Raw genomic sequence first — 72,089 nt, 5'->3', positions numbered from 1 at the left:
TTTCGATGGTGGTTGGCGAAATTTCGGTTTTAGTTTTATGTGGGCGAAATCTAATTTAAGTGGTTGGGCCCTTTTCTTTTTGTTTTGAAATTTTTGGACCGAACCACTTAACTGTTTTTGGGCCCGTATCTAATATTGCTTGGGACCAGTCCATAGGACTTAAAATAGATCCAATTGGGTCAGGTAGAATAAATAAGTGGACTTTTAGACTTTCGGGTTCTAAGGTTTGGGCTTGGCCAGTTGGGTCCGAACCATTACCCTTGGTCATGATCCCATGAGCCATGCACATTGACCTTAGCCATGAACCATGGCTATGACCTGAACTGTCGAACACCGAAACGCGGCGGTTGGACTTTTGACAACCGGTTTGACTTCGACCATGGCGTGTTGATTTTGGCGTTGACCATGATGTGTTGACTTTGACCATGATGGGTTGACTTTGATGTTGACCATGATGTGTTGACTTTGACCATGATGGGTTGACTTTGATTTTGACCATGATGGGTTGACTTTGACCGATTAACATTGGACTTTGACTTTGACCATGATGGGTTGACTTTGGCTTTGACCATGATGTGTTGACTTTGACCATGATGGGTTGACTTTGATTTTGACCATGATGTGTTGACTTTGACCATGATGTCTTTGACTTTGACCATGATGTGTTGACTTTGGCTTTGACCGTTTAACCGATTGACTTTGACATTTGACCGTTTGACTTTGACCGTTGACCGTGAAAGTTGACTTTCCAGCTTTTTTTCATATGTTTGTTTATATGGATATATATAGTAATAAAATATTGTCGATATTGTATAACTTGGATGGTCATTATCTAATTAAGATTTGACGTGAGTAGTGTGTAAAACATATATATATTGGGCTTTGAGTGTGGACTGTGGACTGTTTATTTGTACTACGTTTTGTGTGTATATTATATGGACACCTATAGTAATAAAATGCTGTGGAAGCTTGTATAAATGTGGTTGTCAATATCTAAGAAAGAATTGACCTTGATGTTATGTATTTTTGACACGTGACGATATTGAGATGTTAGGAGACTTTATATTCCTAATACGTTATAATATAAATGTATGCGATACGTTGAAGCATTGTGATATGATATAATATCTTTGGGATAGTTATATTAATGCAATATCTTGGAGAAATGTATATACACTCCATTATTTTATATGTGAGATGCTAATATAGTATTGGTGAATATTTGCCTACGGGGAGTGTGGTGTAGTCAATAATATATTGCACGTGAAAGAAACGAAAGTGACTATGAGATATAATTGAGATGTTTCTAGATATTATGGCTTAGTGCAATAAGGTAATTGACACCGTGATATATAGTAGAAATGTTTATGAGTCATTAATGTATGACACTGAATAAATTACATAACGAAATCCTAGAAGACTACTACCACAACTCGTGTGATTGGCCTTACGGCGTTTTAGTTAATCCGAATGGGCCCGGTGCGCCCTTCCGGCATTTTGTTAAAATTTGAATGGCCTTCGGGCCCCTCGTAAGCCGAATAATTGGCTTGATTATTCCGTTCGCAAAATAGAGCGATGATCGCTAATATTTTATGCCGAATAGTGGCGGTGCTTACATAGATTTGGCTTCCGTGTGAGGATTTACGGTGTCGCGGCATCCATTTCGTGGTGGTTACGCACGGAGTGGCTCATTATGTAAGGGAGGCATGTGGATGTACATGTTCGGCGTTGGGTTTGCGATTGTGGTAGCCAGGGAAACTAGGTAAAACATAGATCTGACGTGATTTTAGGGACACACAAAGAAAGCCCGAAATAATCTAATTATGGTAATATGTTTGGTTGGTTATTTGTTTAGTTAGAACCTAAGGCGCCTCGATGGAGGAACTACATGCCTTATTTATGATGTGTATAGTTTGTTGTGTGGTTAGTGAGAAGTTAAGGCGCCTCAGTGGAGGAACTACCTGCCTTAATTATTGTACTTGAGTATGTTATATTAGTCGTTGAAAGTTAAGGCGCCTCGGTGGAGGAACTAACTGCCTTGTGGATTGTGTATATATATGTATAAGTATATTTGTATTTTAGGGCTACTCACACCAGCATTGTTTATAATGCTGACCCGATTTGCATGTTTGCTTATCGGGTGTGTTCATTCAATGAACATAGTTGATAAGTTTTGACAGGTTTAGTGTTGAAGAAGGTTGGCTGCTGCTTGTGGTTTGCATTAGCGTTACATCTCCGGATACGTTTTGTTTTTCCCTTGAGGTGATATAGCTTTTCAGTCTAGACAATGTTTTTGTATTCTCATTTGTATATTTTAATTAAAGAGTTATTGAAAAGAGATTTGTAACCTAATCTTAATTGGGAATTTTTGTAATGAAGAGGACTTATGTATAATTGAAATTTTTATTGGTTTTTAATTATCCGCATATTTTAAACTGTTTATGGGTTTTTGGAAGTGGAGAGTGCGTCACACCTCGGAGATCGAAGAGTCGGGGACAAATAATGTTTTTCCGAATTCTGTCGAAATTCGGGGTGTGACAGATACCTTGGTATAAAGTGCTTTGGAATGGATATATAAATTGTTAGGAATATACAACTTAAATGTACTTACTCTTTAGTCTTTACCAATCACCAAACATTACAAACTTTTTGTCTTGTAAGTGTCTTGTACTTCTTTGTAGAAACACTATGTCCTTAAGACAGATTTTCCCCCTCACGGTGTTTGAAGGTTGATGAGAAACTGTCTCCTAAGATAGAACAGATTTCCTTCTATAGAAAACTAGCACTTCAATTCTACAGAATCAGCGAACACAACATATAATATTTGATTAAGAATAGAGGGAGAAGAGAAAGATCATAAATGTGTGATCTGGTGTGTCTTTCTCTCCAAATTTGTCCACTATTTATAGGTGAGTAGTGCCTTTTTGAAACAGTACAGTGACTCTTTGAAAAAGTTAGGCACCTCTTTGAAAAGTCATATGTTTCGAAATGACGCACCATTTCGGCATAAAGCACTGTTCCAAACCAGTGCCTATTTCGAAAGGTCGCACCTTTTCGGCATAATGCAACATTTCGAACCATTGCACTATTTCAGAAAGGTCTTTCTCTCTTTACGTACTGTTTCAAGTAAAACCCATTTCATCTTAAATATGGTAACTTGGGAGATAAATTAGTCATTCATTTCTCAATGGATTTGTGCAAATCTAAGTTCCATGTTTTGAACTTTCAATTACACATCCATTTTTCTAACAATCCCCTACATGAATGAAGATTTGGCTTCTTCTATCATAAACATCGGATTTCTGTTCTTTTACAAATGAAAAGATACCGCATTAGGTCAAGTAGCATGGGAGGCCTTGAACTTGCCTTAGTAAAAGACGATCGGATTTAATTGAACAATCAGTAGACTTCAATTAATATCCTTGAACTGTCAGCCATTTGTATAAACTTAGACAATCATCTTCATACAGTACCTTCTCAAATACTGTTGGTTCTCACGTTTGTCTTTATTTTGGCCCTGAACACTTCTTAGTTTCAGATAGTGTTTCTGAGATATTTGCCTTTAAAATTCTCATAGAAGCGGCCCCACTTCGCACTAACATAGATGATTTCTATAAAGAATATCCTGCAATACTCCACTTGGATAACATAACTTTCAAAGATATAATAAATCATTAAAAGCTTGACTTATCATAGGTCTCGCATCGCGGTAGATATGCACTGTCTTAGGAATGGGTTAGAGTATAGTATTATTCTTCAGTGCTCACTGAGTCACAGACATAATTCAGTTGACCCATTGAACCTAGATCTTAAAATGTCTAGTCAACTAGGTTGGTTTTTCCATTATGAGGACTCTTAGTTGATTATCTCAAAGGCTTTATAATCCCATTCCCCTTGATAATCTTTTCACTTGCTCTTTTGTTAAACCTTTTGTAAGCAGAATCCGCAATGTTATCTTTTGACCTTACATAGTAGATTGAGATAACTCAATTTGAGAGCAATTGTTTAATTAACGGTGTTATGTCTACGACGGATCGGATATGTCGAGACTTCCCGTTATACATGCTACTCGGTGCTCTACCAATAGCAAATTGGCTATCATAGTGAACACACTGCTGGCACAGGTTTAGCCCAGTTTGGAATATCCTCTAAGAAGTTTTGAAGCCACTCTGCTTATTCTCCATCCTTGTCTAACGCTATGAATTCTGATTCCATAGTGGACTTTGCTATGCACGTTTGCTATGAGGATTTCCTTGAAATTTATGCATCTCTCCTAGAGTAAAACACCACATTTGATGTCTTTTAAGTAACTGTTTGTCTAGGGTGCCACTCTTATAGTGACACCCTTATCTCACTCTTCATTTGAGCCGTCCGATCTCGCCCTCTAGATCTGAAGATCTAATTCACCCAATTTACCGATATTTACCGATATTTCAAAATTTTGGTTTATTTCAAAAAAAAAAAACGAAAATACCAAAAACACGAAATTGGCTCTCTCTCTACGGCTCTAGGCTTCTTCTTCTCATCATTTGGCAATTCGGTTTCTTCATTTGGCTTCTTCTTCTCTGACAGGTATCATTTGGCAATTCAACTATAGTGCACTTTTGGTTATGGTGCTTGCCTATTGGAACGTTTTAATTGACACTTGGATTGTCATTATACCATAAAAACTTGAATTTTGATTTAATTTAGGTTGCTATGATTATAGTTATGATTGATACCCTTGTTTAAAGACGGCGACAATTTCGGTGAACTCTGTCAGAGTTCTGTGAACTCTTTCAGAGTTCGGTGAACTCTGTCGTATTCTTTATTCCGTATTCTATCAGAGTTTTGAACTCTGTCAGAGTTCGGTGAACTCTATCAGAGTTTTGAACTCTTTCAGAGTTCGGTGAACTCTGTCGTATTCTTCATGCCGTATTCTGTCAGAGTTTTGAACTCTTTCAGAGTTCGGTGAACTCGTCGTGATTCTCGCATGCCGTGATTCGTCGCCGAGTTTTGAACTCTATCAGAGTTCGTTGAAGTAGCATATTCGGTAAACTCTGTCAGAGTTTTGAACTCTGTCGTATTTTGTCAGAGTTTTGAACTCTTTTAGAGTTTGGTGAACTCTGTCGAATTCTTCATGCCGTATTCTGTCAGAGTTTTGAACTCTGTCAGAGTTCGGTGAAGTAGTATATTCGGTGAACTCTGTCAGAGTTTTGAACTCTGTCGTATTCTTCATGCCGTATTCTGTCAGAGTTTTGAACTCTGTCAGAGTTTGGTGAACTCTATCAGAGTTTTGAACTCTTTCAGAGTTCGGTGAACTCTGTCGTATTCTTCATGTCGTATTCTGTCAGAGTTTTGAACTCTTTCAGAGTTCGGTGAACTCTGTCGTATTCTTCATGCCGTGATTCGCCGAGTTTTGAACTCGCCGAGTTTTTGAACTCGTCGAGTTTTGAACTCTTTTAGAGTTCGGTGAACTCTGTCGTATTCTTCATACCGTATTCTGTCAGAGTTTTGAACTCTGTCAGAGTTCGTTAAAGTAGCATATTCGGTGAACTCTGTCAGAGTTTTGAACTCTGTCGTATTCTGTCAGAGTTTTGAACTCTTTCAGAGTTCGGTGAACTCTGTCGTATTCTTCATGCATGTGATTCTCGTCAGAGTTTTGAACTCTGTCGAGTTCGTGAACTCTATCGAGTTTTGAATTCTCGAGTTCGGTGAAGTAGCATATTCGGTGAAGTAGTTCACCATATTCGGTGAACTCGCCGAGTTTTGAACTCTGTCGTATTCTTCATGCCGTATTCTGTCAGAGTTTTGAACTCTGTCAGAGTTCGGTGAACTCTATCAGAGTTTTGAACTCTTTCAGAGTTCGGTGAACTCTGTCGTATTCTTCATGTCGTATTCTGTCAGACTTTTGAACTCTTTCAAAGTTCGGTGAACTCTGTCGTATTCTTCATGCCATATTCTGTTAGAGTTTTGAACTCTGTCAGAGTTCGGTGAAGTAGCATATTTGGTTAACTCTGTCAGAGTTTTGATGTTTAAATTATTTACACTGTTTATGTACATTGGGATTTTTGACTGTTTAAGTTATTTATATTTTTAATTTTTTCGATTTATAGAAATGGAGACAGAGACATCAATCAATATCGAAGAAGACGTAGTTGGGTCTTCGTCTACTAAAGCCCCTGTTCAAGGCACGCAAACATTAGCTGCTCCTTATATAGGAATGACTTTTACAAGTGTTGACGAGGCAAAGACTTATTACAAAGAGTATGGTCAACAAGAGGGATTTGAGACTCGTGTTCGGACGACTTCCAAGCAACAAAATCAGGTGGATTTGGTTAGTGGTTGTTTACTGGTTTGCTCACGTGAAGGGGTTAACAAGAGAGATGAAGTCCGATCAAGAAATACATCAACTATCCGGTATGGTTGCCAAGCTAGAATTCGTATTAAGAAAAGAATGAATGAAGAGATATATGAGGTCAGCGTTGCTCATAATGACCATAGTCACGGTCTGGTGACCCCATCGAAGAGAATTTGCATGAAAACTAACAAACATATGCCTGATGCAGCGAAGTGCTTGACCGAGATATTTAGTGATAATGGTTTATCCGTTGGGAAAGTGGCATCTGTTTTCCATGGAGAGGAAGTTGGGTTTTACGAAAGATTGTTGGAACCATTATTATGGTTTGACCGAAAGATGCCTAAAGAAGGTGATGCAAGCTGCCGCCGCAATATTTTATGCGTAAGAGTGCCGAGGATCCCGGTTCTCTATTAAGCTATTGATTTAGATGAAAATGGGACTGCGGTGAACTTTTTCTGGGTTCATGGGAGGTCTCGATGCCAGTATGAATATTTTGGGGATGTTGTGTCTTTTGATACCACATATCATACCAATGCATATTCCATGCCTTTTGCCCCTTTTATTGGAGTTAACCATCATTATCAGTCGATTCAGTTTGGTTGCGCATTGTTGCTTGATGAGACAGAAGATACATTCATATGGCTATTTAAGGCCTGGCTTGCAGCCATGGGTGGTCGTGCGCCAACTGCAATCATCACTGACCAGGATAGAGCGATGACAACAGCCATTGCCAAAGTGTTTCCTAATACTCGTCATCGTTACTGTCTTTGGCATATTATGCAGAAATTCCAAGAGAAGATGTCATTTACCAAATTTGAGACATTGGTAACTGAGTTGAAGAACATTATTTCTTTTTTAAGTATAGAATTGTTGATTTTGAGAGAAGATGGTGTACAATCATTGAGAAGTATGAGTTGTCCGAAAATCCTTGGTTGATGAGATATATTCAATCGCGGGAGAAATGGGTTCCTTGTTATCTCGGTGGCACCTTTTTTGGTATGCACACGACCGGGTCGAAGTGAATCGATGAATGCTCATTATGACCGGTTTGTCAATTCGACGACTACGCTTTATGCGGTTTGTACATGGTAATGAGAAGTCTTTGGCTTTGCTTGCTAGGAAAGAAAGAGATTCGATTACGCGACCGAAAGCATAGTTCACGGATTGTGCCCTAACGATGCTTTCATCTTTATGCATGCCGCGAAGGTCTATAATGATCTCAATATTCAATAAATTTAAAGAGCAACTAGAAAAGGCAAAGATGGAATACAAAATTGATGGGGAACAAATTGGCGGGTATGGAACCGAAGCTACATGGTGAAATGGAGAGACCATTGAAGAATTCTGTTTGGAGAGTGAGTTTCGATAGAGGAACCTTAGAGGAGATCGCGAATGCAAGTACTTTCAGTTTATGGGTTTGCTTTGTGGTCATATCTTAAAGGTTTTTATGCGCTACGAGATTGAAGAGATTCCAAACCATTTTAGATTGACGCGGTGGATGCAAAAGTCTAACACTTATAGAGCGGAGTTTGATACTGGATTTGTGGTCGGGAATGTCTCAAATGAACCTTTGAGAGTGGCTCATTCTATCAAGGTTGCTTCTCAAGTGGCTTACTACGATCGTCGATACTTTTGAGGGTTATTCATATTTTATTGAAAAGATTGGTGAAATGGCTATTGAAATTTCAAAGTTTAATGAGACTTCCTACAAAGGAGACGCAGAAGTTGCAGAGCCTCAAGTTGCAGAGCCTTCGATACCTTCGGTTAATACATCACAGGTTTTTTTTATTTGAATGTTTAATTTGATATAAATTTAGTGTTTAATTCGGTGTTTAATTTGATATAAATATTTATTTTAATTCGGTCTTTATTTCAGCTATTGATTTTGAATCCCAACATTTCTCAAACAAAAGGGAGGGGGAAGAAGAAAGCGGATAGATGGAAATCCCCCAAAGAGATAGCCCTAAACAATTCAGGAAAAAAGTGTCACAGATGTGGACAGATTGCTAACCATGACTCGAGAAATTGTCCGGAGAAAAATAATACGTAATTTGTCGATTGTAAGTATAGCTTGATTCAAAACTCTTTGATTCTAAATGTTCACTAGTTCTAATGATATTTTATCTGCGCGTCATGGACTTCATTGATGTCTGGACTTGTTAAGAGTGGTTTAGATATGGCAGCCTTGTTAGAGTTTTATCAAGTGTTGTTAAGTTGAACTGTGTCGAGGGTTGTGTTCCATTGCATCATTATGTCCATTGGATAGTATCTAATGTTGTCTGCTAGCTAGGCTCTAGATAGGAAGCATCATAATGATAGACCGGTGCTTTTTGATAACTTCTTTCTCCCTTTTTATTTTCAAAGTTCAATATTCTTTGGTTTAGGTTACATTTGGGGAGTTTAATTAGACCGAGTTCTAATCTCATTGATGTTGTAGAAAAGAGAAGTATGGCTCAAGGAGAAATGGAGAAATGGAGAATCACGGAGGCAAAGCTTTGCTTTAGGTAAAAATATCTGCCTACTCATCCGTTTCGTTTCCGCCCCTCGACTTTGCATCGGTCGATCTTGATCTTTTCATCATTCTGCGGTTATGTTTCTGACTGCTACAGTTCCACAAGATGCCACAGTATCACTGCCACCTTGACTATGCACCATTCGAAGAAAGTGCGTCAAAATTGAGTTATTAGCTACAACGGGAGAAATTGTCGTGAAAAGAGCGAGAGAAGAAGCAGAAGTGTTGAAAGAAGGTGGAGAAGTTGAAGAGAGCTGAAACTTGGAGTGAAAGGCTTGAACAAGCCAAAGCTAGGTGCTTGGCGGGGCTATACTTGTTGCTAATTCATTCTGATGTGCTTAAATGTTGTAATACAGAACAATAATATTTGGGATTGCATAAAGCATTTTGATGTGCTTATTATAAATGTTACTGTTGTTACACAAGCGTGCCCACTTGCAATTTTGTTCCGTAAGTTGATATGATGTATTGATGCAGATACTATACCACCAGTATAATGCCAACGTTTGTCAACAACAAATTTACCTCAGCTCATATGATCATCAATCAACATCAACACAAACAAACCAAACTGATAAATTGCCAAAACATCAACATCAACGATATGGACTTAGTAACGGCCATATCGTTTGGATTTGAATTTGGATAAAAAATGGCGGTCTGTTTGGACTAAGTCCAACGGTGTGGCCATGCCGTTTTGGGACAAAGTCCAAACAGACACGCCATTTTTTTTTGCAAGTTCAAAGTTCCAAACGGCATGGCCACACCGTTTGGCCTTAGTCTCAAACGGCGGTGTGGCCATGCCGTTTGGCCTTAGTACCAAACGGTATGGCCATGCCGTTTGGGACTAAGTCCAAACGGTGTGTGGCATGCCGTTTGGGACAAAGTCCAAACAGAACCGCGCCATTTTTTGCAAGTTCAAAGTCCAAGCGGCATGGCCACACCGTTTGGCCTTTAGTCTCAAACGGTGTGGCCATGCCGTTTGGAACTAAGGCCAAACGGTGTGGCCATGCCGTTTGACTTTGAACTTGCAAAAAAATGGCGCGGTCGTTTGGACTTTGTCCCAACAATGCATGGCCACACCGTTTGGACTTAGTCTCAAACGGCATGGCCACACCATTTGGCCTTAGTACCAAACGGTGTGGCCATGCCGTTTGGGACTAAGTCCAAACGGTGTGGCCATGCCGTTTGGGACAAAGTCCAAACAAACACACCATTTTTTTTGCAAGTTCAAACTCCAAACGGCATGGCCACACCGTTTGGCCTTAGTCTCAAACGGTGTGGCCATGCCGTTTGGAACTAAGGCCAAACGGTGTGGCCATGCCGTTTGGGACTAAGTCCAAATAGACACGCCATGCCGTTTGGGACAAAGTCCAAACAGACACGCCATTTTTTTTGCAAGTTCAAATCCAAACGATATGGCCACACCGTTTGGACTTAGTCCCAAACGGTGTGACCACACCGTTCAAGAGGCAAAAAAACAGATCTTTTGTGTTTTGGCAAAAACATTGCGTACTGCATTAGATTTTTGTGTTTTGGTAAATAACATTGGGATTTTTGTTGATAACATTGGGATTTTTGTGTTCTGCATTACAGATACTAATAGAGATAACATTGGGACATTAGAGATAACATTGGGACATTAGAGATAACATTGGGACAATGTTCTGCATTAGATTATTAATAGAGATACTTCGATGTGACAAATTAAAATGTGCAAATTGTCGGAGAGCACAAGAAGATCCATTGAATGGATATAAACTGAGATCTAAGCAAAGCACATAGCGCCACAGTAAGTAAGTAGTATAACTGTTTACTCCACTGACAGCAGACGTCCTATTAAAATCAATGCCTGCTAATAGCAGAAACATAACCAAAGGCAATGTGACATGAAATACATGAAACCCTAGGATCTTAAGTGAACATGAAAAGAATGACAAGTCCAAAGCAAGATCACTATCATTTCATATTTCAACAATGTGACACCATGTGAAATACATTGTCTGAATTACTGAACATAAAGCTAAGTTGCTACATATCAACAACTTGCACTTACAAAAGAGTCCTAACATAACATTTTTTTACTACAAAGAGATTTCCAATCTAACTTTCTGACTTTATCTCCTTCCTGCAAAACAAAAAAAATTGAATAAACAGATCAGTCAAGCAAAGTTAAATCAAACTGCTTTATTAAGGTCTGACAGAAAAACTAACCTCTCCACTTGCTTCCTCATGTTCACCATCTTCCGCCACCACCATTTGCCTAATTACCCCCCAATAAAAACACATGAATCAGTATAAATAGTACCACATATGTCAAATCCAACACCAAATCTAGAAACCTCATTGACTAGAAAACTCTTGAACTTAAGTCATGATCAACTCTCAAAAGAACAAAGAAAGACAAATGCCAATAAACACTCCCCGCATCATCTCCACTAACACAAACTGAAAAGTAAAGCAAAACCCGCATCATCTCAAATGCCAATAAATACTCCCCGCATCATCTCAACTAACACAAACTGAAAAGTAAAGCAAAACCAGCATCATCTCAAATGCCAATAAACACTCCCCGCATCATCTCAACTAACACAAACAAACCATTTCCATTTCCAACACTCATCCCAACACAAGATAAAAGGAGGTAAACTAACCAAACTAACCACTAAACCCTAAACTAACCAAACTCAACATACCTAAATCCTATGCTCCTTCCGCGATATCGTCCGGCCAATGAACTTGCACGGATCAAATTGTATGCCTCCATGAACTCGTTTACATTGCATCCTCTGGAATCGCTGATCCCACCCAATTGCAGGCCTTGATTGAGCAAGCGAGAAATTTCATCGACGACGGGTCTTTGTCAAAATTAAAACACAAAACTACATTAGTATATACATTTACATTTATAAAATACCAAAACAAAACAAAACAAAATTAACGTTGTAAGATATTAACTCACGGATTATGATATGGAAGACTCTCGTAGGGAGTAGTGACTAAGATGATCGGGGTTTATCATTCGAATATGACTATTGTTTTCGTACCAACTCATGTATCTACTAACACACTATCATGGATAAGGCGGAATGGGTCCTCGTTGTTCAAGTTGAATCAAGTGATTTACGCCAATTACTCGAAGGGAAGACGCAATATTAAATTTCACATCATACCAGCGTCGAGGAAGTAGTTCGTCGAGGTCTTTGGTTTTAGGGGATCCGAGGGTACAAACTGCATATGACCCAAGCGACGACAACCCTCATGAACATTGTCTTTGCTTTCGACATTATCAAGAAAGCATATAAATCCCTCGAAAAATGCTATTTCATCCACCGGCCGTGTAGCTCGGACTTCAACATAGGGATACCATTCAACCTGTCAAATAGCATATGATCGAGGAAATTAATCATTAATCACATACTAATAATATTAATTAATAAATAAAACTATTTACATACAAAAATGCTTACATCGGTACAAGTCATATTATCAATGGTGGCTCGGGTATACTTCAATGCAGCTGTTGTGCTAGCATAAAAGACGAGTGGCGAGTACCTATTAGCACGGGACATGCTCAAATGATAGTCCTCATTTGGGTATGGCTGAACAAGGAAGTACTCATAAATCCATGCCTACATTAATATAGACACCGAAGTTAATATTGTAATAGATAGATAAAATTGACATTGAAAAGAAAAACAAAAAAACTAATACCTGTAGGAGAGTGAAATAGCCTGAAACACCCTTCACCTTGGCACTTGTGGCAGTCCCAAGACCCCTATACAAGTAAGCCAGTAAGGCTGCACCCCACGCGTAGTCTCTGATCTCGGCAAATTTCGAAAGCAGTCTCAGATAACAAACGGGAACTGCAGTTCCAGACATGTCGGTGAAGGCGGTACATCTAAAGAAAAATAACAGATAAGCTCTCACAGCAAACTGCACCTCTTTTTGGGTTGACGCCTTTTTCACAACAACCCCATTTTCATCACGTAAATCTTCATCTCTTACCTTCCCAGCAAACTGCTTCATCAAGAAATCCATCCTAACTTTGGAAGTGAACTTATTGGATTTCATCTCCGTATCTATCTTATCCATGGGTATGCCAAGATTTTTGTGGAGGAGTCTTTTTGTCTGTTCCAAGGTCAAATCTGTGTCCCCAGTCACTGCTTTGCCTCTGATCGGAACTCCTAAGAGTTGGGAAACAACATCTAACGTGATTGTCATCTCACCCCACGACATATGAAACGTGTTGGTCTCTGGATGCCACCTCTCCACAAACGCAAAGACCAACACAGGATCCTGATGCTTGTATACACCTAAGACCAGAGCACATAAGCCAGTCCTTTGAAGCTCCACGTGAAAAGTAGAACAGTCTGAACACTCTCCTCCTCGATATCCCATTGTACCAACTTGTTTAGGTGCCCATGGCACTTCAACACCCTCGCTCCGCCTAAAACAACAAAAACTTAGTATTAATGTATGCACAAGTTTAGTAATACAAAATTTAAATACTAATAGACACTATATGATAATATTACCGCCCTCCCAAACATCGCGAGCCACGTGCCTCGCATAGTCATACAACGGATGCTTGACACAAGGGCCACCTCCATAAACACATCTCTTGAACTCCAAGTCATTATTAAACTTTCTCACAATATTCACTGGAGGTGGTGTACATGGACTTCCTCATCATCCTCCGTCCTCGCGTCCTCTTTCCTCCTCGTCGGTCTCCTCTTACGCATCATCATCAACACCCTCTTCTTCACTATCAAGATGACTTAGAACTACACTCTTCCCACGATCCATATTTACGTCATCGTCATCTACATCTACATTTACATCTACATCTACATCTACATCTACATCTACATCTACATCACTTTAACTATCCCCTTTCTTCTCTTTTGATTTCCTAACTCTACACCACTTACAACATTACTTGGGATCATCCGCTTTCCGATCCCTCTACTTAACCGATGCGAAGTGGTTGTTCTCCTTCCTCTCTTTTTCTCAGGCTCCTCATCGCGACCCGAACTACTACTCCCCCCACCTAACAACTTCTTAGCACCCGTGAAAACACTTTTTGATGCATTCTTCACATTCAAATTCTTTGTTCGAGGCATTGCTACAAAATAAATAGGAGTTAAAAATAAGACATTCAACTAATTCAAACTGTTGCAATACCAACGTGAAAAAACAAAGAACGAAATAAGGCGGTGTGCATGCCAATCTATATCTAAGGTGTGCATGCTATCTAGGCAAACTATACTCTATTAAATCCCCCCTCCACACACTAACAAAAAAAACCCAATCTAATTCAAGCATGCGAACCCAATCTCATTATTCAATTTCTCTTTGGATTATTCTACTATGAAGATTTTTATTTCATGGAACCCCTGAAGCTAGCCGCCCTGTTGTCGGGGGGCGCATCATCTTTATGAGCTTATCAAGGCGCACGAAGTGGGCATTTCTAATTTCATTCTTCTTTTATTTCATGATAAGTATTTTCATAGCAATCATGTCCGCACCTAGCGACAAAACTACTGTATTGGGAATCCCGAGCGGAATATTTGTTTTCGTTTTTATCCATTTATGGCTTTTTTTGGGCTTGTACTTTTTCAAAGATAGCCTACCCAGAGGAAAGCAACCCTTAGTACCACTATTTTTCAGTGGTCTTTTCTTATTTCTAGGCCATTTACCCGAGCTTGCTTGGCTTTCAAAGTGGATTGAAGGGATAGACCTTCTTCTGTTAATCTTAGGTGTTTTTTGTTTAGTTGAGGAGGACTATAATGCAAAAATGATCGAAAGGACTGGCTGGAAGGGAGGAGAAAACAATTCAAATGGATAGCATGCCGAAAATGATCTACTATTATTATAAGAGGGGGTCGCCCTCTTTCTTAAGTTATAGCATCGTTTCGAATGGACAGAACGATAAGAGCTTGATTCCGACTCACTTACGTTTCGGATATGTCGGCAAGTCCAATACAAACAAAAAAGAAAGAAGTTGGACCCAAAGACCAACGGTGTTTGCATTTCATCTCGGTAAAGATGAAATAAGCATTTACCTTTTTAGCTTTGGCAAAGACTACATTTCCATGGTAGACTTTTCTAGCTTTATTGCCGGGCTCTAAGCCTACCACTTTGAAAACCTAACCTTCGTTCGATAGAGCTAACCCCTTTGATATGAAAGTTTTCCAACCCACCGAGAGAGGAGAGCTAGGAACCTAAGGAAATAAATTGAATTGGCTCTACATCATCCGGAACTAAATAAGCTTCGGGTCTTAATTTCAATTCTAATCCCATATAGAATTAGAACCGGGCTATCCCATGATCGTGATTTGATCATCATTATAGGCGTGAGAAACCACGCTTTATGACGAAAAGGGGAGCATTATGTCCGATCAATACACCCGGTCTGGCTCTCTAATTCTAATAAAGGGTGCTATGGAAGAAATTAGGCAATCGAATCGAGGTTTAGCGGTGCTTATCACTTTCGGGGCGGCCGGACTCGGTCGTCGGTTTCTTGGAAGATTTTCTGAAAAGCTTAGTGCAAGTGTCGACTACACGAGCATTCCCTTACTCAGCAGAGCTTTCTCAAGAAAAAAGGAAATAACTTCGACGGATAATCTTCGTTCGGACTACACGATCTTTTTCACTAAGAGCTTGTTCGAAATGGGGCATGGGGAAGTACTTTGGAATGATTTGATTGGGACGCTAGTGAGTTAATGAGCAATTGTTTGCATGGTTCCATCAACGCTTTTCTTGCGTGTTCGAATCGAATTCATAATCTATAAAGCTATAAATAAGAGATGCCCGTAGAAGACTCCAGGCCACGAAGCTAACAAAAGGCTAAGGATACCCATTTAGTTGTTTGTTCTTATGCCGACTAAAGCTAAGCTAGCGCACGCCTTGAATCTCCCTAGAAATCCCCACTCGTAGCCCTTGACTTGGGTGTGTTAAGCATACATCTTGGTTTCTTACCAAAGCCTTGGTTGGCTCAACCTTTTCTCTATCTCTAATGACTAGACCAAAATCCCCACTTAAGCCCCGCCTAGAATCTTGCTTTCGGGCTGCCCTCTAGAGAAGTCGCTTTAAACCCCATCCCCCCTATAAGAGGTCGAATTGCTTGTATAGCTAACCCGCTACCTCTCTAAGAAATCTGAGTACTTAACATTTTCGATCCCATATCGAGGAAGTGAGCCAAAATGAGCCATCCATACAGTATAGAATATATAGGACTCCCTTCTTTTTTCAGCTTAACCACGTCGACCGGATCAATCCACTTTAGCTCAAAACTCTGATAGAGTTCACCGAACTCTGACAGAGTTCAAAACTCTGATAGAGTTCACCGAATATGCTAATTCACCGAACTTTGACAGAGTTCACCGAATATGCTACTTCACCGAACTCTGACAGAGTTCAAAACTTTGACAGAATTCACCGAACTCTGACAGAATTTAGAACTCTGACAGAATTTAAAACTCTGACAGAGTTCAAAACTCTGACAGAATTCACCGAACTCTGACAGAATTTAGAACTCTGACAGAGTTCAAAACTCTGACAGAATTCAAAACTCTGACAAAATTTAAAACTCTGACAGAGTTCACCGAACTCTGACAGAGTTCAAAACTCTCACATAATTTAAAACTCTGACAGAGTTCACAAAACTTTGATAAAGTTCACCGAATATGCTAGTTCACCGAACTCTGACAGAATTTAAAACTCTGACAGAGTTCACCGAACTCTGACAGAGTTCAAAACTCTGCCAGAATACGGCATGAACAATACGACAGAGTTCAAGCTAATTAAATAACATTCAAACTTCAACGAAAATACCATTAAAGCATGAAGAATACGGCAACGAAAATACCATTAAAGCTAATTAAATTAAATACCATTCAAAGCTAATTAAATTTGCAAAATTATTACATGTACCCAATTTGAATAAAGGTTACCCAATTCGAATAAATTCACTACACAGAAGGTTACCCAATTTGAATAAAGTTCATACACGCGGTTGTCTAATGTTTTCTTCAAATACAGAAACTTGTTTACTTCCAAGTTTCTTGTTCCAAACAACAATATAAACAATTTCATACCCAATAAACGGTTGAACCAAGCGTTTTAAACTTGTTTACTTGTTACAGTATTCACCCAATTTCGCGTTTTAAACAATTGCCAAGAATAAAGTTTACTAGGTTCAACCGTTTAAACAACATCCAACAATATACCCAATTTGTTGTTTACTAATTAAACAACAAATCAAACGAATTAAATGTTCGAAAATACCTTAATCCAGAAGCTTGGTTCAAATTGGAGAAGAGAGAGAGAGAGAGAGAGAGAGAGAGAGAGAGAGAATTTCGTGTTTTTGGTATTTTCGTTTTTTTTTATTTTGAAATAAACTAAAATTTTGAAATATCGGTAAATATCGGTAAATTGGGTGAATTAGATCTTCAGATCTAGAGGGCGAGATCGGACGGCTCAAATGAAGAGTGAGATAAGGGTGTCACTAGAAGAGTGGCACCCTAGACAAACCGTTTAAGTAATGCTTCAACAAATTTCCAATTTTGAATTGATTAATTCAAGGAGATACATAATCCCCCATATTTTTCCAATTTCTCATGACAAAATCAATAAATTGGAAAATCATTTAGATATATGTTTTTCAAGTGAAGCATCTTGTTAAAGAATGTCACATATCATTCATATAGTATCTAAACACTTCTAAGACCTCAATTTGCTTACAAGTATGTTGACATTCACAAGATTGAATAGTCAACCATTTAGTACTTTTGTTAGTTATTGGTTATGTTCACAAAGAGTCATAAAAACTTCAAGTCTTGAACCTTATCTTAGCAACAGACCGGTGTCTTGTTCGAAATATCTTGGTTCTGCTTCCAAGTGTTTGCCTTTTCAAACAGTCGCACCTTTTCATCAAGTTCACTTTAATTCCACCCATGTTCAATGAACCATCTTTGTTTAAACCCAAACCATATGGCGCCAAGACCATTACAAAGACCATGGCGATTATTTAAGTTATTGGACGTCCATTAAATTGGACACAAACTAGTGTGCTTCAAGCACTTCATAGACGCAAATTGACTTTTCATTCAATCAGTACGTGAACCATTCCTTTCTTTCACATCTCTTCAAATGGATTGAAGGAATTTCGAAGGTCACCTTAGCGTTCACTACTAAAGAACTGCCAAAATATAATTTCTGAGTGTGTAATTAACTAGAAATACATATCTGTACGTCCTATCGCATAGAAAGATCATAGTGATGAACTATGGGAAGAAAACGTTTCTGCCACATATCAATCTTTTGACCACCGTTTTCAATGAAACGTGAACAAACACTTCAAGATTGTTAGTGCATTAACAATAAGTATAAACAAAATTAATTCAACAAAATTACTTCAAGGCAAGAAATCTGTCTTAAGTTGTTAGGAATATACAACTTAAATGTACTTACTCTTTACCAAGCACCAAACAGTACAAACCTTTTGTCTTATACTTCTTTGTTAAATCCGAGCCTAGTGTAGAAACACTATGTCCTTAAGACATATTTTCCCCCTCACGGTACGGTGCTTGAAGGTTGATGAGAAACTATCTCCCAAGATAGAATGGATTTTCTTCTATAGAAAGCTAGCACTTCAATTCTACAGAATTAGCGAACACAACATAGTATTTGACAAAGAACAGAGGGAGAAGAGAAAGATAAAAAATGTGTGATTTGGTGTGGTTTTCTCTCTAAATTCGTCCATTATTTATAAATGAGTAGTGCATTTTCGAAACAGCACAGTGACTCTTTGAAAAAGTTAGGCATCTCTTTGAAAAGTCACATGTTTCGAAATGACGCACTATTTCAGCATAAAGCACTATTTCGGCACAGTGCCTATTTCGTAAGGTTTCACCTTTTCAACATAATGCAACGTTTCAAACCATTGCACTATTTCGGAAAGGTCTTTCTCTCTTTACGTACTGTTTAAAGTAAAACCCATTTCATCTCAAGTCAGGGCCGGCCCTGAGCAGGTGCCATGTGGACGACCGCACAGGGCCCCCAATATATAAGACCCCAAAAAACTAGTTTTAGTGGAAAAGACTTATTTCGCAAATCAAAAGCCCAAACCGATGAAAAACCCAAAAAACCGAAAATTTCACATTAGTAAACAGTCGACTCTCTCATATTCTCTTTCCTCATTAATTATGTTCATAAAAAAAGAAAATAACAACAGATATAATAGATGAGGAGATCTTCTCATTGACTAGATCTCTCTCTTCCTAATTAATACTTTTTTTTTTTTTTTTTTGGAAAATCACTCAATTAATTGCTTCGGTTGCCCTCAATTACTCAAATACAAAAAGAAATAGTAAAAAAAAAAACCCCTCATTCACCTTATGACCATCTAGTATCCTCTCATTCTCAATAATTTCTTTCTTTACAATTGTGGATTTGTATTAATTTTCATTTCGATCAATCTCAATTACTTATTCACCTAAATTTTGATTATTTTTCAAGTAAATTAGAGATTAAAATCAATTTTTCCTTTTCTTAAATATTTTTTCAATAACTCAATTTAATTCCAAAGTAATCTAGTCTAATATTATTCACCTAACTTGATTTCTTGAAACGACATGATTGTTTCCTAATGCATTCATAGCTTATAGAATTTTGTTGATTGTTCCCATTACTGTCGCGTATGCAAAAAAAAGTTTTTTAAAATTAAAATTATTGAAATCATACCTTAGATCGACTATGTTACAAGAAAGTCTAAATGGGCTAGCGTTAATATCTATTGAAAATGAATTTTTAAATAAAATTAACTTTGAAAGCTTCATTGATGATTTTGCAGCCAAAAATGCGAAAAGGGAAATATTTCGATGATCCAATTTGTGTTGATGGAAGACTGGAAGAGAGCCACATTTTGCCGTTTGCACAGGGCCATTGAAAACTCAGGAACGCCCTGTCTCAAGTGTGGTAACTTGGGAGATAAATTACTCATTCATTTCTTAATAGATTTGTGCAAATCCAAATTCCATGTTTTGAACTTTCAATTACACATCCATTTTTCTAACATAAATCCCCGTCCTGCTGCTTTGGTATGGAAAATCTTACAACAAGGTGTTGCTACAGATGAAAGAGTACAAAGAGTAGGAGTTCACTTGGCTTCCTGCTGCCGGCTGTGCAAGAAGGAAATTGAAACAAATGAACACCTAGATCTTCTGGCATTGTAGTTTCTCTCAAATGCTTTGGCAATGGATTTCTGATGTTTTCAAGGTGACTCCAGTTATGAATCTTGGAGATGCAATGAAAACAAACAGTCAATGGAGTCTTAGATTAAAACAGATGTGGAATGCATGTATAGATTGGCTGGATTATGGAAGCAAAGAAATAAGGTTCTATTTGATGACAAGAAGCCTAATATAGTGGAGTGCAAGTGCTATGTTCGAACTCTAGTGAAGACTACAGCTACGCAAACTATCAAGGACAAGGACGACCCACAGTTACAGTTCTGGTTTTGAAAACTCAGTTCTGCAGTTCTGAGACGTTCATTCTAAAGCCAAAAGTGCACTAAATATAAAATCATGCACCTGGGTTCCTCCTGATCGAGCCTGATGTAACCAAGCTGAATACGGATGGTGCTGTTTTTGGCTCTTCAGGTGCTGCTGGAATTGGGGTATCATATTGAGGGAGTTCGGGAAAATTTAAGATGGCTATGTGGAAGAGTATTGGTACCACTGCACAACTAGTTCTGGGCTGAGTGTATGGCAATCCTGGAAGGGGTTGAACTTGCTATATCCAAAGGATGGTTGAATAGAAACAGACTCGGAAGCTGCTTCAAAGGCTTTTACAGGCGATAGCTTGCCCTGACAATTACAAGCAAGATGGATGAATTGCATGGACTCAATTCATCAACTAAAGATAACAACTATTTTCATAGAGGGCAACATCACTGCTGATAGCTTTGCAAAGACTGGTACAACTCTAGTATTAATGAAAGGATCATCGTTGACGGCAGACCAGAGTGGATTCACAGATGGGATGGGCCTTTCCAAACGATTTACAGATTTCAGTGAGATGTACATTACACCATGAATATAAATGGTCATAATAGAGTTTTGATTTAGCATGACATTAGAGAGTGCAGTATGCTGCCTCTCTAAACATCCTTGTTCTTTTCCCATTTTAATACATTTTAACTTGCATACAAAAAAAAAAAAAAAAAATAAAAAATCCTTTAATTGCTAGACACCAACAAATTCAATGTTGCTCTTTGTCATTAGCTCCTCATATGGTCTAAGACTTCTCATCTTCATCTCAGATAGTCGTTATGATTCTGGGAAGAAGAAGATGTTCGTTTGTTCCTTATATGCTATCACGGGTTATTTGGAAACAAACTAGAGAAAATCATAGAAATTTTAATTTGCAAACAAGTCCTTAAATGTTCTTTCTCATTGGGTGTGGATAGCTGGACAACGTAAGTTTGGGACAGCACCGGGTTCCATATATTTAGAGAGATCTTTGAAACCTTATTGACTGTGGCTATTATCTATTAGAAGTTGATTCGCAAGTCAGAGTGCAGAGCGCGCCGGCGCTCTCTTCAAGCACTCTCTCGAGCGTGCCCGCGCCTCGAGTCCTATTTGCTATACTCGCACCGCTTGTGTTTGTACAGATCTTAGATCTTTGTTATTTTAGTTTCTATTTTAGGAACTTGTAATCTCTATATAAACCATTGTAATCTCTATAGAAATTAATCAAGTAAATATTTTCTCAAATCGATCTCTCTCTCTCTAATTTATCATGGTATCAGACTAATTTCGATCAAAACCCTAACCCTAACTGCTCTAAGCTTCCGCCTCCTCTCAATTCTCAATGGCCGACGCCTCAAACACCAATAATGACTCTCCTCCAGGTTCTGATGATCCTTTCTTTGTACACTACTCAGATAGCCACATGGCTATTCTCGTATCTCCTCTGTTATCCGGTAACAATTATCCGACTTGGTTCTAGTCTATCTCTAGAGCCCTTCGAGCAAAGAATAAGTTTGGTTTTGTCGATGGCTCTGTCGCACCTCCCAGTACTCCCAAAGAAAAATCCAAGTGGTCGCGATGTGATGACCTCGTTACTTCATGGATTCTCAATTCTGTTATTCCAGATATCCATGGAAACATCCTCTATGCCGACTCTGCATCCAAAATCTGGAAAGATTTAGGTGATCGTTTTTTACAAACTAATGCACCCAAGGTCTTTCAACTGAAGGATTTCGTCACTCTTCTCAAACAAGACAATCGTCCGGTATCTGTTTACTTCACTTTGCTTAAATCTTTATGGGATGAATTAAGTTTTTTGTCTACTATGCCTGCTTGTACTTGTGGTCATGCATCTATTTTTGCCAAAGAGGTTGAAGACGGTCGTTCTATGAAATTCATGCAAGGCCTAGATGCTCGTTTTCAATCAATTCGCAGTCAAATTCTCTTAATGGATCCTTTTCCTCGTATGTCCAAGATTTATTCTTTAATCCGACAGGAAGAGAAGCAACAAGAGATTCATGCACTCTCTCTTCTTTCTGCTCCAGACGTTGCTTCCCTGAGTACCTACTTTCAAAAGACTAACTGGGCTTCTTCTTCAAAATCAGGCCCATCTAAACATTCGCAGCACAACACTAGTTCGCCCGTGACCTCGGAGCGGCTACTTTAGATCTGAGGGCAACGAGCGCGCGCCCGCCCGTCCATTCTGCTGCAATCATGTGAACGCGTTGGACATCATATTGGTACATGTTACAAACTGCACGGTTATCCCCCCCAAGCCTGCTCACGCCAATTCGGTTGCTACGGACTCCACTTCTCCTGTTTTCTCCACAGAACAATACAGCCAACTTCTCAGTTTGCTTGATTCAGGTAGCACCACTTCACAAGCAAACCTGACAGATATTTCTCTCTCGTGTTTTTCTAAATCCATATGGATCATTGACTCTGGTGCTGCCAATCATATCTGTTCATCATTACATATTTTTCTCGTTATCATCCTTGTTTAACACATTCTACTCTTAAACTTTCGGATGGAACATGCCATTTAATTACTCATGTTGGTAGTGTTATTCTCTCTCTTCTATTACGTCTTGACAATGTTCTGTTTGTTCCCACTTTTCATTTTAACTTGCTTTCCATTAGTGAACTAGTCAAGTCTCACCCTATCTCTGTCACGTTCACTAATGATTCTTGTCTTTTTCAGGACCAGTTATCGAAGAAGACGATTGGATTGGGACGGCTTAATGGGGGACTCTACCATCTCCAACTAGCTTCCGTTTGCTCATCCCACAACTCCACCACCAATAATTTATGGCATTATCGCTTCGGACATCTCTCTTCCACGCCTTTGCAAGTTTTAGCTAAGCAGTTTCCTTTCATTTCTAGTTCCAATAATGCTACTTGCACTGTATGTCCACAAGCTAAGCAAACACTTTTATCTTTTTTTCATAGTTCAATAAAAAAACTATTAGACCTTTTCAAATGATTCATTGTGACATTTGGGGTCCTTTTCATTTCCCATCCTATTCCAATGCTCGTTTTTTCTTAACTATTGTCGATGATTTTAGTCGTGTTACATGGATTTATCTTATGACTGTCAAATCTGAAACTGCCATGCATTTACAATCTTTTTTTTTTGTCATGGTTCATACTAAATTTCATTCTATAATACATTCGCTCATATCTGGCCATAACAACATTGATGACCATTTTCATGAAATCCAAGTACTTTGATCCGACAATGGATCCGAATTTATATCCCATAACAGGCAACAATTTTTTTCCAAACATGGGGTTATCCACCAACATAGTTATGTTGCTACTCCCCAATAAAATGTTGTTGTTGAAAGAAAACATCGTCATTTACTCAACGTTGCACGAGCATTACGTTTTCAAGCTCATCTCCCGTTATCCTTTTGGGGTGAATGCATTCTCACCGCAGACTATCTCATTAACAAAATTCCTAGAACCTTGTTAAAAGGCAAATCACCTCATGAGCTTTTGTTTACAACACCTCCCACTCTTGCCCATATTCGTGGTTTTGGTTGTTTATGTTTTGCTCACAACACTTCCATTAAAAATAAGTTTGATCATCGCGGGAAACCTGACATCTTTATTGGTTATGCTTATGCTCAGAAAGGCTATCGCATTTATGATTTATCTTCCAAGAAAATTTATACTTCCCGTGACGTGATTTTCTATGAGAATGTCTTCCCCTATCAACATTTATCTTCTCCACCATCACATCTGCCAGTTTATCCCTTTCCCATCCCAGAAAATGAAACTTTCGACATTCAATCCTCTCATATAACTCCAGTAGATGGAGCGCTCCCGCGCTCTGATCCAACACAAATCGAGCGCGTGCGCCCTTTAATCCAGTACAAACAGAGTGCGCCCGCACCCTCCCTCCTAACAATCTTCCAACTCAATCAGCTCCGTCACCCTAACCATCCTACCTCACCTCGATCTACTAGAGTGTGAAACCCCCCACCACTTCTCAGCAAAGATTATCACTGCCCTACTCTCACCAAGGCACCTACAGTCCCTCATTCGGCCAACCCCATCCAATCGGACTCTAAGATAACACGGTCTTCCACTCCATATATATCCTATGGCTTTCTATGTTTCTGACACTAAATTTTCTACTTGTCATAAAGCTTTTTTGTCTAAAGTGTCTTCTTCAGTTATTCCTATATCATTTTCTCAAGCTGTCAAAATTTCAGAATGGAGAGCTGCTATGGCTGATGAAATTGCAGCTTTTTGGAATAAAATAACACATGGACTCTTGTTCCGTCATCCTCTCATCATAAGCCTATTGGTTGTAAATGGGTTTTCAAGATTAAATATCATTCAGATGGTTCTATTGAACGTTACAAAGCTGGTCTTGTTGCCAAGGGTTTCAATCAGATTGAAGGCCAAGACTATCATGACACTTTTGCACCCGTTGCTAAATTAGTCACTATTCAATTACTTCTCTCCATTGCTACTATCAGACATTGGTCCCTTCATCAGCTGAATGTCCACAATGCTTTTCTCAAAGGCGATTTGGATGAAACTGTCTATATGACCTTACCTCCTGGATTCGCCAAACAAGGGGAGCACAGGATTTGTCGCCTTAATAAGTCCTTATATGGACTCAAGCAGGCTTCTCAGCAATGGTTTGCCAAACTATCTACCACTCTTATCACTGTCGGCTTCACTCAGTCTAAGTCTGATTATTCTCTATTCACTAATATTTGTGGTTCTAATTCTACATTTGTCCTTGTTTATGTGGACGACATTCTGATCACAGACAACAATCCATCTCTTATTCAGAACTTGAAGCATTTTTTAGAAGCAAAGTTCTATATCAAGGACTTGGGCCATCTAAAATATTTCTTGGGTATTGAGGTGGCTCGTTGCAAAGGAGGATTATTTCTTACACAGCGCAAATGTCTTTTGGACATTATGTCTGATTGTGGTACAACTGGTGGTCGTATTTCTGAGTTCCCTATGGAACAAAACATCAACCTCCATACTGATGATGGCACATTACTTTAGGATCCTACTGTCTATCTTCTCTTGATTGGGCATCTCTTATATCTCACAGTTACACGTCCAGATATCACTTATTCTGTTAATTATCTCAGCCGTTTCATGCAGTCCCCACAGACTCCACATCTAGATGCTACTCATCGTATACTCCGCTACCTTAAAGGTTCGATCAACAAAGAGATTCTCTTATCAGCTAATAGCTTTTTACACATCTTTGGTTTCTGTGACTCTGATTGGGCAGTTGACTGCCCTGTCACTTGTCGTTCTACTAGTGGTTATTGCACTTTTATTTCTTGGTTCTAGCCCTATATCCTGGAAAACAAAGAAACAGAGCAATATATCTCGTTCTTCTACTGAAGCCTAATATTGTTCCATGGCTACCCTTGTGTGTGAACTTCAATGGTTGAAGTATCTTCTGCATGACTTAGGCATCTCTCATCCTTCTCCGATGAACATGTTCTGCGACAATCAGGTCGCCCTTCATCTCTCTCAAAATCTAGTTTTTCATAAACGAACTAAGCACATCGAATTGGACTGTCATTTCTTACGCGACAAGATACAGGCCAAGTTACTATCCTACGTTCGTTCCATCCTCAGATTAGGTGGCTGACGCCTTCACTAAATCTCTCGGCAAGGACACCTTTCTGAGATTAATTCGCAAGTTGGGAGTTCTTGACATTCACTCTCCAACTTGAGGGGGAGTATTAGAAGTTGATTCGCAAGTCAGAGTGCAGAGCGCGCCCGCGCTCTCTTCAAGCACTCTCTCAAGTGCGCCCGCGCCTCGAGTCCTATTTGCTATACTCACACCGCTTGTGTTTGTACAGATCTTAGATCTTTGTTATTTTAGGAACTTGTAATCTCTATATAAACCATTGTAATCTCTATAGAAATTAATCAAGTAAATATTCTCTCAAATCAATCTCGCTCTCTCTAATTTGTCATTGCGTGTCACTAAATTTATTATGCGACAAAATAGAACTTAATCATACTCATGAATTAAAAAATTGTAAGATATGACAAAATGCAAGCATCCCAAAACAAAGGGGGCGTCTTGTTTTCTGATGCTGTGACTTTTTAACAGTAACTTCATTCACATCATATGTAAACTTTACAGTATATCAACAACAATAACAAACACTCGATCAAAAGGATCCAAAATTCTTAACCACTCTCTGATTCTTTGTATTTTATGTCTTTCTTCCGCCGCCAGTTACATGAATTCACTCATGTCCAGAATATCAGGAATTTCAAACTGCAAAATGTTGCTGCAGTAACTATCCTTCTCATCTTCTGTGCTGATGTATGTAGAACATGAGGTAAGTGGAGTTGGACTAGATGCAGGTGTTGATAGAACTGAGCCAAAGCTGAAATTCTGGTTATGAATGTTGTTGTTAGATTGGAGATTAGAGTTTACAGATAGAGGATAATCAATGGATGGCTGAGTACTCGCATAATAGCCATAGTTTGGTTGCGTGACAATATCTTCGAATGAATTAGAAACCATTACATTGTCATGCCACACATTTGGTTGAGAACCCTGGAAGTTGAAGTTGGTATGTTCTGATTGACATTGTTCCACATTATTAGCTTGCATGTGTTGGGCTTCGTTTAAAAATGTGTCACATGGAACAGTTGAGGTGGTACAAGGTGGATTAATTTCTAGGAGCTGGCTAGATTGGAGTGTTTGGAATTGGTTTTGTTCTTGGAATCGTGGATTGCAAAGTTGTGTTTCTTGAAGATTTTGAAAAAGCAAGTTGGAGTTTTCGCGTTGAGATGATAAAAGAGAAGTAGCTAATCTTAGGAGCTCTGGATTAACTAGAGGTTGGATACCAAGTAACCTTGAAACATTCATTTGAGATGGGTTGAGGAGTGGTGAGTTTAGAATTGAAGAGAGGTCCAAAAGATCGAAACGACGACTATGTGTCACTGGATCAATTCCCATCCGAAGAAGCCGTTTTCTGATATGCGTGTTCCAGTAGTTCTTGATTTCATTGTCAGTTCTACCAGGCAAGCGAGCAGCAATTGCAGACCACCTAACAAAACAAAGAACAATTGGTTAAAATTTATTGCAATGGACTACACTTAATTTCGAAATCACATTACTTGAAGTCCATGATATATATATATATATATGAAGTAGGAAATAACTTGTCCGATTCATTATGCCAAAAGATTCAACTGAAAAAGAGACAAACCCTTACTTGTTTCCTAGAACACTATGAAGCTGAATTATAGTCTCTTCCTCTTCAAATGAGAATCTTCCTCTTTTAATATCAGGTCTTAGATAGTTCGTCCAGCGGAGGCGGCAACTCTTTCCACATCTTTGGAGTCCTGTGCAATTCATATAAAAATGTTCGTTTCTTAAATAGCCAAAACATGCACCATACATTATTTGATACAAACCGACATGGCGACATCTAGCTAGCGAGACATTCAAACTCTAGAGAATCAGATGGTTCTAAATTAACTTTTGTCCCGGTCTAGACATATAGGATCGGAAAAGCAAGAAAACTATGGCATGCCTGTTTTTCCTTTTTATAAAGATTAATGCTCACAAGGGCAAAAGCAAAAAAAAACACAATAACCCAAAAACAAAACAAAGTTCAACAATTTAAGACCACTACACATTTAATTTGAAACCAAGAAAATTCCAGCAACATACCAGCATTCTTCGGAAGAGTGCGCCAACTTCCATGGCCGTGTTTCTGAATATAATCGATGAGTTTTTTATCTTCCTCGGGTGTCCATGGCCCTTTCTTCATTCCACTTTTATCACAACAAGGTGCTCTACCCATGCTGTCAGTATGTCACAAGTTGTTCACAGAACCTTAGTGCTGGTAGACCGTAGACTTGTAGTTCTTAAAAGCTAGAGGGAAATGGAGTGCTTTAATTTCAAACACAAAAGTGAGATGAAGGTCATACGAAAACAATGTATGGTATATATAGAGATCGAGTTAATATAAGGGTAAGAAAAGGAAAGTCAATGAGATTTGTTGCCGGCCATTGTTTATAAGATTTGTTACGTGTCGCTCTTTTGGGGAGACCAATTGCAATGATCAAATTTTCTTTTTACAAGGTGATCGAAAAGCGAATTATAAGTTCCTCAAGTCACTTTTTTTGCAAATAAAGAGTTCAAGACCTCTCCTTGCTTTCTGGGTTCACATTAGCTGCCATATGAATTGTTCTGTCCACGTACACCCTTTTACTGATGCTTTCAAAGACCACGCACATAATAGGATCTTCACGGCTCCCAGTTTCCTTATGGCTCCAGGCTCTAAGTCACGTCGAGTCTAGCTGGAGACTAATAAGTATCAAATTAAATTAGCGAAGTACATACATACATACCTCATATAGTAAATCGGAAAATGAATGTCTACCGGTGCTATATAAAATGTACAAATAAATTAACAAATTGGGATACATGAAACCAAAGGGAAATTGAAACTTAATGCACATTTTAGTGCAACACTTTATGGGACATGCATTTTATGGGACAGTAACCTTTTCGTGGTGTTAGGATTAATTTTAATCTTCAAGTAAGATTAGTTTTTATCTAATAATTTGTAGTCTATTATATTGGAGATGGGAGCATTCTTGATATCTTGCTGAATATTTCATGTTTATGAAATCGAAACTAAAATGTTTAATCATCAATAAAGCGGAAACCATGGAAGAAACAAAATACTTTCTGAAAATAGCTCAAGTCAACCATGATCGAATCATCCGTCACCATTCTAAGCTTTCATCGAAATATCATATCATTTAGGTTTTTAGTCAAATAGTCAACTATGTCTTGCTGTGAGAAAAAAACTTCTAGACTCTCTTCAATTTTTGACTTCGGGTAAAAGCAGAGTTGAAACATGATGCTTTGGTCTCTCTCAAACAATTTACTCTGTTTTTAATCTGCAAATCTGTGCCAAGTGGAGAAGCAACAATCTCTCAAACTTCAGCTGTTACCTTAATATATGTCAGCCCTCGGTGGCTCGGTTAAAGCTTCAACGTCATAGTGACGTTGGAAAGCAGTGGTTTTCATCTGAAAGTGAAATCAGCCCACAATTATCATTTTGCTTTTGTAGATGTGGATTTGACAAATAGAAATATATTTTGTTGCTAGTTTCTTGATCCTATTATAATATTTGAAATGGTATGAGTTTATCCACTTCATTTATATCCAAGGATGGAGACATATATGGAAAAAATCGTCAAATTATGCCCTACAACTTTTTTTTATACCCTACAAATTCCTGGTTCCGTCCTGGTTTATATAAAAGAAAGCTATAGACTTACAGAGAAAAATGTGCATAAATTGACATCATCTTCTGCTCCTGGCTAATATAAGTCGGCTTCAACATTAGCCAACTTTCTAGCATAAACATATGAGGACTTCTAAAGGGCCATTTGTTTTTGCTTCTTATAAGACCTTATAAGCTATTATAAGATGTGGCCCAATGATTTTGAACATTTTTTTGGTTTGTTTTTTGCTTTTTATAAAAGGCATTCTATTAGAAATGTCTTATAAGAGGCTCTAATTCTATAAGTACTAAAATTAGATCTACTTCAATTCTATAAGTCTTATAATTTGAAAAATGACTCAAACACCCCCGTCCATATACCCCTAGCCTCATTTCTCTTTTCTTCCTTTTTCATTATCTTATTTTCTAAATAACTCTATTACCCTAGCTACCACCGGCTACCACCACCACCACCATCACCACCATCACCACCACCACCGTACTATTAAGACTATCATTACCACCACCATCACCACCGCTGTGCTATTAAAACCATCACTGACACCACCACCATCATTACCACCGTACTATTAAGACCAATATCATCACCTCTACTTCCACCACCACCATACTATTAATACTATCACCACCACCACCACCACCACCGTGCTATTAAGACATCCACAACTTCTACTACCACCACCATTACCGTGCTATTAAAACCAATATCATCACCTCTATTACCACCACCACCGTGCTATTAAGACCACTACCACCACCACTGCCAATTAAAGTAGTTTCCTAAAATTGATATTCTAATTATCAAAATTGATTTGAAACCGAAAATCAAACTATACGTTTGTTTCAAATTAATATATTCAAGTTAAATGTGATGTAAAATAGGGTTATATTTGTCAAATAACTATCTATAAGATGTCATGTATTTGTTTTTTCTATTTTTACAAGTGCTTATAAGAGGAACTTAAAATAAAAAACAAACCACTTTATAAGACCATCTTATAAGACCTTCTTATAACTTAACCTAAAAAAACAAATAGCCCCTAAGTATGCGCAGGGTGCATGGGTGCACTGGCATAAGAGACATTGATTGCATTATTTTTTGGTGCAATACACTCTCACTCCTGCCTGATGAGTGTCCTGGATTCTCTCTCACACTCTCTCATGCACACACTAGCTTTTCTCTAAACATATAGCACAATGCTTCTCCATTTTAGTTTTCTACTTCAGAAATTGACAAAATTTTGTTATCTAAATAAAATATTGAATGAGCATCTCCATGCATTGAATTCACACCCTTAAATTATTATTACTATATTAGAAAAATATAGAGTCTGATGAACAGTCTTTTGGTATACGTCCCAGGGGCAAATAAAGAATTTCGCATAATATTTTATTGTGTTTTTTTTATCTAAAGTGGACCACAATTGTGATAAAATGCTTTTTAAAAATAAAAAATGGCATTTCTGCCCCTGTGACAGACAAATTATGTTTTAATTTTTTTTTTCTTTCTTCCTGTGGATCCCACATGTTTTGTTTGTATTTATTGAAACAAGGCCAAATATTTCGATATCAGGCGATATATTGAATTCCAAAAACCGATATATATATATATATATCAGATATATCGATATATTGGTGGATATATATTTTTTTGTTGACCAGACAAAATTTTGTTTTGTATGTCGATATATTAAAAAATATCGAAAATATTGTCGATTATATCAAAAATATCGTTGATATATTAATAAAAATTAGTCAAAGTCAACAATCTATACTGGATATATCATATATATCGGTCAATATATATCGATATATCCAAAAAATCGGATACAAAATGTGTCAATATATCTATCCGATATATCGCAATATATCCATATCGGGTACCTCAAAAACTTAAATATATCGCTGATATTTTAAAAATATCGGCGATATTTTCGTCCTTGTTTTTGAAATCTTATTATGCTGGAACCTCTTCATACGTGTCCCACGTAGTACACTGTTTATCCTTTAAGGGGACCATTTGGGACCACTAGAAAGAAAAACTTGACTATTTTGTAGCTCACCACGTCAACCCCTTATATGGATGAGCCTTTCATCTGTCTACTTCCCAGCAGCACGCCAGCACTACTTCTTCTTGGAGCTCTTTTATTTTTTTGGTAGAAATAGTTATATCTTGGAGCTCTTTTCGCTTGCATGACAAGCATGCAAAACAGATAAATAATAATACGTCATAAAATATTAGTGAAAGGGAAAATAGGTGTGAAACGCTGTTCAAAGCCATTGACAGCAAAGTCACACATAGTGTCTCTTGCAATCCCACTTTAAATAATTAAAGAGTTGGTCAAACAACATTTTATATATTTTAGTGAGATTTTCTTACGGCTTATAACTAATTATTTGACCATCTTCACAAATTCTTGGTTGCTTTACATTCTCATTTAATTTTCTCACCCACCATTATAATACTTCTCTTCAAACGCACAGAGATCCAATGGAGCACTTTAAAATAATAGACCATGCAAATAATACAGTACTAATATAAGGCGTATCGGTTAATAAACTACTGCGCTCATAATCTTAGCATTATGTCTCCGTGTTCAATGACATGGAGACATCCTATTTGTTTTTAGAGGTTTACTAATTTCGGTTTAAGCTTAAAATAATATAATCAAATCTATCATACTTCTTGGGGTAATAAGTAATTCATAATTTAGGTAATTCGTCGTCATGATTTGCCTGAATAGGCTACCCACATCATATAGTTGACTCCTGGAAATATACAAATGGTAGATTAACAAAATATTGTTAGCGTTTGTTATGAGGTGTCCAGTAGGCAGTAGCTCCAACAAACATTGAATCCTGGTGAGTTTTGTTTATATCTTGTTAATGAATTAATAATTTTAAGTTGTTCGCATAGTTTTGGGGTTTTCTAAGGATATACTGAGATCTGGGAATATGTGGATATAATTTAATGGGATAATTTAATCGTGGTTTATCATATACTATGATTATTAATACCGTAGCTTAGCCATGCAGATTAATTAAACAACGTATTCATATATTGAGTCTATATATAGTGATATAAATCATGCAGACGCATGCAGAAAACACCTGGCCTTTATCGCGAATCGTGAAGAACTTTCTTAGATACTAAACTCAATCAGCCACGACATTGTGGACGTGTGGTTGATTACTTGATTGATTAAGATAATACATGCGGGCTATAATATGCAGTTCTGCATGTGAATTGTGAAGTATGTGATTCAACAAATGATTCGAAAACAGGGGTGGCTCAAGCCATTTGGGCCGTAAGCGAAGTTCCAAAAACGGTCTATTATCATTGATTACACTCACTTTTCTTGTTTATATCTCTAATAGTTTGTTTATACATCTATTGTGTGTGGACATCTTATAATGCAGGGTAAATAATTATTACAAATAGAACCACAATAAATAAAGAAATTATTTCTTTTTCAGTACTTGAGTATTCTTATTATTTGGAAAAATTAAAAGTTTTTTGTTAGAGAAATGAGGAGAACGAAGGATTTGTTTATTGAAAATGATTGTACTTTCTTGTGTTCAATGCATTAAGTTAATAATTATTATAAAATAATTTAAAAAAATATTAAAAATAAAATCCAAATAAATTATTAGTAGGGCTGAATTGGGGACTTTGGACTGTTTGGCCCCCAAGCAACTGCCCATTCTGCTAGGGTAGAGCCAGCGAAAATTTTGTTCTTTACACTTATACATTAGGGCATGTTTGGCAGTACGAATGGGCCAACTTGTATATGGGTTAGGGTGCACTATCCGGGTTTTTCTGTTTGGTTCATATATTTTGGATCCTATATTGTGGACCTTAGGCTACTAGTTGGTTGGGCCAACCCCAAAAGTCTGTATATTGGTATCCATTGGTATAGCCGTATAGCTAGGATTCAGTTATTCAGTTTTAAAACTAAAATAAAAACCATCCATTAAAACCCAAAAATGAAAGAATGAGAAAACTGAAAATACAATGGCTTCTTCTTCTTCTCCGGCCCGCTCTCAACCCCACCGGAAATTTAAACACTCACAATCTCTCTAAACCCATCTCTCTCTATTCATCACATCTCTCTTTTCTCGCAATATATTTTGGTCAACTCTTGAGGATGAGCTATATAGAAATTGGGGTTTTTGAACCCAACCTATATTTTCATTTGTTTAGCTGATTTGGATGAATTGGAGGGTGGGTATTCATATAGAATAATAAAACCTCTCACTTGTATAAACATACTCTTTTGAGTAGTAAAAGTTGGGTTTTTTTTTTTTTTTTTTTTTTTTTTTGTTTTTTGTGTTTTGTTTTTTTTTTTTTTTTGTTTGTGTGTGGATTTTAGTTAGAGTTCTACAATGTAAAATTACCAATGTGATGGATAGAATCCTTTGGTATGCAATTTCAAATGGTGAATTTTCTAATAAATTTGTATTATTTCTTGATCCTACTGTGATTCAATTTCAATGGTTACTTTTCTTTTTTTTAGTGGATTGCCAAGAGATTACAACAAAAACGATACCAAACACCTTCCACACTGGTTTTGGGTTGTTCATACATCTGGGCTCATCCATGTAGCAAAATCAGCGGCTTACATCAAAGGGGCCCCAATATATTACAGTCCACTATCGGTAAGAGGAAAAAAAAAAAACGTTTTTACATTCGGTATCTGAGAGAAAAACTTCTTCAATTCTGCAAAATAATGCGCCTCCATAACTAATCAACGTTCTTCTTCATCTCTTTATAAAACCAACAATACACTCTTACCTCTATCATCTTCTTTTTGTTTTCTTTGGTTTTATAATTCAACTCTATATATTCTTCTTCTTCTCTCCATTTTCAAGAAAGATAAAAAGGAAAAGGTTGGTGTCTTTTTTTTTTTACTTTAATTGTTATATTCTAAATTCTAATTTAATTCTAGTCAAACTCATTTTTTTCTTTTTGGATAGTGGGATAGTGGTTTTTAGGTATAATTGGACTAGTTGCTTACTTGCTTAGCCAAAGTGATTGTCGTGGTCTCGTAGATTGTCTACTTTTTACCCTATACTTCAAAAATATCAATTAAGCTTCGATCTCACGGTGATTGTTTCCATTTTATTTTATTTTTGGTATGTTATGTGAATGTGAGGACTTATTTTATTGCTTGCTGCTTGCATATTATTTTACTGTTTTGACATGAAGAAAGTATAAATGTAATAAAAATCCCAAGAAAAGAGAAAAGTAGATCGATTGAATCTCAAAGAGGAGCTATTTTTAAATTTATAAAAACTATAAACAAAGTGAATCGGTTAGTTTTGATAATGTAGTAAATGAACAACCCGACCAACCAATAGAAGTGGATAATAATGAAAATATAGAACACATTGGATCCTAATGTAAATTTTGCTCCTAGTGTTTATGTTCAAGATAACATTGAAGAAAATCAAACAAATGAAATAAATGATAACTTTCAACAGAAGATTTGCTTGCTAGTATTGATGAGAACCTTAATGAACAATCCAACTCTTTAGTTCAAGATATTTATGACCCTGGACAATGGGGTAAAATTGATACAAAACTAAGAGATTTGTTAGTTAAGAAGGGTCCAATTAGAGTTAGTTTTCCTATTGATATGAAGACAAAAAGAAAATTTTCAGCTAAATTTTATACCCAAGTAGCACCAAATGGAGAGAAGTTTGATAGAAATTGGTTTTTATTCAAAATATTTTAAGGTCTTTTTTTTTTGTTGCAAGTTATTTAACTCAAGTTGCACCCAATTTCAATTAAGCGGTGTTGATGATTGGCAAAATATTGGTACCAAACTTAAAAACATGAACTTTCTGGTCGCATTGATAATTTGACACTTTGGGATGAGAAGAAAGATTAAACAACAAAACAACAATTGATAAGCATAAAGAGCAAATTGATAGGGAAAAAGAACATTGGAGTAATGTACTATTAAGAATTATTGCTATTGTTAAGACAATTTCTAAAAACAATATGGCATTTTCATTGGAAAGAATTTTATTTTAATGATATTTTATTTTAATTGAAATGATTAGTTTGACCCAATTATGCAAGAACATCTCACAAATCAAACATGATAAATTAAAGGTTCATTATCTTAGTCACAATATACAAAATGAATTGATACAATTGTTTAAAATAAAAAATAAAATTATTCTGAAAATTAAGGAAGCAAAATATTATTACATTATACTTGATTGCACTCGATATTAGTCACTCTTTTTCTCATATTACATTGTGTAGATGTTTCCTCAAGTCTCATAAGAATCGAAGAGTATTTTCTAGACTTTATAATAGTTAAAGGACTTTTTAATGAGCTATTACGTGTTTTAGAAGAATATAAATTAGATTTTAACGACATAAGAGGTCAAGGGTATGATAATGGATCAAATATGAAAGGTAAAAATCAAGGGCCCAAAAAGATTGTTAGATATAAATCCTAGAGCATTTTACTCTCCATGTGGATGTCATAGTCTTAACTTAGTATTATTGATATGGCTTAATTCTTGTTCAAAGGCAATATCAATTTTTGGAATTTTGCAACATATTTATTGTTTGTTTTCTTCCTCTACAAAACGATGGGATGTTTTATGTAAGTATTTAACTAAGCACGGTGAAGACTTTGTCACCAACCGTTGGGAAAGTCGAGTTGAGAGTGTTAAAGCATTGATTACTCAAGCACTAGAAATTAGGGATGCTCTACTTTCCCAAAAATTAGCGAGGATCCAAAACAAATAGTGAAAAAAGTCTAGCATTGCATGATTTAGAAAATTATGAGTTTTTGTTTGGAATGGTTATTTGATATGATATATTAGCTACTGTGAATTTGGTTAGCAAGGATTTACAATCTAAAGATATGCCCATTGACATGGCTATAAATCAAATAAAAGTTCTAATCACATTTTAAAAAAAGTAAGAGAAGAAGGATTTGGCTAAAATAGCATCCATGGATAACTCAAATGGATATAGAACCGGTATTTCGTGAAAAAACGTGTAATAGGGAGAAAGAGACAATTTGATGAGAATGTTGACAATGAAGTAACTCAAACACGAAGAGTCATTTAGAACTAATTTTTTTTCTTATATATAATTGATGGATATCATCTTTTAATAATAGATTTGAACAGTTTAAAAGTATTGAAGAAACGTTAGGATTTTTATTTGACTAAAAAAAATCAATAGATGATGATAGGTTAAAAGAATATTGTCTTAATCTTGAAAGTTTTTGAAACATGGAGAGAGTTGTGATATTGATGGTCCATTTGTTTTAGAATTAAGACTACTAAGAGAAATTTTAGATACCAAAAATGAATCCATAATTAAAATATTGAACTATCTAAAAAAAGAATACACAATCTTTTCCAAATGCTTATATAGCTTATAGAATATTGTTTGATGTTGCTGAGAAAGGAGTTTTTCAAAACTAAAGTTAATTAAATCTTACTTAAGATCAACCATGTCACAAGAAAGATTGTGGATTAGCTACATTATCTATAGAAAGAGATTTTCTAGAAGAACTTAAATACAAAGATTTAATTAGTGATTTTGCAGCTCAAAAAGTAAGAAAAATGAAATTTAATTGAAGTTTGTGACATGTAAAAATTTCTTAGCATAAAAAAAAAAAAAAAAAAAAAAAAAAACATTTAAATGCAAAGTATTTTGATAATACATTGCGGTCCCAAGCCCGGATAAAGGATGAGGGTTTGCACTCATATGATGAAATAACATAAATAAAGCAATAAGTTGTAAACAATTTTTATTGGTATTAATTGTAGAAGGCCCCCTATTCGAACTTCGCTTAGGGCCCCGAATAGCCTTGAGCCGCCCCTGTCTACAACCTCTATTCATGAAAATCTTATGTATACACTATCCACTAATCCATTCAACTCTTTATCTAGTGGACCTATATGTTATACATGCATTGTTCATGCCTACTGATTTGCCTTCCCTAAAATTATGCTCGATCTCTAAAAAGTTTATGCTCGATCTCTAAGAAGTTGAATCCCATCTTATAAGCTCTATTTGATGTGTTTGTGTTGATTGTGTCGCAAAAAGAACAGTTTTTGGGGACCAAATCTTTTTTTTGTATTAGTTTAGGGTCCATGCTATAAAATTATCAATGTGAGCAACAATTAGTGATTTCGTCCAATTTTTTTTAGCAGAACAGTAAAAAGCATTTTGTTTTCATTTTTTTCTTTTTTGTTCAGAAAATAAATTGATAATTGTTACTAAAAAAAATCTCCAAATTGGTCAGAGAGAAGAAGAAACCCTAACTTCCAAAAAATAATAATAATAATAATTAAACCATCATTATTTTATTTTATTTTTTATTTTATTTAACCATCATTACTTAATTTGGATTAAAGTAAGATTAAACATTTTTATACATTACTTGTTGGATTTCATACTCTTTTTCTTAACATTTTTACACATTACTCTCTTTGGATTTTCAATTTATTTTCTTATAAAAAAAATATATAACAAAACCAATTTTTACTGTTCCGTTTGTAAAATTTGGACAGAATGGTTAACGGTTCCCACATTGATAAAATTTGATAGCATGGACAGAATGGTTAAGGGTTCCCACATTGATAAAATTTGATAGCATTGACCCCAAATTGATACAAAAAAAAAACGTTTGTTCCCAAATTGATGAAAATGTGAAAGTTTGTTATCCTTTTTGGTCAAAAACTGCAGAAAGAATGACCGCATCAGCTGTGTAAATAAAAAGGAGGGCACATAACTAGATAACCTAGTTATGAGAAAGGCCCAAAAGTACAGCCCTTTATTTATGGATGCCTCCAAGCAATTGAAAACCAGACTAGGAAAAACTGAATAAGAAGAGAGACCAGAAGTCCAGAACGCTAGAAAACCCATCTGTTCGATGTTGATGTTGCTGCACGCCTGCATGGTTGTATGTATATATGAATTGAGTTCTAAGAGCATCTCTAGATGGCCGCATCACCTGCAGATTTGCTTCCAATTCTCGGAATTTTGGTGGATTCCAACTCTAGGTGGAAGCATTCACAACCACATCACCTGTCTAGCCGTATCTTTGGATGCAAATTTACAATTTTGCGGATGCCTTTAACCAAAAATGAAATTTGCAGCCACCTAGATTTGGTCAGATTTTGAGGAAAGTTTTGTCAAATTTCGGAAGCAAATCTACAGGTGATGCGGCCACCACCTAGAGATGCTCTAATGATCTAATCTTCTAGCAATTAATATAAGGCAGTTTCCTTTGTCAAAATGAACTACATTTCACGTAATACAAATATACAATGTTACAAGTCAGTAGTTAGATACAAGGCCCGACGCCCCCAGCTCAAAGTTCTTTGAGAATCAAGTTTATCCCGATTCTAGACCCAAGAGCAGTAGCCTTACGGCAGGAGAACTTCGAGACTTTGTTCAGAGGGTTGGAGCCCAATGCCCCAATCTAGCCTAAATCTCAGAAGTCAGAACAGGCTATGTGGACCTGGACTGACAAGGTCTGAGGAATCGCAGCCCAAGCTCTTATTGACCTGGCTAAAGTAGCAAATATTAGCCTTTAACCAAAATGAGGGTGCCCCCTAATACACTGTCATGGTTTATTGTGGTCTCATTTACTATTGAGATTCTGAGTCAAAAGAATTCTGAGTAGAAGACACAAAAATGTCAGGATTCAATTACTTGAAAGCTGTTGAATGTACAAAAATAAACGAGTACAAATATAAGAACATAATAAGAACAGAATCTTGAACAAACTAACAGCTGAAGGAAGGCTCAATTTGTTTGCGTACTTTTGGTCCCAAAGCCATCTAGTTATCTGCACTAAACTTCAAACAATCTAGAACTTGGTGAAAGGGTCACCTATATGTGCTTAACAAATCATGACACACTGTTGAAGAACGGATGGTACTTTAGCATGCTTGTCCAAGGCGACAGTATAAAAGTCCAAGCAGTATGGCAGTACCTACGTCATGAGCTTAAGGTGCATGCGTCCCTATTTCCATTGCTCCTAGGAGGGCATATTACTCTCCCATTTCACAAAGATAAAACATGAAAGACACTTGTTTCGTTCGCCAGTAGAGAAAGAAAGTATATGCTGGAGCCTGGAGTTAGGCTTATAAAATTTTAACTTACCCTCTAAGCATGTCCATGAGTTTATAAGAAAGCCCTTTAGACTTACCTCCACAAACTCTTACGAAATTCATTACCGGAAAAAAAAAATCGAAACAGAAATTATACATATAATAGTTTCAGGATGAATTGAAAGGTTCGGTACAATTTCAGACGAGCAAATAAAATAGACAATGGGGTGCTTCGTGACACTAAGCAAAGCAAGTCTAAACAAAGACTGAAATGCACGAAATCAGCTAAATGAAGATGGTGTTGATAACCATGTCAATGTAATTTTCTATGCAAAGTTCAAATGATACAACAAAAGCAAAACTACACAAGACTCATTGAGCAATGGAATTATAAGAATTGAGAATCAGAATTAAGCAGTAACTATGTTAAGCGATTGATGAATTGGAAGTAAGCATTCCCAGGATCTTATTGTGTAAGTTACCATTTGTGACAAGCACTCCACCTGGAGGAAAGATAATTCTTCTTTCCACTTGATCTGCAGCAAGATCAAGCTGATTCCCTTTCCAGTCCGTGACCTGATAGTGAATGGTTAGTCTAGAAAGATGAAGATTCTATATGCAACTTTTGGCTGTTTGGACATGTTTGATGTATTAGTGTATAAAAAAAGAAAGAAGATTAAGTGATTCATTTTGGATTGAAAGGCCAAGACTTGCTGATTTTTATGGACCTACTTCATCGAAATTCCATCCAGCAAAACGGAAGAATTATAAATCTCTGTTCGGACATTTTTTTTTTTTACTTTTTTCTCTGTCGTTTTACATTATGACATTTGTGTTTGTCAATGTCGAGATTATAATCGCACATTGGGTGTCTAAGGCCTAGCCAATCAATAGTTAAATCCTAGAACCTCTCCGCTTATCACTAATTGGTTTTAAGTTGGGTGCCCATCTTTAATATGGTATCAGACACAAGAGCTTCTAGCTCAATTGGTTGCGTACCCCTCTTCTCATGGGAGAGGTTGCAAGCTCGAAGCCCACCAAATGTTGGTTGGGATTTCTTTCTTGTGTAATTATGTGATGAGCCTTTGGGCTAGGTGAGCCTTTGGGCTAGAGACAAGGTGCTGCTATGATGGGTGGACTGAGGAGCGAAAGCAAAGTCTTCATGGATAGGGTGGAGGCGGTTGGGTCTACTCAAAATGGCACATCGGCAAGAGCCTTCGGGCTAGGTTCCCTTCGAGGTTGATGAGCCTTCGGGCAATATAAGCCTTTGGGCTAGGGTCCTTCAATTTAACCGGTGTGGGCCTACCTTAACCCTCTAAATATTCAAAAAATAAATAAATATGGTATTAGAGCAGGCTATTTCCCTGGCCCAAAGGTACTCTGCATCACCCGTTTAAAAATTGTCCACGTGTTAGGCTCAAGATTACGCCACACGTGTGGGAGCGTGTTGAGATTATAATCCAACATCGGGTGTCTAAAGCTTAGCCAATCAAAATATAAATCCTTGAGCCTTTCCACTTATCACCAATTGATTTTAAGTTGGATGCCCATCTTTAATAGTCAAAGTTTGCCCAAGGCAATCTTTAGGGAAGGTAGGGATGGTATGTAAATCATTTTAAATTAAATTAGACAGGTAGGGGTCTTCCTTACCCCTAAAACTTATTCAAAGAAGTTTGCCCAAGGCGGCAATGTTTTTGAAAATAGTTGTAGGTTGTTGTCAAAGGCATTCTTAAGGCGGCCCAAGGAATTATGTGAGACCTTGCACTCGCCTACTTCGTGATAATATAGCTACATATTTCATAAGAGAGTGACACCAGAACACAAAGTGATAAAGTTTTAGTGAAATAGAAGCAAAAAATATTATGAAACATTTAGTTGATGCAGCTGAAAGAAAGCATACCTGTCCCCCTGCTTCAAGCACACATATCACTCCGACAGCATGATCCCATGCCTATGGTACAGATTAAATGAAAGTTGTAAGACATGCTAATAGCCAAGAATAAGTTATTGATGATCTATATTTAGAAGAAAAAAACGAAATCAACATACCTTGATAATAGTTTGTGCCCTAGACCGCTGAATGAAGACAGAAGCCCTACCTGAAGCTACCATCAAGTACTTACACAAACTGCACATAAAGTAGATTCACGTAATAAATAACAACTTAGAAACTCACAAATCGGTAAAGAAAAATATGATTTGTCTTTCTACAAAGGGACAATGCCAAATCATATTACAGTAAAATAATGTAATCAGCAGCAAATAGTGCTACCCAAAATATAACATACTTATCTGGAAGAAGGCAAATGAAAACCTTGAACAATCACAACAAGCATGAGGCAATGTTTAAGGTTGATGCAAAATTTACAAAAGAAATTTTGCAAAACCAAAATATTGAAAGAAATAAGGTTCTTATAAGTAAATGCGGAAGTAATTAAAGAATAGCTTTGATAGAACTGCAGTCTTCCTATTAATTTCACATCCATAAGAATCATATATCAGAGTACTAGTTGCCTAGTTGCTATCTCTGCCTAATATGGGTTGGGCTGTTGGTGGACTGGCGTGGTAAAACTCCCTCTGTTACTATAATGAAACAATTTAGTCTGATCAACCCCTACCCCACCCCCCACCCCACCCCCACTAGGTTTCTTTGCTCCCTACATCTATCATGGAGAAGTCAAGGGGACGGGTTTGATTTATTGAACACGCTTCCCATAAATTTACTCATGACACATGGAGATCTTAGCTCCATCTAATACTCTGTCGGAACAATATTTCAGAGAAATATCATTACATTACTCAAAACATTCTCAAGTACAAAGTACAAACATCAAACTGAATCTGGATCACTTACAAATGTATGGTTAATGTATACTACTCACAATGATTCAGGTTGAATATGCAGTTCTTTGGTTTCGAACCCTACTCGCCACTCCACAAGATACCTCTAAGTCTCCAACCCATCCGTCCCCAATATTTACTTTGAGTCATCTAAACTCTACAGTTTCTATTTACTTACCACCCCTTTCTTGTATGCTAACTATGTGTAGACTGAACAAGATCTGAACAAGTCAAAAGGAAATATTCACACTGTTTGAACAAGACTACACTAATATTCAGCATGAAACATGTGTACTTGCTCTGTTAATAATCTAAAACAACATAGTTTCATTCATCCTCTGATTCAGAGAATTAGGTTTAGCACTAAAGAAGAAACTCTAACATGTGAATTCTGTCCCACAATGTGGAAAGCAATACACTAGGATTGTATAAGCAAAAGAGGTGCCAATATTATACTTCTTATTGGAATGGATTAGAATAGAACCTTCCACAACATGTTGGAAGAAGGAGAACTTCTCTATTCCCAGTACCATCGGTACAAGTAGTTGAACTAAAAAACCCGGATAGTGGCAAAGATTCCCAGGTTATACTCTCAGGAATACAAAAGCGTGCCTCATGTACCAAGAGACAACTGTTGACAAAACATCTAGCCCAACCAATGTACCCTCCAGCTATGCTACCCGGTGTGTTTGCTAATATTTTTGTCCATGTTCCACAGCCAACATGTGCAACCATAATGATTCCTGGTCCAGGTTGGCCAGCTTTGTCTTCCTGGTCTTCTGTGCCCCGGTTTTCAGAAATATCTTCCTGCCAATTAGGACATCCCATGACACCTAATGCAATCTCTCCATCAATTAAAAGAGCCAGACCTACCTGAAAATTATGCATTTCCTTAATGTTAACATTCAGTAGCTAGACCAAAAAAATTATCCGGTCTAAGAGCTAGTTCTTCAGTTCAGTCCCAATGCTCTTAGTTTACAAAAGATAAGGAAAGATTTAATATTTTCCACCAAAACTCCATGCATAATTGTTCAACGGAATATCACAATGCTTTTCAAAATAAGCTCAAAAGAAAGTGTGTTGGGTTCTTATGGCTCTCTGGACAAAAGGAAAAGAAGAGGGGTGTTCACTTGTTATGTATTACAGAATAGTAGAAAACTTCTGATAAAAAACTGATTATGTATATTTGAGTCTAATTTTGGATCCACACCACTCAGAATAAAGAAGTCTTGATCAATTGTCATTGAAATTGACATTTTAAAATGGCCATTGAAATTGTCACCTCAACTTCAAAGCATCTGTTTCTTGAGTTCTTGTGATTCTTGTATCCATATTCTAAACTCACATTTCAATTAGTAGGTCGTTAAAGACAATTGTTTCATAAATTTCAAATTGTAGAAAAACCTCCCATACACCAAAATCAAAACATAGTAAAACATACGGAATGTCTAACTCAAAATGTGTAGCATACCACATACAAAGCCTCGGAGCCCTTCAGAAACCCTCGAGTTCCATCAATTGGATCAAGTACCTGTACCATGTGCACGAGATCAAATAGTTGAAAAACCTATGATTAACTTTGGAGCTCTAATGACTCTATATTATCACATAGAAACTGTGACACTTCAGTATTAGGCAACAAAATATCCATGCAGCCCAAGGAAAGGTAAAGAGGAATTTTTTTCAGCAAGGATAAACCACATTACATCACACCCAAAGAGAGAGAGAGAGAGAGAGAGAGAGAGAGATGCATGGTAACTATGACAGGCAAACTAGGTTGGCACCCTTGGCCCGCTTATCATGTGCCATCCACCCAATTGCTCCCTTAGAGCATCTTTAATAGTGAAAGCTCAAAAACACCAAATATTTTTATCAAACCAAACGCCAAATCAAAAAATCACCAAACATCTTCAGTTCAGAAATCAAAATTTCATGACCAAATGATTTGTCTTGGGGGGGACCACAATGAAGGGGGGGGGACTACATGTACATGTGCGGTGTTTGATAAACCGCGTGGTTTTCGAAAAGCCACGTCATACATTTGGTTAAACATCAAACCAAATACCAAAGGGGACCCCATTTCCATTTGGTGTTTGGTTTGCTGATTTTTTAATGTTGAAATCAATTGGTGTCTCCACTAAAGATGGTTTTTAACCAAATTTTCAAGAATTTGGTGTGTGCATATAAATTGGTGTCTCCATTAAAGATGCTCTTAGCAAGTCACTCAGGAAAGCAGAGAACCATATCTACATACAAAGGTTAGATCACAATAGATATCCTTTCTCACAATCTGGAAAGAAATACACTGTGATTTAGAACTTCAACCCTCTAAAAGAAGTCCCCAAAATGCCCAATTGGAAAGTAGTTCCTTGATGTCAATGATGATATGACAGATCATATCCATCACGATCAGAAGCTTTTCCAATTAGTTCTACAAAGCCCATATGAACGGTTTGGGGTAAATTCTCCGCTAGCAATTTTTTTTAGTAGAAAGTGGGTGGATAATTAGATATTTCCCAAAGCTTATGTGATACACTGAGGAGCCCGTAGGTTATGAAAGGATGAAAAGAAGATCTTCCAAATAGCAACCGCAATGAGCAACAGATAAAGAAATGATCCACATGTTCCTACAATGTGTGAATATAAGGAAAAAAATGGGAATGCTCCATTCTCCTTTGTTCATATTATCAATGGTTTGTATTCGCTTGAGGTAGGCCACCCAATGAAAGAAGGCAATTCTAAGTGGACAGTCTTGCACCACATCTCCTTCAAAAGGATGTTGGGAATAAAATCCCTATCTTGGTCCTTGGAAATGTCCCAAGCATGATGCTTAGCCAAATACTCATAGAAGGGTCTCAACAATTTATAGATGTGCAACTAACATCATCCATCATAATTGTGGACGGGATTCGATTTCTTTTTCTTGGAATCGTATGGTGCCATGGCATTGTGTTTTGCAAACCAGAATGATACCAGGGTGAAAGTACAAAAAATAGTATTTAACTTCTTATGATTGCAAAATTCACTGACAAGTTAGGGATTCATGCGCTTCTCTTCCTAAGTGATGCATGAGCATGGAAGAAGATTACTTAATTAGTTTTTTTTATTAATTAGCAATAGTTGTTTAGTAATTTCTATTTTCGTTGGTTTCCTAATTCAATTACGAATAGGATTTAGGATGGTTTCCTATTTGAATTCCAATTAGATTTAGTAGATGTTTTCTTATATAAAGGCATCTAGGCCTTCATTGTTAGATGGCTGTTATTGAATATTATTCTTTCTTCATGTTTGAAGGTCTAAACCCTAGATTTAGGTGTTTCTTTCATTAAATTTAATTGATGTTTATCGATTGTTGAAGCTTCCGCCAACAAAATACATCAAATTTGGTATCATAGCCATTAAAATCTTGGCGAATGTTTTTCATGGAGATTCGAAGAAGAGATCGTCCACCGTCATTACACGCTAGAGTTGATCGACTAGAAGAATGACTTGAAGAAGTCATGACCGGGATAAATAAGATGCTTTGACTCAAGCATCGAAAACAGGTTGTTGTCGAAGACAGTGGTAAAGAGAAAGATTGTTTGCAGCGTTACGATCTACACTCCCACGAATCAAAGACCAATTCCAAACTATGGGTTGATGGTTTTCACCGTCACCACCCTGTTCTTGGAGATTATCGACGACAGAATAGAGAAATCCACACCCACCATCATGATCAGCACAAGTACGTGCCACAACAAGTATGTATTGTCCACCGTCCTGCAACTGTTCATAGAGAACACCATGTACGCTGTCCTACCAGACCGGTGGGAGTTCCATACCATCACACAGCAGCACATGAAGATGTCATGAGCAGCAGCACCAAAGATGTCCTGTAGACCCAACCTGTCAAGGTCTTGTTCATCCAATTCAGGTAACCAAGACCCCACTATCCCAATGTGTTACTACTCTTGGAAACGAACATCAATATGAGATTGCAAGAGAACTTAAAAAACCAGAAAAAGGAAGTGAAGAAAAGAGGGAAAAGAAGCAAGTTTTAGACGTTGACGAAGTAGCATCAATTGCTTCCTCAACTGGTCTCTGTTATACTTTTCTTCTCTTCCAAAATCCAGTTGTTACAGCACACCACTCATCACTCTCATAGCTTTAGATTTGGATAACACCCATGATCTAAAATTGCCAATTTCAGATCAAGATGCTGCTGTAGGAGAGGCGAAAACCTTAGTCAATGATCACCTAGTTCCAGTAGTCCAGCTTGAAACCATCGCAGAAAAAAGATACATGGAGTACACAAATAGAGATACAAGTGTTGCGCAAATTGTCGAGGAAGAAATAGAACAGAACCAAAATCAAAAGCAACAAACACAGAATTTCGATAGAGATGGAACCTTAACAGGTTATGTGAATCTATACACCAATCTTCACGACTGTAATTTGTGTGGCTTTGTGGGAAGGATTACAGCAGAAAAGGACGACTTCAAAGGTATGGATTTTATTTTGTTTCACTCTATTAGATCTGGAAAAGCTCTTGGCCTTTCCCAGATCCGGACCATAGTGTCTTACGATCCCGGCATCATCAATATTGAGTCTGTTAGTGATGTTTGCGTTATGGGTGGAATTGATTTTATTCACAAAAGTTCAACACATGGCGGTGGAAGTTTAGTGGTCATTAATGAGGTTGAATCTATGGTTAGAAGTGTTACTGTAGCAGGTATCCAATTCAGTTCTCATGGTAATGCTGCTTATCATCGTCTGCTACTTGATTCATCCCCCTTGTTCACCTCCTTTCGATTGATTAACAGTTGCGTGCCTGCAAGGAACAAAGTGCTTAGTAACTTGCTCAAGGTCTACAAGTCGGAGCTGCTAAAGCAAGAGGTTGCTTATGCCCATCCATTCTCCTTTGTGGCCGCTACAGCATGGAATTATTGGCTTTATTGCAGCGACATGGTGAACTGTACTCCCACTAAATCACACATGCGACATGTTGTGAGGGATCGAGAACAAAGTATCTATGTTGATCCTTATTTTCTGGATCACGAGAAGGACTTTCCTTCAACGTTGATCAAATTCTTTGAGATCTTTCTTAAACCGCGGTTTTCTGTTGGATGGAATTTCCAGAATGGGGCACCAGTAGCTATCTGGTCCTTGGTTCTTTTCGTGAGTCATTACAAAGCCAAAATTCGCGGGCAAATTTCCTTGAACCAAGGGAGGGTGATGGTGAAGTACGTGACTTATGCTAAAATTTGGAGCATGTTCATGGAATCAAACTCGAGGATGAGTTTCTTTCAAGACGGGGAGTATGATGCATGAGCATGGAAGAAGATTACTTAATTAGTGTTTTATTAGTTAACAATAGCTATTTAGTAGTTTCTATTTTCGTTGGTTCCCTAATTCAATTAGGAATAGGATTTAGTATGGTTTCCTATTTGGATTCCAATTAGATTTAGTAGTTGTTTTCTTATATAAAGGCATCTAGGCCTTCATTGTTAGATGGTTGTTATTGAATATTATTCTTTCTTCATGTTTGAAGATTTAAACCCTAGATTTAGGTGTTTCTTTCATTAAACTTAATTTATGTTTGTCAATTGTTAAAGCTTCTGCCAACAAGATACATCACTAAGCTTATCCACTGTCAACATCTTCCCAAGGAAAGCAAACTGAACCAAGAATTTCAACTTGCAAGAAAAAGAACCAGAAACTAACTTTACAAGCAATAATAAGACCATTTTCTTTTATTGGTACCAAAACGGACTCTAAAACTCTTTTATCTTTTCTTGGGTGGCGGAAAAAAGAGTTATCTTTTATCATTTCCGGTTTCACATTATCCCGATGACTCACATCTCAATTAATGACTTCACTCTCACACTGACCTTGTCATCAGGAAAATGTACCCCCCAAACTGATCTATCTTCTTCATTAATCTGCGTCTCTCCACAAGGTTGATTTCTCTGCAAAAAGGGTTCACCAAAAAATGGCTTCTCTTTGAAGTTGAACTCAGCTCTTTTATAGACATTAGCCTTCAGTGGTTGAATGGTACTAAAATAAGACTCCCAGTGAATAATTTCATTTAATATCGGATAACTAGAGAAGTGGCTCTCTAATAACTAACACCATTACGATGTGTTTCATTTGACCTTTCATTGCTGCACAAGAAAACCTCTTCATCATGGAGACTAGCTTTCTCATTAAAGTGTGTTTCATCCCTTGCCACAGACTTAGGTCAACTAGGTCCTGCAGGCAGATTTGATTCTTCTTCCCAAAACCAATCGTTCTCAAATCCATTGCTTTTTGTTTTAACGTCAAACCCTTTGAAAAAACATTTTTCCCAACCTTGAATCGGATTCTGAATGAGAGGCACAAGCTCACAAACTCCCAATAGTTTTCGTGGTGCCTTAAATAAAGGAGCTCAGGAGACTTAATTGGTATCTGTTTTAATCCCCACCATCAATCTATTCAGTTGTCAATAGCAGCAAGCGGAAGGAAAACACACGCGCACACACACACAACGGAGAGTTTTACTTATGCTACCGAATAATCTTTATCAATTACACAACAAGAATCCATAAATTCACTAGTCAGGGGTAAAATAAGCTTTCCAGATAATAAGAAGTGCATGTTGGAGACATTATTTATTAATCTAGTGGTACAGTGCAAGTTTCACAACACAATCTTTATGACTAAAACAACTTAACCAAACAGATCCAAGACCTTGATGGTGGACATATTACAGTAAAATGCCCACATTACATTATCTATAACTCAAACAACTAATAGCATTCAGTGGACTAATTGAAAAACAACTAATTCTACAAAGCCAACAAAAAATACTCACATTAAACTCACCCAATACGTAGCAGGATTTGCTCCAAAAGAAAAAGCATCCTTCCCTCCTCTGTCAATAGCTTTCAAAACATCCTCCTTCATTAACAAACCATCCCCATCCTCCATTTGATCATTAACAACACTCACAACAATATCCGCTAAACTACTAGTTCTTAAAAACGCCGAGTCCTCTTCCGCCACCAATGGTATCGATGGAAACAGCTTACCAAGCTCTGCCAATAACATACATTATTACTTTACTAAAACATTTTAAAAGAAATAAATGAAACAGTAAATAAAAAAAATTACCGAAGCTTATTAAAGCTTGTACTCCAAAATCAGCTACAGTGACAGGAGTCTGGTCCTTTTTTTCAAGAATCCGTCCTTGGCTAGAAAACAAAGATTTCTTAACCTGGGTAACTAATTTCTGTTTAGTTTGTTATAACAGAATGCCAACTGTGCTGCTGAGGTGTCACTGTTATTAATATTAATAATATTAGTTACTTACATCTACGCAAAGACGGCAAGCTTTTTGGACGATATTTACTGCGGCTTGAAGTTCTTTTTTGTATTTGGAATTCTGAAGTGGAGTTGGTAATAAACTTGACCTGAAATTTTAAAAAGTCAGAGTTAAATATTGAGGACCTTAGATAAGTAGAGTATAAAAATGAATGTAGATTTTGAAGAATTTGGGATTGTGATGTAAAAAATACCTTACAGTGAAAATGAATAACCGAGGTGAATTACGGAATGGAGTTGGAGAACGAGGGCGGTGGAATTGAGGAGTGGAATGTAAGAGATTCATGGCGGGAATTGAGATGGAGATTTTGAAGAGTGGAGATTTTGGTCTTCTGATATTCTAATCGTTTTATTTGATTCGGCTTTTTTTGGGCTTTACTCGGGGTCCAAAACCAATGTTCTTAAAAACGCTAGGCGGGCGGGTGGGAGAGCGACTATCGCCTAGGCCTATTGGCAGCGCCTAGGTGGGCGGTGGAAGGCCTTCTAAGCGGTGTCTAGATGGGCTAGGTGCTAGGTGGTTTTTTTTTAAATATATCTTATAATATATACACACCTATACTACAAGAAATGAAAAAAATCATTTATCATAACTCAAAAAATAAACACAAATAAAGATATTTATTATAAAAATACATAATAGTTTAAGAAAATCGACTTCATATAAAAATATACTCTTTCTTATAGTGGCATATAATTTACATTGAACTTTAGCCTTTTAAACTCATTCAAATCTTAAGCTATACGGGTCTTTAATTTTCAACATTTAATCATAAAAAAAAAAAAAAAAAAAAAAAAAAAACTTGATTGGATTGCCTAGAGGTCGCCTAGCCTGCCTAATCAGTCCACTGATTTTTTAAACGACTTGGGCCTAGGTGAGTCGGTTGGGCACCGCTTAGGTGGCCACCTAAACCGATTTTTAGAACAGTGTCCAAAACATCGGTTCACGTGACCAAGTAATGTGGACTGGGGTTACAGGCTTAAAGCCATGTCTTTGAAAAATGGTTATGTGGCTAGGTGTTTACATCATGGTTTCATGGTTTTGTTCAAGTTTGAACTGGAGTCGGAGCTTCCAGGGTCGACTTTAAGTTCAACATAAAACTAGTTTCAACACCAATTTGAACCGTCCGATTCAAGGTAGAAACTAGTAAACTCAATGGTTCAAGCGTAATTGGGTCAAAAAATGGGTTCAACTCAATGGTTTTTACTCAATCTTGCCGAGTTAACTCAACCCAAATATTAAATATTTTCCTTCGTCAAACTTAAATAAAGAACCAGTCGGGTCTTAGTTGAATCAGTGGTTTGAAACGGACTGGTCTATCCCGATCCAGTTCTAAAAACCAAGTGTGTTTATTTATTTATTTTTTATAATAACTTTCAGTTCATTCATTCATTCAAGCCTGTTAATAAAGTCCTCTATATAGAGTTTACAAAATTCTCTTGGCCCATCCTATCTTTATCTTTATCTTTATATATATATATATATATATATATATATATATATATATATATATATATATATATATATATATATATATATATATATATATATATATATAATAGCATACCCTTTTCCTCATCTATGAGGGTGTCCATGTTAGCAAGTTTTAAGTACCCATGGTTGTTAGGCCCTTTTGCAACTCTCATGGTGTCCACGTTACTTTTTACTCACTGGAAATCAAAAGAGATACTTCTCTTTGAAAATCAGGAGAGAAAAAAGGAAGATTACGAAAATGAGGAGGACAAAAAAAGAATATTACGAACAAAACTTACTTCTCTCTGAAAATCAGAATAGAAAAAAGGAAGATTACTATTACTAAGAATCTAGGATACCTGGAAGATTATCAATTTAATTACGACTCTTACTAACTTTATCAATCTCCTTTACGAACATACTAATAAACAAACTTACTAAATAAAATCTTAGAGTCCATATAACTTCTACATTCAATCAACAATCAATCTTGTTATTCAATCAATCAAGCTTGAAGAACAGGTATTTCCCCCCTAATCTGCAGCCAACTCAGTATAGACAAAACTGCTCCAGTTTGAGGACAGTTTCTTCATTCACAGTCATGCAACTCCATATCACAATGTTTCTAGTGCTTTACATTAATCTTGGGCCATTGATTGCCTTGAATTGCATTAGATGGTCAATTTCCCCAGTTTGGGATTTGACAAGGAGTCGCCTTCCTGCTTGAGGAATGTTCCATATCACAATGCTTCTAATGCTTTACACTGTCATGCTTGACAATTTCCCCAATTTAATTTTACAATGCTTCTATTTGTTAGATGACGATCGACCAAAAAGTGTTGGAGTCCTACAATGATGCAGGTTCAAATACTGGAGCAGACATTCCATTAGTAAAAAAAATGGTTTTTGTGACTGTTTTAAAATATTATTTGTGACTGTTCTATTCGAAACGGTCACAAATGGCATAAAAAAGTTTTTGAGATTGTTTCTAGAAGGTCTTTTGTCACCCGCATAGTGAAAAACGTGACAAGTAGTTTTTTTGTTTTCCGCTAATGCACAATTGTATACCCGGGCCATTATTTGTCATTGCCTTAACCAAATCAGTAAAAATCAGTAACAATTGGCTCACGACTAAGGTCCATGAAAATTAGTGAAGTTGCTCCCCCACAATCACCACTCTCTCAAAACTCTCTCCGAAAGAAACAGGTATCTCAGTATCTATCTCAAACTTTAATTCGACCTCGTAGTGGATGTTCTCTCATTCTCTCTCTCATTCTTTGTATGCCTCAATTCGTTAATAAGTCTTTCATTTTCTAATCCTGAATCAAAGCAGCAACATCCTTTGATTTCCGTGAAGTGGTTTGATGGTAAGTTACTTCAGATGATTTTGCTTTCTAGGTTTCTTTAAATTGTGAATTGAAAACTGATCTTGGTTTTTTTTTTATATATGAAATGGATTGCTTTTTGTTCTGCGCTGAAAAGTTAATTTACTGTTTTGATATTTTTGAACTGGTGAGGTGAAAACACAACGCATTTAAGGAGAAATTTGAGTAAAAATACGTACGTCTCACTACTTTGATGTAGTAAGATATTTTTTGTTTTCTTTTGCTTCTCTGGACTTCTTTAGATTTAACCTGTTTCTAATGCTCACAATCTATCTGCGCAAAGTTAATTATTGCTGATAGTTATTAAAAGTTCTCAGGCTTATTTCGATGTTGTTGAATTCTTTGCTCATAATAGTTAATCAGTAACTTGATTTATAAATTAAAATTTATTCAATTTCTTTTCCACTATTCATAATAGTTCATCAGTAACTTGATTCAGGGATACTTTTTTTTATGTAGATTAGATGAGGGTTTTTTTGGTACAATAGTGTATACTTGAGAAGAATGTAAAGATGGAGGACGAGATCGAAAGGGATAAGAGAAGTGTCTCATTTAAAGGTGAGCCCTTTATTCTGTTCATCCTCGTCTGTGCGTCGTTGCTCTAACTTCGAGATGGAGGATGAGAAAAGGGTAAGAGAACTGTCAAGTTGATTGCTTTGCATTGACCAATCGAACCAGGTTAGTTATTCTAGAGGTTTTTTTCCCTTTTAATTTTCTAGCTCTAACTCAAGGTGTATGTATATGTTTTGTTGTGTATGTGTTTGTAAATTTGAGGATTTTGGTCATTTTATCTTTTCTTTATTTAAGTTCAACAATTACATTTCCCTAGTTGCTGCTGAGTGTTCCGAGTATATGTATATATGTCAATATGACTTGTCTGCTAACGTAGAATACTCTCTTAAGCTTCTTGACAAAGCACTCAATGAATCTGAGGACTTGGATTTTGCCATCAAGAATTTGAATGAACTTCGTCTAGGTTCTGTTGAGAGAGACTCAACATCTGCATCTGCTGTAGTCAATACTGATCTACCAACACAAGGTACAGAAAGGATCCATGCAAGTTGGTCTAACTGTGTTTTATGTTTTATTCCCTTTTTAATGTAAGCTGGTTTGGTTGCTAAGCGACATAGTTTTAAATCTGGATATTGAAGCCACTATTCTCTAAAAGTTTTATATTTTAGATTTTGTCAGTAACTTCTGGTTATATATTATGAAATTTGTCCATCTTTAAAATCTCACAAGTGAATAAGCCTTGACTTCCTCGGTTGTTCAATCCATGACCCACCACCACTTCAAGATGAAAGAAATTAGGATGGTGCTCATTAAACAAAAAAATAGGGATTGAAATAGTCCCAAATAGTTTACTTGTGGGCTTCCTCTTGGTTATACCGTATATATATTTAAAGAATATTACTATCCTTTGCTTTGTATGAAGACTCGTACCTTTTGATATTTGGAATTAATGGTTACTAATAGTGATAATAAAAAGGAGTTTTTCATCCTTCAAAAGAGAGAGAAGAGACATGAGTGTGAATTCTCATGCTGAAATTGTTTCTTTTATTCTTGAGGGGGAAAATAAGAAAAACCCTTATCTTATGTGAAGGGAAACATAAGGCCATTAGTTCACAATATGCCAATGGTGCATTGCACTTTCAGTAAGCAAAACCTTGTTAAGTAGGCCACTCTAAAGTGGATTCTCTCTTGATTATTCTTGCTTATTTGAGAATCGCAATCCTCATGCTTCGGTGCGACATCTATAGGTATAGAATATAATGGAGAAAATGTTGTACTTTCTGAAGATTTACGAGTCAACAATCTCCCAAAAAATGGTGTGGAGTGGGTTGAAATGTTTGTGAATTGATGCAAAAGTCCATGTCTCAAGGGTGCTGGAGATTTTGGAGAAGTCTATTCAAACCCAGGCTGGTGCTGCGGCGGCAGACGATTTGCGCAAGGTGAGGACTAATTGTTAACACTGTGATCCCCACTTTAAATACAAATGCAGTAGATGATTGTTTAGTTTCAAAGCATCTTGAACTTATGATCTCTTTCTTTCTGCTAGGAAAATATGATGGTAAAGAAACAAATGGAAGATCTGATTCACGAAAACTACATTCTCAAAATGGGACTAAACTTGCATTGTACCAGTTCACAATTTTAGTGTGTAGTGTTGGTGATATTGGCTTTTAATTTTCAATTATTGTATGGACTATAGATGCCTCTGAATTGATTCAACCTTTCAGGTTAGGGAACAAGGTATTCGGTAGGAAGAAGAAGGGCATGTGCTTGTGGCCGCTGTCTTGCTGAAGGTATATCTTCGTTTACATTTTCTTAATTCACTGAAATTATTCGTTGTTTTCTCTATATTTTGAAATTCGCACTAACATCTATTTGATTCAAACAAGAATCTTATAAAATGGTTCAAGGTATTGCCTTGTAATTTCTACATTATTGAAGTTTTGACTTGTGCTCACTAATTGTTTTACTTACAGGAGGGATTTAATATCATAAGCGAGTTGTGGAGGGAGCTATACTAAGGGTAGTTGTGGGGTACTCCGGAGTATTGTAGTTGTGTTAGAAGTGTACTACTCTAAAAAGCAAGGATAAGAGTTTGTTGGTTTCATCCAAGAACGTGTTGATGACTATGCTTAAAACGAATGATAAGTGTGTTTAAATTCATGTGACGACTCTCGCGGGCTAGGATGATTTATTTTTTTAACTTTTGGGATGTTTAATTTTTATTTTTATTTAAATACATGTAACAATTATCTAAGTCTTGTCTGGATTTGATTGGTTCAATGGAATTAGTGTTTGTGAATGATATTTGGAAATTTAATTGATTATATTTGTTAAGATTTTCTTAAAGGTGTATAGAGATATGGAGTGCAAAACCAATTCAGTGAATTTTTGTTTTTATTTTTTATATTTTATTTTTGTAAAAAATTTAACCATTTGTCACGGTTTTGTGAAAATAGCTATAAAAGGGTTACTTTTGATGACTGTTATGGATAACGTTTATCACTATTCAGTAAAAACCGTCACTAAAAGGTGGTTATATTATGACTGTTTTCAACTTTTTTGTGACTGTTATTCAAAGAGTATTTGTGACGGTTTTGGAACAAAAATAAATGACTCTCACTCCGTCACGGTTTTGGAAAAAAAAAAAAGTGACAAAAGACTTTTTGTGACTGTTTTTAACGTGATATAAAGCCTTTTTTCTTGTAGTAATTCAATCACTACAATCAATTACCTACTAAACTGCAAATCCAAGATATCACAAATCAGTTCAAAAAACATAGTGAGGTTGCAAAAACAAATGTGAAGAAGTGGTTTTATAACAAACGGGAGAGATCCAAAAAGAATATTGTCTCAAAAAGAATGCAGATATAGATTTGGTGGATAAGGTATACTATGAATAACATTACATTATGTTTATGTTTTCTTACAATATTTTGATGCTGCCTATCTACTTTTCAGATAATTGAAGACCAGACAAATAATCAAATGTTCTTAGAAGATATTCCAATAAGATCTCTATCAGAACCAATTTGTAAGTTCAATTTAATGTATTCTACTTATCTTATTAACATATTTTATTTGAATTAGTATTACTTAAAATGTTTTATTATTAAACAGTGGATGAAGTACGTCCAATCAGCCAAAAAAAATCGATATAAAAGAAGACAAATTTTGAATAACAAGAAAATTTTACCAGTTGATGAAACTCATGCTCATGTTAACCAACCATTGTGTGACGCAAGTGACGGTGAAACAAGCGATGACAACCACTATTCCCGAAAAATTCACCTATATCAACCGGACGGTGTTGGAGAGAGTGACAATGACTACGATTCTCAAATCAGTGAGAATTATTCAGAAGTAGAAGATGAAAACGATACAAATGACCATATTGAAATTGAAGTTTCACATGAGAAACTAAGTGAAGTTTTGCACAAATACGGTAAGTATTTTTTTATTTAAGTAAATTTGATTAATTATTGATGGACAAGTGGAAGGTCTTTCATTTTTTTACTTAATATGTTTTATTCTTATACAGTGGATGACCATATTGAAGTTGAAGTTTCATATGAGAAACGTTGGTCCGCAACAACGATGCACCTTCAGATACTTGAAAGTGCATTTAATCAAAAGAGTTCATCTTATACTAAGGAATAAATCAAACTCTTGACAACTCAACTGTCAATACTAAATGGTTAAATTTCATAAGATAGCATAAAGAATTGGTTCAGGAATCATCAAGTCATATACAAAAAAAGATCAAGACAGTTCACGTACAACCATTTCCTAATGAACCTGGTAAGACATTCTTCATTGTTCATTGTTACTTGCTTTGAGTTTTACTTAACATGTTTTATTCTTGTACAGTGGATGCACTGCAGTCAAATAATGAAAAAGCAAAAAATAGTCGATATAGAAGAAAACGTATATTGAGTAATAGAGAAATCCAACCAGTTGAAACTCATGGTTATGTTAATTGTGATGGTGAAACAAGCAATGACAACCATTATTCCCGAAAAATTCACCTATATCAACTGGACGGCGTTGGAGAAAGTGATTATGACTATGATTATTCGCAAATCAGTGGGAATGATTCAAGATGAAAACAATACAAATGACCATATTGAAGTTGAAGTTTCACATGAGAAACCAAGTGAAGTTTTAATTTGCATGAAAGTAAGTATTATGTTAGTTATATTATTAGTTACTAGGGTATGCCTGTGCCTACGGCCCGCGAGACCTCGACGCACCTGCGACATTACCCCAACAACTCATCGCGCCTTCGTCGCAAGGCGTACACACATCTTAGGCGTAAAATATTCGGCACAAGACTAGCGAAACAACTCAATTTATAAATACAGCCGCAAGGCCATCCCAATTACCCATTATCTATAAGCCCAAATCAATTGGAGGCGCTAATAGTTTATGGGCTAGCCCAACAATTTATAAATCCATCTGCAATTGTTGACTTTTGGTTGATTTTTGGATAGATCCCATAGTATTGATTACACTTAACAAAATTACACAAACTCTCCAAACAATTGGATCTGCCATGTCACAACTTAGAAAAGACAATGGCAACCATTGGATGGAGTTTTTGTGGGCTCCACACCATTGCTTTTTATTAGATACTAGGGTATGCCCGTGCCTACGGCCCGCGAGGCGGTCGACGTGCCTGCGGCACTACCTCAACGCGCGACCCCCTAACACTGACAAATACCTTGTTAAAACAGTGAAATAAAAACTCCTCTTAGTAGAGGTATTGGTTTGAAGGATCCTCGTCTGGCACAGACAAACTCGACGCGCCTTCGGCACTAACTTCTTCATTATCTTTTGACATTATTGCTTGGAGGAAAAACAAAGTGAGCAGACATGAACAATGCACGAGAGGCTTCCTCAGCAGCTCTACTGGACTCATTACCTTGATCATAATGAATTGACTCAAACCCTGCTGGACCAGGAGCAGCTACTGAAGCCGTCAGAGACACAACTTCCCATTGACAAAATCCACTTATAGACCCAGCCAATTCGAATATATGATTGTTTTCAATATCCAATGATAAGGACCACAATAACTGGTAAACCAATCCAACATAGATTGCAAGGCATGCACATACCGATTAAATTTGGTTGACTCGAGAAAATAAACACAATAGAAGAAAGTTCAACAAAAAAAAGAAAGCACACCTGCTATTAACTAATTTCCTGAATCTAAGCCTCTGGCGGCCAACACCAACAACGCCTGAAGTTACTAAAATAACCTCAAACCCTCGCTAAAATAACCTCAAAGGCTCAAACCCTCGAGAGTGTAAATCTTTAAGCTGCATGTCATTTGGGTAAAACAAGAGGAAATAAATTATAAGCTAATTCTAAAAAATTAAACTGTTCCAATCTGAAAAAACAGAATAATAGTGAGTTGTTTAAAGTAACTGACCGTTCATGCAAGTGTTTTGTCATTTTCACAGGACAAATTAATGAACTCATATCAAACTCATTACATGTCATTTCTCATTTTGCTGTAAGTTCTCTCCATAGATGGAGTAATACAGTGGATAATTACAATACAGTGGCAGTCCGTATCACAGGCATGAAGCAGGAATTAACCTAGATTCGTTCTAAAATTTCTTGGATAACACTCCCAAAGATTAAGCTAGATCACACTTACCACAGTAAACATAACTGAAATCTCAAAGAGACAATTTAAAATAGCTCATAAATTTACATTATTTGCATAAATTACTGGTCAAAGTCTAGAAATTACCATCAGACTCACTAACACTTTCTAGAATCCCAGAGACATCATCATCATCTTCAGAACTGCAATTGTTCGCCATTGGTTCTGTTTTCTTGTCTATTTTCCATGGAGCTGGTGTCACCTTCCTTCATAGCCGATTAATCGCCATATTTATATCCGATCTCCCTAAAACCATACTTACAATTTGTCGACGTTTAGGTGGTAGTTGTACCAACAAATGCTCTTTCAAACGCCTTATCTATTCATGAACAACAAACGAAGTTTAATCAGATATTACTTTAACCAGGTATAACATAGCAACCCTAAAAAATAGTCTAGGCCAGGGGCAGACCAAGGAATTGAGTTCAGGTGGGTGGGGGATGTTCAATCGACATGCAAAACCCAATAGATGATGCCGGTTATTAGGCATCTTTTTCGTGATATACTGAAGATTCTTATCTTCTTTAGTTGCCACTATCTCTGAAGTTGGTTTTTTGAGGTTCAGGCGTGGAGGTTAACCAAAAAACAAGGATTTAAAACTTTTTTAAAAGTTAAAACAAAGTTTAATAAAATTAAACATTAGAAACCAAATACATAGAAACAAAATTCTAAGCTGATTTAAAGTATTAAGTATAAAGAGGGATTGTATCAAAATCATTACCACCATGTACCTTTTCAAGAAATTAAATGATCTCATATTGTAGCCCTTAGATATAATATGTAAGATTCTAAAAGGGGGGCTAAATTTCTACTTTGATGTCATTTCCAAAATCCTTAACATAACTATGCATACAAATCTAATTAACAGCTTGAGGATGGGCAGCAAAACATTTTCCTTCGTAGGGTCTGCCTCTGGTTTTAGGGGAACAACCACAAACTTTCCACTATACCAGTGGGGGATTTAATCTGGTCCACTACGACTGATTTGACAAAGAAATCAGGATCAATCTTCAACCAAGTAACTAAGTAAAACCTTAGTTACTGAATGATAGTAGAAAAGAAATCCAGTAGAGAGACGTAGCACACCATGACAGTTTGTGTAAGTAACACATTCAACTCCTCCAAGCTGTTAATTTTGCACAAAAATACCATTGCACCAAACTGAACAAAATTAAAATAATATTAATATCAAAACCACATGATTTTTCAATTTTATCTTTTTAACTTTTCACGCGCCTCTCGGATTTTAAATGACAATAAAAGTGGAAAATCGGCAGATTGAATTTTTCTTTTGGAATAAAGGAACATACAACAACAACAAAAAACCGCCATATGCAAAGCTCACGTGCTTCCATCAACTCTAGTGGAATACCTGGAAAACCTTCCCTTGAGCACCTTGAACCATTTTTGCTTCACAGTATGTTTTTGCAAACTCATATTTACTCATTCCCAGCAAGCTAGGCCTACACAAAGTGACATCATTGTTAATGAACGACAGAGGACATCCAAAAAATATAGAAAATAAAAAATTCATCTAGGTTAGTCATACTTCCAATATAAGGCACATAAAGACTTACCATAACATATCTAGCTGATGAAATATGTCATATGGCCTATGATCACCTAGGAGGAAACACAAAATAGAACATAATAACGCAGCGTGATGGAGTAATGTTATATAATGTCAGAATCTTTGATTTGCTAGGATAGAAAGTTGACAAATGGTAGAAGAGCCTGTCAACCTGCATTTTTCTTATTTTTATTTTAATTCTAACAGTTGCCAACTGCGGGAACATTTTTTTCTCATATTCTTCATGGCTCAAGTTATTTTGTTTATGTTAATACCTCAATCTCGTTGATTGTTGACTATCTACACTATTCCGTATTTTCATAGATTGCCGACAAGATGAGAAAAGGGGTGGGAGTGATGCGGCGGTTAGGGCAAATGTTGGAAAGAGATTAGAAAAGAATATATGATCTCATGGATCCAGACGTTATGGATGGAAATAGCATACCAGCTAGGAGTCGTTCTTTTTGCCATGTCACAACTTAGAAAAGACAATGATAACTACTGGATGGAGTCCCTATGGGCCCACACCATTGTGTTTTATTAGATAGATAGTTTTTAATATTGTTTTATTTTTATTTTTATATTATTAATTAGTTATAGTTTTTAATATTAATTTTAATTCAGGGAGTTGTTTCCAACCTTGGGATTTTGGAGAACCAACATCGGTGTGTCCTTACTGTGATGCAATTGTTTGGTATGAAGAAATGAATGACCGAACGAAAAATCCTCAAAATCCAAAGTTCTCTATATGTTGCAGTGGAGGGAAAGTTCAACTACCTTTTTTTGAAAGATACACCTGATTTTTTAAATGAGCTTATGGACTACAATGCTGGCTCTAAATAAAAAAAGTTTATAAAAAATATCAATATATAACAACATGTTTGCTCTCACATCAATAAGAGGTGTGTCATAGCCCGAATTTCTAAACAATTACAAAGTGAATATTTGAAATATAAATATCTCAAACATCATTATGCTCGTGATTTGTTGTATAGAACATTGTAAACAAGGATGCGAGTGGTACTATGAATGTAAGGATATATTATATTAATACAGGTGGGGGTCTGCCTAACCCTAGCTTAATCTAAAAAAAAACCCCCCAGACTCTGACGGCATGGATACAACACTTTCAAATACCTTAACAACCATATCATAAAAGAATCAACTTTCAATAAAATCCAAATAATATCCGCCATCACTTTATTAATAGGCTATCTTCCGTCCAAAACAAAATATCAAACAACTCTAAGAATAAAAGTCTTCAATATTGTATTCTCATGTCATATGAATATGAAACTACGTTATTACATACTTCCAGTAAGAATCGGATCTAATAAAAGAAACTAACGAACAACTCCAAGGAAGAATCCAAATCAAACGCCATGATTCCACTGCCTTCCACCTATGTTCCCAAGAACACACCCACATTGCCAAAACAAAGCAAACATGGGTCAGCAAAAATGGAATTTGCTAGTATGAGTAGACTAACCACATAAAAACAATGTCATACTTTAATCATCCAACAAACACTTTATATGTACCCATATCTTAATCATTCTCAGCTTGGAAGACAGGTAGTTTCGTCATTACAACCGATATAGTTTCTTCCCAAGCAAGACTTCCATTCTATTAACTCATTATAATAACTCATTTTAATAACTAAGTAATTAAATTAAAACTTACCGATATCCACTTCTGTATAAGGGTAGGACCGCGTCCCTGCACAAAATATTATTAAGTCCTACCCTCCTGCAAATGGAAGTTAAGAATTTCTAAATAAACATATGTAGATATCATATCAGTATTCAAATGTAAGTCCAAGTACACCCGTACAATCAAATCAATTTCTCTTATTAATTAATTGATTACCTTTCTTATACACCCACCCTTTAGTACCTACTCCACGATTTGCACTCCACACATTTGCCAAATCACACATTCCTGTGTGCCTCTCTCCCACCGAATACCACAATATCATAGCCATCTCTGGGCTTTCATACACATATTTCACAGCCTCTTTGGGCATAAAACTCAGGTCTTTCATGACACATTCAATGAATATCTTAGGTCATTCCCGCCACATTCAAGGAATACCTATCATATCACTAACGGGTCATTCATGGCACATTCAATGAATGCCCTGGGTCATTCCCGTCACATTCAAGGAATACCCAACCCTACATTCCCGTACACTCAAGGAATACAACTAACCCACAAGGCGAATACCTTAGTTCCTCTCTAGGGGCGGAGCCCAAACAACATGGTCATTCATGGCACATTCAATGAATAACCGGGTCATTCATGGCACAGTCAATGAATACCCCTTTATAACGCTAACGGGCCATTTATGGCACATTCAATAAATACCCACCTAGCATATGACATCATCAATCATAAAATCTCATTTCTAACACTTGAGGCGTGGAGAGTTCTAAAAGGGTGCAATAAATTTGTTTTCGCATTATTGAACTTTATTGCATATATTATTTCAGAGAACAGAGGAGTATCTTGTTTCATGTATTATTGTTTACGCATTATTAATTAGATTGATGTCTAAGTGTCATAGCGTCGTATATCATAAAAGACTGAAATATCACATAGTAGTTAATACACGTACACACGTATATATATATAAAGGTCTTAGCCTAAAGCCAAGCACGCTAATAGCCCTAGACCTATCCTAATGGACCAAATCATAATCCGAGTTAAAAGTTAAACTTGGTCAACTAGTCAAAGTCAACTCTGGTCAACAATCAAAGTCAACCTGCCACGGCCGCCCACGGGTCAACAGTAGTCAACCAGCCAAGGGTCAATCTAACCAAAAACCCAAAGACTAAGGCCCAATGGGTTTAGTCTTTCCCAGGCCCAATCTAAAATAACTTAAGCCCATAAGTGAAATCTGAAATTAAAACACTTAAGCCCACATCCTGAGTTTGGCCCAATCCCAACAAAGAGAAATGAACAGGATCGTCTCTATCCCTTCTTCTTTCTCTACTGCACACCTCCACCACCAATCAACCACCGCACCCCGCCAATCCTACTCTACTATAAACCCCACGGTTTTACTCCTCTCTCACATCTTTCTATACCATAAAATTTCAATTGCCTCACCCTTCAAAATCGCAATATTTACGCCATTAATGACTGTTCAAAGCTTCACAACGCTCATACAATTCAACCCACACCGCAACCACTCGGTTTCAATCCCCAATCAAAACCCAACACTATTGTACCATCTATTTGATTTTCCCCACTCCTCAAATTAACATCCGACGGCCATTAAAGCTCTTTCAGAGCTTCAATAGTATCGCTCGGCACCACTGAGCAGTGTCCACTCAACACAAAACCCTCAACACCTTACCCAACATCCACCATGTTCAATTCAACAACAAACCCAAAAGATAATCCACAACATTAAACAGCTAACAAAAATAACAATATATATCCACCATTAACAGTTTATAACAATTTATAGGATTTAAATGAAAATAGGCAGTTGATTGTTCAATTTAAAATGTCGACAAAAATGTTCATTCCAAAATTCGGCAGTATGTAAACTAAACAGAACGAACAGAAAATAATGAGCAGTGAAATAAGTTTCGTAAAATTTTTAAATAGCAAACTAGGAACAAAACTATGAGTTCAGTGAAAAGATAAAACTATCTACTCACCTGTGATTAGTTCCGACTATCAGCTAGCTATCAGAAAAATTCTTCATTTTCCTCTCTCAGTAAAACTCTTTTTTTTCTCTGTATAAATTCTCTGTGTTTTTAAAAACTCCTTGTGAACTCCTTTTTGTTTTCAAACTCCCCTAAAATCAAGGAAGGAAAGTTTATCTCCTAACCCTACTGGGTTTCCTATCCTTATTAATATCTATCCTATTTTTGTTTTATCTATTATTATTATTATTATTATTATTATTATTAATATTATAGGAAATAAAAGAAAAAGACGGGGTTTTATAATATACACACCTTAAAAGGATCTCGTCCCTAGTTTCAAGATAGAGTGTCAGAGAAAAGCTCAGGATGCATATGTCTTACTTTATCTTCAAGTTCCCAAGTCACATCATTTTCCCTTTCACTCCACTGCACTTTTACTAAGTTTACAATCCTCCTCCTTAGGTGTTTCACATCCCTATTTACTATCATGATAGGCCTCACTGTAAAAGTTACATCATCGTTCAACTCTAGCTCTGCTGGCTGAACAACCTCGGTAGGATCTTTCACACATTTCCGTAGCATAGACACGTGGAAGACATCATGAATCATTGCTAAGTTAGGCGGCAAAGCAAGACGGTACGCCAAACTACCAACGGAGGCTACTATGTCATATGGTCCAATATACCGTGGACTCAACTTTCCTTTCATTCCAAACCTCATAACTCCTCTCATAGGGGAAACCTTAAAAAACACAAAATCGCCTACAGAAAACTCAACCCATTTCCTCTTCAAATCTGCATAACTTTTCTACCTACTTTGTGCTGTCTTAATCCTTTCTCTAATGACTTTAATCTGTTAAGATGTCTCTCTCACTATCTCAGTCCCAATGAATACTCGATCTCCCACGTCTGCCCAACAAGTAGGTGATCGGACGCCCATACAAAGCCTCAAAGGGTGCCATACCGATGCTCGACTGGAAACTGTTATTATATGCAAACTCCACCAAAGGCAAATGCTCCTCCCATCCTCCACCAAAATCCATTACACAAGACTGTAACATATCTTCTAATATCTGATTCACCCTCTCCGTCTGTCCATCTGTCTGAGGATGATAAGCAGTACTCATCGCCAAACTAGTACCCATAGCACGTTGAAAACTCTTCCAAAACTCGGAAGTGAACAAAGGATCTCTATCTAAAACAATACTCACTGGAATCCCATGTAATATTATCCGTGAACATATTGAGCAATATAATAGAGAGGTCAAAATTGTTAATACCGGCACCATACTTCAAGTAGGAGATGGCATTGCTCGTATTCATGGTCTTGATGAAGTAATGGCAGGTGAATTAGTAGAATTTGAAGAGGGTACAATAGGCATTACTCTTAATTTGGAATCAAATAATGTTGGTGTTGTGTTAATGGGTGACGGTTTAATGATACAAGAGGGAAGTTCGTAAAAGCAGCGGGGAAGAATTGCTCAGATACCGGTGAGCGAGGCTTATTTGGGTCGTGTTATAAATGCTCTGGCTAAACCTATTGATGGTAGAGATGAGATTTCGGCTTCGGAATCTCGGTTAATTGAATCGCCACTTCCTGAACGTACAAGGAAACCAACTTATCTGTATTTCTACGCACGTCAATAGGAATGAAATGAGCAGACTTAGTTAAACGATCAACAATAACCCAAATAGATTCATTACCTCTCTGAGACTTAGGCAAGCCATCAATAAAATCCATAGAAATGTGTTCCCATTTCCACATCGGTATCTCTAATGGTTGCAATAATCTAGAAGGCCTCTAATGTTCTGCCTTAACCTGCTGACAAGTTAAACACTGAGAAATATATTCTCCGACATCTCTTTTCATCCCTTCCCACCAAAAGGTCCTCTTCAAGTCATGGTACATCTTCGTTCCTCCAGGATAAATGGTAAACCGAGAACGATGAGCTTCATATAATATCTCCTTTTTTAACTCTGCATCATCTGGTACACACAGTCTCCCATGAAGTCTCAATCTTCCCTCATAATCAACTGCCCAATCAGACGAACACTCATCTAAAATATCAATGACCAGATCATCTAACTGACTTAAAAGAAATCGGTCTCTGTGCTGCATGGCAATCACTCTATTGAAAATCACCAGCCTAACCTCCAAACTACATATATACCCCTCATCTGTACCTGGTGTAGTCTGGACATCATAAGCTGCTATAGTCTCTAAACTCTTCCACTCTTGCACCATAAGAGTGGTCAAAACACCAAGCAATCGACTAAGTGCATCCACAACTACATTGCCCTTGCCTGGGTGATACTGAATCTCGAAGTCATAACTACTTATGAATTCCATCCATCTTTGCTGTCTCATGTTCAACTCTTTCTGTGAATAAAGATACTTCAAACTCTTGTGATATGTGTAAAGCTCGAACTTCTCACCATATAAATAGTGCCTCCACACTTTCAAAGCAAAAACCACTGCTGCTAACTCCAAGTCATGGGTAGGATAACGTCTCTCATGTATCTTCAACTGTCGTGAAGCATACGACACCACCTTCTGGTCTTACATTAACACACAACCCAAACCAGTTCCACTAGCATCTGTAAAAACCACTAGTTTTCAGCCTCTAGTTGGGATTACTAGAATTGGAGCTGTAGTCAACCTCTGTTTTAATTCTAAGAAAGCCTTCTCACAATCATTAGTCCACATAAACTTCACATCCTTCTTAGTTAACTTCGTGAGCGGAGCTGCAATAAGTGAGAACTTCTCAATAAATCTCCGATAATATCCAGCTAACCCCAGGAAACTCCTAATCTCTGTAACAGTGGTTGGTTGTTTCCATTCTTTCACTGCAACAACCTTCTGAGGGTCCACAACAATCCCCTCACTAGATACCACATGTCCCAAGAAACGAATTTCTTCTTCCCAAAAATGGCACTTGCTAAACTTAGCATACAACTTCTGTTCTCTAAACGTCTGCATCACTATCTTCAAATGCATCTTATGTTCTTCTGTGTTTTGTGAATACACTAAAATGTCATCAATGAAAACAATCACAAATTTATCCAAATAGGGCCTGAAAATACGATTCATCATGTCCATAAAGAATGCAGGTGCATTCGTCAACCCAAAAGGCATCACAGAAAACTCATACAAACCATACCGAGTTTTAAATGCAGTCAAAGGAATACTCTTCTCTTCAACTCCCATCTGATAATAACCAGCCCTTAAATCAAATTTTGAAAATACCTTAGCCCCTTTCAACTAGTCTAACAAATTATCAATCCTAGGAAGCAAATACTTATTTTTTATAGTCACCTGGTTCAAATCCCTGAAGTCAATACACATCCTCAAAGTACCATCCTTCTTTGAAACAAAAATAGTAGGCACACCCCATGGTGAGTTGCTCGGTCGTATGAACCTGGTCATACACACCTTAAAAGATTAAAACCCATATACTCAAAAGATATGGTTAAGCCAAAAACAAAATCACTAAAACTTAAACTCTTACCCCTTCTTGAGTAATTCCTCGACTTGTACTTTCATTTCGTCTAATAGCTTAGGCGCCAACTGGTAAGCCAACTTTGAAACTGGTGCAGTCCCTGGTAACAAGTCTATATGAAACTCCACCTTCCTCTTGGGTGGCAACCCTGGAATCTCCTGAAAAACATCTTCGAAGTCTCTCACTACTTCCACATCGCTGATATCCCTCGTAGGTATCTCTATAGAGCACAAGAAACTAGACATCACCAAGTCCTCCTTACTAACATAGGTGTGAATCAACCTCGACATGTCAGGTGTATTCACTATAACTTCCCTCCTCGCACAATCCAAGGTAACATGATAACATGTCAACCAGTCCATACCAAGTATGAAATGGATACCTTCAAACCCCAAAACTATCAAGTCTACCACAAAGACACGATCTAAGAAATTCAACTTAAAACATTTGCACTCGTCATATAAGGTAGCAGAACCTCCTAGCGGTGTCTCGACACATAAAGGTTTAGATAAAGGTGTAGTTTTTAAAACGTTCTTTCTCAACATACTGATGAGATATAAAGGAATGTGAAGCACCCGAATCAAACAAAACTCTGAATATAAACTGAGATGAACTAAAGGTACCTTCAACATTCCCATGTCCTGGCATAGCTGCATAGGCTCTAGCACGAGTGACTGGTGCTGGTGCTTTGTTCTACTGATTACCTTGTTTGGTAGGGCAATAACGAGATAAATGACCCACCTGCTTACACTTCCAGCAAGCCCTTTCAATGAGAACTATGGCTCTAAGTGTTAGTGCTGGTGCTGGTGCAGGTAAAGGTAATGCTGCTAGTTGATATGGAAGAGCGGGAGCACGACCCTAAAATTGGGGACCTTGCCTCTGCCACTAATTCCCCTGAGGTCTATAACTTCTAGGCGGCCTCGGTGGCCTATAACCACCCTGATGTGCAAATCCTCCTTGGGGTCGGAATACACCTTCTGAACCTATTTGGCTGCCTGTTCTCAAAATGCTGAGAGCCAACAACTGGTGTCTCACCAAACTTCCTCTTCCCCCTCGACTCTCTGAGAGATGCACTCTGCTCCTCATATCTCAACGCCAAATCTAACACACGATCAAAGGTGTCCCCATCAAAAGGAATTAACTTGCTAGCCAAGTAACTCTCTAATCCACGTATGAACTTTTGGTTTTTCTGCTTGTCAGTATCCACAAGATAGGGAGCAAACCTCGATAACTCATTAAACTTGGTCACATACCCAGTCACAGACTTCCCGTCTTGAGTCAACTCAGAGAACTGTTGAGCCAACTGCTCTTTTATTGCTTCAAGAATGAACTTACTCTCAATTCTAATCTTGAAGTCCTCCCAAGTCAAAGTTCTAGTGTCCAGACTAGGGGTGAGAGCTCGCCACCAAAACCTAGCAGCGTCATCAAGTTGGTGAGCAACCAACTCCTGTTTCTGAATTTCAGTAAGCTGCATACACTCAAATACATTTTCACAACTTTGAATCCAAGACTCTGCTGCGATCGCGTTCCCAACACCAGTAAACCGCTGCCCACCAAGAGTACTGTAGTAGCCATATTCAGGAATGCATCACATAAGTACTGGCCCAAGAGATAAGGCCCATACCATAGTATGTATTGGGCCTAGAGAATAGGCCCAGGACCATACTATGTCCCATGAGTAAAACCTAAGAGAGGGATATAAAAAGAGGGGAAGGAGGAAGAAGAGAGGGGGGCAATGAATGGAGGCATAGAAGGGTGAGGAGAGAGAGGTGAACTACGACGGCTTGATCCCGAGATGGGTACGTAGGCAACCGAATTGGTGCAGCCGATCCAAAAGATAGAGTGAATGTGAGTAAAGTGAGAGATTGGCGAAATTCGCGGTAAAGTGGTTGTAACAAATGGCGCCGTCTGTGGGGACAGAAAAGTTTTAAACAGATAAGTTTTCTCTCCATTCTTACAAAAAACACTCGAGCTTTTGACCATTTTCTGTTATTTCGTTCCTCTATTTTGGTTTCTTAAATGTTACTCTGAGAGAGAGGGTGGTGATGTTCGAGCTAAAAGATAAGGTTTTTGGAAGTGGGGCGGTTGAGTTTTGAAGAAAGATTAGATTTTGAGATGTGGGGCTGTTGTGTTTGAAGTTGAGTATAGCGGGTTTTAATATGGGGTGTTGAGTTTGAGTGCTTTAAGACTTAGGAAGATGGGTTTCTCTGTTTTGATATAATATAGTTTGGGGTAATAGAAAGGAAACATGTCTACTTTTTGGAGGAGAAGAGCAAAGCAGTAGGTGGGGTGGTGATGAATGGAGGGGCACCTATTCTTCTTTGAAGAAATGAAGATTGTGAAAGAGCTTCAAGATCGGTCAAGAACTAAGAAGAGTATAAACTCGAAGTGTGGCATGCCGATCTTTGGTCCGCTTGTTTCCTTGCCTCAAGTCGGCACCTTTTGTACTACTTTCCTCAAGAGCAAAGGTGAGCGGGAATAACCGAAGTCTCACATCCGACCACTTAATGGGCGGAGAAGAGGAGAGGGTAGTTCGAGTAATTAAAGAAGACGATGGTGGGGAATCAAGAGTGAAGCTTGGATGACTATGTTGGGTTCACTAGTCCGAGAGATCATACTGGTGCAAGTATGTTACATCCCATTGTTGTATCATGTCATTCACAAGTTAAATAGTCAATGTGAACGGTGGCAAAAGGATTATGTGCGTTGTTGGTGGTGGTGAATCGGTCAGATCTGGTGGTGAGTGGAGAGATGGGTGGAGAAGATGGGGAAATGGGTCGGTTTGGACCCATTTCAGATCTTGGCAAACTGGGCCTGGTCTCGAGCTTGGGCCTTTTGGGTGACTATGTATATGCTAGTTTTTAGGTGACTAAAGGGAAGCGAAAGGGTGTTGGTAAGACAGGTTTTGTTGAGCAGAGGTCATTTTTGAATGTGTTTAGGAGCTTTGATCAACTATGGATTAGGCATTTATGGTTATGGATTAGGCTTTGATCTGAGGATGGTGCTAAAGAGTGTTGTTGTTGTTTGCAGTATGGGATATTTGCCTTTGTTGTTATATATGATTTGGTTTGGAGAGGGTCTAGCAAAGCGTATAATGCGAAGGTTTTCCTTATTGCGGCGCTGTATATCTCCTCCCGAGAGGTACTAGCAGTGGTTCTATTGGTTCTACCTTGGGTGCGAGAACTTTCTTGAGGAAACTAGTTGGAGAATCTTTAATGCCGTGAAACGAGGACGGCGAATTTTTGATGGTCGTGGCCTCGGTGAAGGGATTGTTGTGACATGGAGCACTCGGTTTTCTGGATTCTCATTCTTGCCGCGAAGTTTAGTTTCAGTTTCTACTTCCAGATTATGCCCAGGGGTGAACCGACGAAGGCTATATGGAAGCTTAAAAGAATAGATTATGATTGGCTTGAGTTATTTGGTATCACTAACAGATTGGCGGTCGGGCTGTTATGGCTTCGGTGCTTTTGATTTGCCTTGTGGATATCTGAGAGATGGTACTCAATATTCTCTTCGTTGGTTGGATCGTTGGTAGGTTATTTGACCATTTGGGTGAGATTCGGAACATCCAACAGTTGAGGCTAAGGTTTCAGTTTTTTGCAACCTTTTTGCGGAGATAGATGACTCAATTCGGATTCAGAAGTTCACGGAAATCTACAAAACGATTGCGGTCTGGCAGATTCATCATGAAGTTAATATCCCTTGTGGATTTCTGGATAAGCCTAAGAAATATCTCAACAAGTTGGTGAACACACCGCAGGCCTTGTAACGAGGTTTTGATTCGAAGATTTCCCAAGGTGAAGAGGACGTCAGAACAACTAAAAGAAGATGGTTTAGCACCTCTGAGTCCAGCTACTAACTCCGGTTGGCTTTTGAGAATTCCATCAAGTCGCCCGACATTGAAAATGCTACCTTCTACCGCCGGGTTCATCATGCGTATAAGTCTAACATCCGGGGACTCTAGGGTCAACGCCCCAATTAATCGGAGTCAAGCCGCCATTGGATTCACTTCTGGCGCTTGCGAGGTTCCAATTTGAAGAATTGACATCTTCGTCTCTTGTAATTGTGTTAAGGGATATTTGATCGCATCCTCCTCGAAGTTATCAAGGGTTACAAGCTTTGGTACTGCAAAGAGCGGGGATGAGCGACCAGAAAAGAACCTATTTGTGTCTTTCCAAGTGCTCGAGGCGAATTCTCGATTTCAAATCTGCAACCTTGCACCGAAAGTACACCTTTAGAATAGTATCCTATCTGAGAATAACGGAGACTTGGGTCATTCCGAGGTGAAGTGTTTCACCAAGAGTGTGGAGATAATCCACAAAATTTCTAATTTAACGAACCGTTGGATTGTAA

The 72,089-nt window shown here is 37.3% G+C and overlaps 3 protein-coding genes and 2 long non-coding RNA genes across 9 annotated transcripts in view; 1 reads left to right on the top strand and 4 right to left on the bottom strand.

Moving 5' to 3' along the window:
* LOC147504722 (uncharacterized) overlaps positions 1–2,417 on the top strand; it is a 3,365-nt gene extending 948 nt beyond the window's left edge. The window contains exon 2 of the long non-coding RNA XR_015220442.1: positions 2,164–2,417. This is a non-coding gene — a long non-coding RNA (uncharacterized LOC147504722). The remainder of the gene's footprint in view (positions 1–2,163) is intronic.
* An 8,369-nt stretch (positions 2,418–10,786) lies between these two features.
* On the bottom strand, positions 10,787–11,185 carry LOC147504721 (uncharacterized). The gene is made up of 2 exons (XR_015220441.1): positions 11,067–11,185; positions 10,787–10,980 (listed from the first exon to the last, which is right to left on the bottom strand). It is a non-coding gene; the product is annotated as an uncharacterized LOC147504721 (long non-coding RNA).
* Positions 11,186–26,395: 15,210 nt separating this feature from the next.
* On the bottom strand, positions 26,396–28,328 carry LOC147504720 (transcription factor MYB102-like). Its single transcript, XM_086604084.1, has 3 exons — positions 28,083–28,328; positions 27,622–27,751; positions 26,396–27,453 (listed from the first exon to the last, which is right to left on the bottom strand). The coding sequence occupies exons 1-3, from the start codon at positions 28,213–28,215 to the stop codon at positions 26,631–26,633; spliced, it is 1,086 nt and encodes a 361-aa protein (XP_086460210.1). The 5' UTR covers positions 28,216–28,328; the 3' UTR covers positions 26,396–26,630.
* A 10,614-nt stretch (positions 28,329–38,942) lies between these two features.
* Positions 38,943–50,462, bottom strand: LOC147504719 (Inositol monophosphatase family protein). 5 transcript variants are annotated; one of them, XM_086557499.1, is made up of 10 exons: positions 50,154–50,460; positions 49,949–50,048; positions 49,750–49,852; positions 49,462–49,673; positions 44,090–44,149; positions 43,103–43,491; positions 41,827–41,905; positions 41,678–41,728; positions 40,260–40,353; positions 38,943–39,339 (listed from the first exon to the last, which is right to left on the bottom strand). In XM_086557499.1, the coding sequence occupies exons 1-10, from the start codon at positions 50,243–50,245 to the stop codon at positions 39,329–39,331; spliced, it is 1,191 nt and encodes a 396-aa protein (XP_086413625.1). In that variant the 5' UTR covers positions 50,246–50,460; the 3' UTR covers positions 38,943–39,328. The 5 variants fall into 5 exon arrangements, with proteins under 5 accessions (XP_086413625.1, XP_086413626.1, XP_086413623.1 ...); XM_086557500.1 differs by having other exon boundaries at positions 38,943–39,228; XM_086557497.1 differs by lacking the exon at positions 38,943–39,339 and adding an exon at positions 39,349–39,886 and having other exon boundaries at positions 50,154–50,462.
* Positions 50,463–64,573: 14,111 nt separating this feature from the next.
* LOC147504718 (uncharacterized) lies at positions 64,574–64,957 on the bottom strand. The gene has a single exon (XM_086605330.1). The coding sequence runs from the start codon at positions 64,955–64,957 to the stop codon at positions 64,574–64,576; it is 384 nt and encodes a 127-aa protein (XP_086461456.1).
* Between the last annotated feature and the right edge of the window lie 7,132 nt (positions 64,958–72,089).

Source organism: Coptis chinensis, chromosome 4 (assembly GCF_015680905.1).
Source record: "Coptis chinensis isolate HL-2020 chromosome 4, ASM1568090v1, whole genome shotgun sequence".
Lineage (NCBI taxonomy): Eukaryota > Viridiplantae > Streptophyta > Magnoliopsida > Ranunculales > Ranunculaceae > Coptis > Coptis chinensis.
Note: the sequence above shows the minus strand (reverse complement) of the source record. Positions and strands in the feature narration are given on the sequence as shown.

Excerpts from the sequence above, each read along its gene's own strand:
- LOC147504720 (XM_086604084.1), bottom strand. The coding sequence starts at position 28,215 with ATGGGTAGAGCACCTTGTTGTGATAAAAGTGGAATGAAGAAAGGGCCA. Across the intron at positions 27,752-28,082 it reads CACTCTTCCGAAGAATGCTG|GACTCCAAAGATGTGGAAAG; the intron begins GTATGTTGCTGG and ends TGAATTGCACAG. Across the intron at positions 27,454-27,621 it reads CATAGTGTTCTAGGAAACAA|GTGGTCTGCAATTGCTGCTC; the intron begins GTAAGGGTTTGT and ends TTGTTTTGTTAG.
- LOC147504719 (XM_086557497.1), bottom strand. The coding sequence starts at position 50,245 with ATGAATCTCTTACATTCCACTCCTCAATTCCACCGCCCTCGTTCTCCA. Across the intron at positions 40,354-41,677 it reads TGCTTGAAGCAGGGGGACAG|GTCACGGACTGGAAAGGGAA; the intron begins GTATGCTTTCTT and ends ATTCACTATCAG. Across the intron at positions 39,887-40,259 it reads TGGAGTGCTTGTCACAAATG|AGTTTGTGGAGGTAAGTCTA; the intron begins GTAACTTACACA and ends GAATTTCGTAAG.
- LOC147504718 (XM_086605330.1), bottom strand. The coding sequence starts at position 64,957 with ATGAGGTTTGGAATGAAAGGAAAGTTGAGTCCACGGTATATTGGACCA.